The sequence below is a fragment of the Serpula lacrymans genome, assembly GCF_000218685.1.
Source record: "Serpula lacrymans var. lacrymans S7.9 unplaced genomic scaffold SERLAscaffold_1, whole genome shotgun sequence".
Taxonomy (NCBI): Eukaryota; Fungi; Basidiomycota; class Agaricomycetes; order Boletales; family Serpulaceae; genus Serpula; species Serpula lacrymans.
Window position 1 is genome coordinate 2,883,746 of NW_006763290.1, and position 60,948 is coordinate 2,944,693.

Genomic DNA, 60,948 nt, shown 5'->3' on the forward strand with positions numbered 1-60,948 from the left:
TAATAAAGTTGTTTCTATAGCCTCTTGGGCAGCAGCTGAGTTTCACTTAGATTTATTAAGATGTGATGTTTGGCCAGCGTTGCGGCCCATAAATCGGATAAGATGTCCATATTTGCAGTGGACATATGGCTTCATTTGAATAGCAGTTCAGCAAGCTCAAATTCAATCCTATTGCGGTACGGAGTCCAGTCATCTGGGGATTTTTCAGGTGCTGGGAATGGTGGGCTATCAGGTGGGAGAATCACACCATCAGCTGTGCATGGTTGTCCTGTAATGAGTGTCAGGAAGTACAGAAATGAGTGACAAAAATGAGCTTACCATTAAGATACAGGTGGTATGTACGATAGAAATGCTCACTCGCATCAGTGAACTCGGCTTCGAGGCCATCTGAGCTTTCATCCACATCCATTGGCAGTGGAGAGCCGCGTTGGGGAACCTCCACTTCTGGGTGTTCTGGGTCTGAGTGTTGGTCCCCATCCACGGGGAGCGGAGAGCCAGGCTGTGGAGAGAATTGAGAATGTGATCGTGATGTGGGAGCCGGAAGAGGTGGGGGCTCAGCAGGGGGACAAGGTTCCTGCCTTCAAGAGGGTGCAGGATGATAATCTGGATGTGCAGTATGCATGTGTTAAGTGAGACCGGAACAATTTTGGAGCCATCGTGTACAAGTTGGATATAGGCATGGAAGGCAAAGCGCGTTATAGTCCCGCTGTGTGTATGAGGTGTGACCTGGACCATTGAGATTGAGAGAACAACGAGGGCAACAACATAAAGCTAACACGTCAACCTGTGTGTGCAGTGTGAGGGCTTTGGACGTTTGCAGCGAGTTGAGGGCAGTGCTAAGGGTCGACTGTTATTCAGATTCAGTCCCTGGCAGTGTACAAATCTGTTGCCTTTTTTTGCATTATTTTGCATCACTTGCACAACCCCCCACTATCCTTCAGACCTCTTGCCTCCTTGACTTTGACAGTAATATGTCTGAGCCCCAGCGTATGCAGACCCGAGCTAAGAATGCAACCCAGCGCCCCGGTCTACATCTTCTTGAGGCTCAAGCTGAGCAAAACCCGGTAAAACGGCGCACCAAGGCCGAGAAGGCTGCTGATGACCAGCACGAGAAGGATTCAAAGGAGGCAAAAGCTGCAGCCATTCAAGACAGCTACAAACACATTGCCGTGCTTCAAGAGCAGATGCAAGTCACACAGCAAAATGCACATGCTGACGCACCTAAGTCAAGACGCCCTTGCCCTTGTCCACACCAGGTAAAGCACATCAGTGATGCCTCTGGATCAAAGGCTGCAAATGAAGGAAACACAGCAGCTGACAGCATTGTAGTGAAAGGGGTGCAAAAGGGGCACGAGGGCCAGGCAAAGGGCAAGTGTGCTGCTGATGTTGCTCAGCTTGCAAGTGATGAGGAGGAAGAAATACCTGCACCTGCAAAGTCGAAGTTAAAGAAGGCCTTGAAGACAGCTGTTCGTGATGCAATTGAGGCTGTTTCTGATGCGGTTGATGGAACTGTGCAGGCACATATTTCTCATGGGAATACCGATGCGGTGTAAGTCTCTTCTTTTGTTCTTCCCATCAATGAAAATACACTTCACTGAAATGGCAATTTTCTTCTTCAACCTCACTTGTGATGCTACAAGCCCCACGCCTGCTCACCTGAAGTTCCAACTCGCTGGGCGTATCCAAGGATGGGGCGCAGGCATTCCCGCCACTGGAGTCAAGCCGTTGTCTAAGTATGCAAAGTCCACGAGTTCAGCCTCTTCGTTTGTCCCGCAAACTATGTCTTCAATTGCAACATTGTCGACCGCACCCTCTATAGTCTCAAGGGGCTCGACTGTCAGTAGCTGCCCTCCCCCACCAACTCCTGTCAATTCTCCTTTTCCTGGTGATGACATTGTCATGTCAGGCACCTCAGGGCCATTCAACAACGCAATGGACGACTCTGTCGAGCGTGAAGCAGCTCTTGCTTGCACTAGCAAAGGCAAGGGTGTTCTGGTAGGTTTTTGTTCTTTTTGATTTGTCATATACTCACTTTTTTTATGACATATTCAGATTGCTGTCAACACCAGTTTACTTGACAATACGGATGGTGTAGACAGCATGGATGTCGCAGATGTTGGAGACCAAATCGAAAACAACATCACGTCCTCCGAGTCAGACATCGAAGCAGACAGCAATGATATGGATCTTACACCTCCACTCCACCCAGGTACCCACGGCTCAAGCGCCTGCTTGCTCTGCGGTCAACTTAAAGCGCAAGGCTATGGATCAAGTGGATGGCAACAACGCTGACCTTATGCCTCCTCACTCCACCCAGGTACCCATGGCTCAAGCGCCTGCTCGCTCTGCAGTTAAATTACATCGCAAAGTTACGGACCCCCTCAACTCTGAATCCAAAGTGAAAATTATGGAGAACATTGATGAGTTCAAGGCCGTCATCAAGTCTGAGCCGCTGACGCAACATGTCACTTCCTCAGTACGTTATAGCTAACTAGCACATAAGAATCTACTGACCTCAGAGTATACAGACAGACATTGCTGTCATGATGAAAGCACCGGCTGCAAAGCGCCTCAAGCTCCACCTGTCCACCATCGCCAATGACGGAAGTAACTCCTCTATCGACACAACAGCATCCATGAGTGACGTGAGTGGTTTGTCGGTCAACACAAAAAATGCCATGGTAAATACACAGGTTACCATCCTCCCCCGTTCGCAGTATCGCATGAGGCACCTTCCAGAAGGTTGCCAGGCCTTCAGCAAGTGGAGTGGGGAGGTTATTCCGACTGTCATTCTCTGTGTCGGAGATGAAGATGAATTTTGGAACCTCAACGAGAACACTCTTTGCACAAAGCTGCAGTGAATTTGGGAGGCGGTTTATGGAGGACGCATCACACATGCTGTCACCGTTGACGGCCCTGTTCTCGCCATAGTGAGTATGAGTCTGATATTATCTATTGCTATTAATTCCAATTATTGTAAGCTCTTCAGTGTTTGTCGGAGTGGCGCAATAGCATGAGCTCAATTGCACTCGTTGTACTCACAAATTTCATAGCCTCACAGGACGACATCAAGACTGACACCGACCAGCAGGATCTCGTGTTAAGTTTGTTTGCTTCACAAATACGGCTTCTTGTATGATCAGATTACTGAAGACGGATCCTACTTCAATCCCTATCAGTTGGACCTCATTGTTCAAGTCCTCGCACACCATATGTGTGCTGCAGGTGAGGGGTGCGCTCAGCCTTGCCACGGCAGCGGTATATTTATTTTATTCTATCTCTGTGTGATTTACCAATTTTTTTTGCCTTAGATGGAACGTGCACTACGACTTTTTGCAGACGGTAATATCACTCTAGGTGACATAGATGTGAACGGCAATGGAAAGCCTGCAAAGACCCCCCACAAGCACAACAAGGCAACTGGGAAGGAAAGCAGTGCATTGCTTGCATTTTCGGAGGCAAACTGGGGCTCTGCAACAAGAGCTTACATGAGATCTATTAACCGTCACGGTGAAGAGCTTGTCATGTCGTTTTCAGAGCTCGCACATAACATCGCCTTGAAAAGGCGTGGGGTACCAACCTGGACCACCACAGTTCCAGTTCATGAGGACAACTCTGAGGACGAGCGCGTGCGGATCTAAATGGTGCCATTCAGTTTCCCTTGTTTCTACTGCTGCTAACAAACTCATTTGTTATCTACTAGTAGGTTTTACTCTATGAATACTGCCTCGTTGCACATGCTCCAACCCCCCCCCCCCCCCCCCCCCCCCCCCCCATGTTTGTCTTCGTCCTGCTAGCTTTTGTCAACGCTGTCCTATCACCGTTGCCCACTACCACTTTGTTCTCTCGCTCCATCTTACTGTATCAGCTCTATGCCTTATGACCAGTCCCCCGCCTACTTTTTTCATCAATTTGCTGTCCTTTTCCCCTCATTTTACCTCCTTTTGTGGTCCTTTTCACGCCCCTTTTCACTTGCCATACTTGCCATGACATCTACGTACTTGAAATATAGTTTGTCTTGATGCTTTCCCTTCAAACAAGTGTGAATTCAAGTGCCAAAAAGTGAAATTAAGGAGAAACAAGGAGGAGAGTCTACTTGTTCTGACTTGCGGCAAGTGTCTGTGCCCTTGTCGGCGTGCTCCTTGTCGCAAACTTAAACATTCCTTGTTCGGCAATAAAGATGCTGCAAGGGAAATTAAGTAATTTGGGAATTTACTGATGTATATCTGTTATCTTGTATTCTCCCTTCATTCCTTTTTTGAAAACTTCAACAGATGATATGGTGCTACCAGCAATCAACATATTGTTGACAGAGACAGCCACTACGACACTGTTTTGTTTATTATGGTGTACAAATAAGGCGTGATCATGTTGTGACTTGGTGAAGCCAAGATTAGCAAAGGTTGCGGATAGTTTTGCATACCACTGTTTGCCAGCTTGTTTTAGTCTGTATAGTCCTTTATTCAACTTGTATACTAGTCCTTTTTGTTCTGGCTTTAGGTAGTTTGATGGCGGGTACATATATATATCCTCGTCAATGCTGGCATTTAGATAGGCACTTTTGATGTCTATTTGATGAAGTAGTTCCCAGTTCTAGGCGGCTGCATGGGCAAGTACAAGTCAGATTATCGTCAAACGTGATACTGCCGAGTAAGTCTCGTTGTAGTTGACACCATATTGCTGATTATTGCCATTTGCAACTAACCAAACCTTGAATTTTAGGATCTCGCCCTCAGGACCACATTTTATTCAGGGAACATAGTGACATCTTATGATGTTGGCATTTTGCGGCGCTTTGACGAGAGTCCAGGTGCGCAAATTTTCTATTTGCCTTAATTCTTCATTGATAGCCTCTAACCACTCGTCTCTATGTGGTCCTCGTAGCGCTTCAGCCATTGTTGGCGTGTCGCTGTCAAGTTGTGTGTCCGGATCTGCAGCTAGGAGGCAGGCGCTTGTGTAAGCATTGTTGTCGCTATTTTCTTTGCCTGACTCATCCGGTGGGATCAGTGCGGCTGATGCCACACTTTGTCCTTTGTGCAGAGCCCTGTAGAAGCCCTGTGGCTTCGGTTCTGCACATCTGGGACATTCGCGAGGCTCAATTGCGGGTTTGAAAGCCTCTAAAAGGTTGTTTTGAGGGTTCAGAGGGATTTGATAGTGATTTGGGGCTTTGTTAATGATGGGATTAGGGTGGATAACGAGCTGATGAAGTGGATGAGGTTGTATGGCAGGTGGATCGATCAGATGAGGTTCGAGGTGGTGTTGATAGACATGATCAAGTGGGATCGGTAAGTTTTCGAACACATTGTTCTCGTGCGTGGCTAATGGGTCCGCTATAGCCTCAGGTTCGTCAGATCAATCGTCGAAGATCGAATAATCGTCAAGGTGACTGACGGGGGCGAGTTGCTCGTCCGGGTTGAAAGCAATGTCACGTTCTACTGAAACGGTACGTCACTCTGGCCAATAGACCCTGTAAGCTTTGGACTCACTATCAAATCCAACCCATTTGCCAGCTCTTGCATGCGGTTCAAGTTTTCCCACACCAATAACCTTAATGTAAGTGGTACATCCAAATTTGTGGATGTCTCCAAGGTCCGGCTTTGATCCATGGACCATCTCATAGGGCGTTTTGCCGGCTATGTCCTTTGTAGGTGCCCTATTTTTGATCCATACTGCGTGCCTTAATGTTTCTCCCCATAAATTTTTAGGTAGACTTGCGCCTAGTAGCATTGCTCACGCTGATTCAACGAGTGTGCAGTTTAATCATTTGGATACACCATTCTGCTGAGGTGAGTCATGGCTTGTTAACTCTCTGACTGTCCCTTGTTTTTGCGTTCTAAAAGATCTGTGCTGGTGTATTCGCCGCCTTGATCAGATCTCAAAATTCTAATTTTAGCTTGGTTCTTTTGAACGTTCAACCAGGCTTCGAATTTCTTGTACATGGAGATGACCTTGTCCTTTGTCACAAGTAAGCAAAGGTGGGTTTCTCTGGTGTAATCATCAGTAAACATTAACATGTAACATTTTTTTTTGATATCTTAAACTGCAGCTGGGCCCCAAACATCCGAGTGAATTCTTTCACCATAGGTTTTAGCTCGGGTTTGACTGACTTTAGGAAATGGTGTTCGGGTAGCCTTAGCACATATGCATGGTTCACAGAAGACTGCCTTATTGGACGTGTCAAGGTTTACGCCTTCGGCTGAGCCAGAATTTATGAGATGTTTTAGGGAGTTATGTAATATATGTCCCATTCAACAATGTAACTTGTTGATTGTGAGAGTTGTTGCGAGGTAGGCCTTTTGGTTCATGGTGCTGTTAGCTGACGGTATGTGGTATAGCCCTTTGGTCTCTGGGATACAGGCTATGACACGACAGATAGGACCAGGAGTGCAAATTTTGCAGATGCCTCCTCATATAAGCAACAAATAGCCAGCCTTGTCCATTTGACTTGCTGAAATCAGTGTAGAGGCCATGTTTCCTTTTCCATAGGCATACATGGTGTCTCCTTTTGCAGCGTTGATTGGAACAGGGTCAATGATAGGATAAGATTGGAACTTCGATCGATCGGGGCAGAAATAATCTGTAGCCCCACAGTCTATTATTGCATCCTGGACTTCATGGTGAGATGCTCTATGGGCTTGGTCTACGCTTTGTGCACTAACTGTAAAGGCATAGATTTTGTTGTCATTTGATGCAGTAGCATTGGTGACTACATTAGCTGCTATTTGATTTGTAGGTGCTGGTGCAGTTGTTTGCAGCTTTGGCTGAGATTCCTTTTGTTTGCCCTTAGATTTAGGCCATTGTCCTTCTCTGCCTCCACCGGGGGCATAGCATTGTTCTGTAGTATGACCTGTCTTGGTTGTACAGTTTGGGTTTGTACATTTGTATTTGCAATGCCGTTCAGCCCTCTTTTCTTGGACAGTAGCTTTAGATATCATGGCTGACTCGTTTCGAGATTGTGCAGATAGAGTGCGATTGTCGGCCTCGTCGGTTACATGGGCTATGATGTCAGTTGATGACAACTGATTTCTCAAGATGCGAGCTGTTGTTAGAATGGATGTGATAAGAGGTCGATACATTTCTGGAAGGGATGATAGGATCATTGCAGAGAAGTCCTTTTTGTCCACTGCCAAACCCATTCCGGCTAATTGTTCTTTAAGCTTGAGCATGTCTCGAATACGTGCTCGAACATTTCCGGATTTGGAGCATCTCAGGTTCTGCAAATGTTGTTGGACATCTATTTGCATTATTTCAGTTCATCCATCATGCATATTAGATATGGCTTTCCAGATTTTGGCAGCTGAGCTCTTGTCCGATAGTTGTATAAGAGTGTCATCATGAATTGTGGCAAATAGTTGTTGAATTACCAGACATTCTTTCATGGTAAATTCGTCGAGTTTCCGCTTGTATTCTTCTATATCCTCTTTTTTTAGAGTAGTGCCATCGGCCTTGGTTGCAACCCCATTAGAATTCCTTGTGTATTCAAGAATGGTAGGTGCTTTGGCTGTGCCAGACAAGTGCCTAGATAGGCCTCTTGCTCCGACAGCTACAGCAACTCGAGATTTGTATGTGACCCAATTGGAGCCATCCTTGGCTAATTTGGGCACAGAGAATGTTGTTGCCGAGGCAGAGTTTTCAAGCAACGTGGCAGGGCTCATAACCTGATAACTGATATATACTCTGTAAGGATAATGTTAAATGCTCAGTCTGTGTGTAAAAGACTGTATTGATATCTACCTGTAAGGATAATGTTAAATGCTATTATAGATGTAAGTAAATGTTGTTGTGACTATAATGAAATAACATACCTCAGTCTGTGTGTAAAAGACTGAGGCTCTAGAATGGAAATCATACGAGTTTTTGGTGTAATCGTGGGAAAATTAAGTATTAGGTAATGCTAGAAAAGCGGACAGGATAGAATGAAGTCTGCAAACATAGGTAGAAAGAAAGATATAAGAAATGTGAATGTATAATGCTAACATAAGCTATAGCTACAACTATATTTGCTGAAAAATCTTACAGTTGGTATCTGTCTGTAAGATCCACACAATTATATGGAAGAATGATACTGCTGGTGTAATTATCCAGGCTAATAATCTAGCTATGTAATACAGTATCTTATAAAAGTGAGCATCAGATTGATATTCATTACATATTTTATAACCCTTATAATGCTTCTCCCAAATTGCACCGATATCCTGATGTGGGCATGAGGTGGGAACAAAGTGTTGTAATCAAGGCATGAGCTCCGCGCAAGATGAAATGGCTCTCCGACAGCGGCACATTGCGGCTGAAAAAGAGAAACCCAGAGGGGGGGAAAGAATTCCCGAACGAACTGTAAAATCTTGCATTTGTTCAAGCATTTACTGAGCAAGGTTCGACCTCACTAACTATACTGGACTAAGTTGGAACATATTAGACTATGGGACAACTAGACATTTTTAAGTCCCCCCAAGCATTGGCCATTTTGATGACTGTAATGAGACTGCAGTAGACTATACAACGACTGGCTGACTACATGCAACTTGACTAGGCTTTTTGACTGAGCGTCATATATAAACAGGTATATGCGCCATGAGAATAGCTATGCTACCAGTTGCGTCTAAGATGACGCCTGATACTTTCGTAAATATTTTTAGTCTCTATTTGTCTCGAGTCGAGCTCCGCCAGATACTGATCAATCGCAAGATCAATTCGCCCAACTGGAATTTCCATTTGTGCAATGGATGTCTGAGACCTTTTTGCCTCCTCCAACCAATCCGAAAGAAGGATGGCGATGTTTGAGTTTATTGCTTGAACATTGACCTGGTCGTTAAATGGTGGGATCTAGGCTAGTCTTAGCATTATTCCATATATTGAGTGAATGCAACGTACATGAGATTCGTACATTTCATGTAGAACATCCCATATTTCCGAATATGGAACGCCACATTGGACTAGTACGCGGGCGGCCCAGCCAGTGGGAAGGTCACCACGCCGTACAAGAAAAAATTGTACTATTAATTTTGAAATATGTCCTAAATGTTCGCATAGTAACATGCTGTTAGACAGTGCAACAGTGACTTGCTTTAATAACTCACTCAAGGGAAAGGCACTCTGGGACGGGTGAAACCGTTGTCCAAGTGGTACAATAGTGGCGAGGACACGATCGGCGTTGCCTTGCACATCGGAATCTGCTTGAAGAGCTATGATACGATCAGATCTGTGATGCTGCAATTAGAAAGGGGATATTCACCGTCTTCAAATATCTTGCTCCATATAGGATTGACTATATTTTCGTCTTGATGCTCTGACACGTGTAGAATGAGGAGCTTTATTACAGGTAAATCGAAGGGCTCGGCATAGAGATGATATAACTGAAGAAGTTGAGATGATTTCTTCGCTTCAAGGATTAAAATTGTTTACCTCTGATATATTTAGCAGCCGTTCAGAGAGACATTTTACTTTATCCCCTACCCCTTCATCATTGGTACGTGGTAGAAGAACATTGTACAACTCGAATTGGACTTTCGCAACATCGAGCTTGTCTTCAAGATCGGTCAGAAACGCGACGGCGTTTTCATGTCGTCCTTCGTAGGATATAGGATGGGACTTTGCATTCCCTACTGCCAAAGTCAGATACTCCAGGCGACGGCCGAGCGACAAATCGCTACTTAGTGAAAAAAAAAAAGGAAGCCATCACATAAGACAAACAATGACAAGCAGTGAATTGAGTGTTGATCAGGCTCACTTGTTAGATTCGGCTAGAATTGTGAGTACCTCAGCTGCTCGCAACGGCTGACCATCTTTCACGTAGAACTTCCACAAAAGCTGATATTTTTGCATCGTAATAGGTTCTCGTTTGAGATGTGCCGCAAGGTATGGAGGACGCATCTAGACTTTCGTTGGTCGTACTTTGTCAGTCCTAATAGCTGCTAAACATACCTCTAGAAGTTCATCTGCCAAGCCTCGTTTATCAAGCCAGTCATACATTGTCGAATGAAAGGCTTCATCTTTGCTAGCGAATGCTAGTTCATATGCATGGTGTCGAACGGCCTCGTGTCCATCTACCATCGAACTCTCCGATTTAATTTTCCCGGCACCTTCAAATGCCGCCAAAAAATCCAGTACAAGTGTATAGCACTGCAGCCTTCGCTGATAGTACTCGAAGCGCCTGTCATTGGGAGGACAACCAGCGTCCCAGTACTCGAATCCAATGTTGTCCGGGTCCAGTGCGTGAGCACAGCTTAGGGGCAGTTCAATAGCACCTGGGATCAATAGTCAACACCGAAATACTACCACCAATAAAAATAAGCTCACCTTGGGCGTAATTAAGCCGCTGATAATTGCCACAGATATCCCGTATGTTTTCAAATGGTAGCACCCGTGCGCCTTTAGTAAAGAGCCTTTGAAATAAGTGAGTTAATATGCTCGCTGCGTTCGTTGACCAGATCTTACCGCAGCGAGTCACCTAACCAAGTTTGCTGTTCTGCAGGACTCGAAGCCTCTCCGGCTTTCCGAATCGTTTCTTGAGCCTGACTCCTATTCAGCCCGGTGCACAAGAAGAGAAACACCTATACTGTACTTTGTATAACATAACATCATCTGTGCTGCAGAATGAGCCACATCGTTCCTGTAGAACATCACTGAGTGCGTCAACCTAGTAAGTTTAGCAGCTGGCCAACAATTGTGTCAAGTATGCCCTACGTTGATCTGTTGTGCTATTTGTTGTTCTATTACGACATTAGCCAATGCTCGCGATATGGTGACTCCGTTAACTGAGGTAATGAGATCCTCGAGTGCCATGGACGCGAGCAGGGCCTGAATGCCGCTTGGAAACCTTATGAAAGATTAACTAGCCAAAAACCACACAGTTACCAACTCACTGAGGTACGAGCTCCCCTATCCTATAGTCGTTCAATGTAAGGATAAAATATATACCCTCTATTGTTCTAGCCAACAAAGCCTCGAGCTGCGCGACAGAATCCTGCTCTGCCTGTGGAACAAATCAAGACCAGTCAATTTTGCTCTGCCAACCAAAAATAATTATAGTTGAACCTTCCAAGCCTCTTGTTCTTTACCCGTCGTGATCCGTGGACCAGAACGATCTCCTACAGAAGAATGAAAGAGATGTGGATTTTTATCTAGAAAGTCCTTCAGAGCACCAAGGTTCCTTTGGACGGTGGATAAATCGTCTTGCAGATTTGATTGCAACAAACCTGTCAGGCTACCCATATCTCATAAGCATTGCAAAGGCATACTTCACTTCATTACATTGTTCACCTCGGTTTGATCAGTTTGACTTTCCAGATCGGCTGAAGAAGTCGCGATAGATACAACAGGAGGCCTTGCCTGCGACCACTGTAAATGGCAGTTCCAGAACTATCGCCTACGATATTAAGAAGTGCAGATTTCGAGTATACAGCATAGCCAACTCACTTGTTCCGTATGTGCCTCTCTCGGCCCAGATGGGCCGCTCCCCGAAGTCATAAAATGCTTGCTTGGCCACAGTAGCAGTGTCGGGACTGATAGTATTAAATGTTCCAGGGGTTGAATGATCATAAATATCAATGAAAGCGTTGCCACAAGCTATGCCAAGTAACATAGCACAAGTTTGATCTCTCCCGTAACTGTGTGAAATCCAGCTAAGTAACATAGTAAAAGCAACAGCATAAATACCTGTCCCTGAAATCAATGATAGGTTGTACAATTCCTTCGCTTTGTACTTCTTCGATAACAGCCTTTAAATAATCCAGAGCTCGGCGTTTAACTAAAAAAGTTAGCCCCACATTGGTCAGAATCATAAATTCCTGGGGTAGATGAGAGAACTGAGAGGCCAGCTCGTTTGGAGGCGCCAGTGACGATGAATGGTATGATCTTGGGACACTTGCCATAGCCCAAGTACGACCCGGTATAGCCAACAATGTAGCATATTCAACAAGTGGTGGTTGGTGACTGCCACCTACATAAGAGCTGTTTTGATGCGTCTGTACCAGTTGGGACGTTTGTCCGAGCGATGCGATACGGGCCAAATCAGGAGCTATGCACACGAGAAAATCCGTGCCATCAGGCTCGCCAGGTTGTGCAGCAATAAATAGACCTTCCAGATAACACGAGTTCTCGATTCCGGAAAGGATATATGGGTGAGCAGAAGACTGGGGAGAAATGACAGCACGACGGAGATTGGATTGCTCGTCAGGGTAAAGAAGATTTGGAGGCGCCAGTCGAACATGTATCAATTGTATTGGTTGCAGTGTGTCAATCATATCTCTGCTCATTGGCGCATAGTGGCTGGCGCTCGGAGAAGGTGAGAAATAGAGACGAACACCATTTGAAGTGATAACAATGAGTTGCAACCCGGTGCGAGATCCGCTCGGTTCCACTGGGTGAAGGCCTATAATCTGGAAGGCGTGAGATGACAAAGCCGTGGAACCAGGAAGTTTATCTTGAGCACTTTTATGAAGGTCGGTGATAGTTTGAACATGTCGTATCGTTTTATCACTGAGCGGTTGATATATATGTATCGAGTTATTGGCAGTCAATGTGTAGACGCAATTCCTTGATGAGTCAGACACGACGGATATGACACGATCTGCAATATTAGCTTTAGGTGACACCAACGGTGAAAAAGATGGCATACTAACCCTGTGGATCTGGGAACGAGAAGCGAGGAAAAAGACTTTGCATTGCACCCACGGAATGATTAATCAACTGCACTCGTTTACTGAACCATGACTCGCTTTCCTGGTAATATAGCTCATATAGACAACCGTCCTGCGACCCACACATGAAAATCCTGCCACCTTGGGTGCCTACGATAGATGCCATTTCTACATCGGTAGGCACTGCCATGTCAGTGGCATACATTTCAATGTCCTTGTGAGATCGATGGCCCAATCTGCCATCAGTGCGTAACGAGAGTCCTATAAGAAGAAGCGAGACGGGAGTGCAGATGATCATGATGTAGGAAATTTCGTCAATGAAAACACCAGGCTTGGGCTTCACGACTGCGACTTGAGTTATAACATCTTGTTGTTCGACAAGGGAATGTATCTCTTGGCTACAGAAAATTTGCTTGAAGTTAGTATCTGTTACCACAACTGAAGACGTACCCTTCCACGTAATCCCATAGAAATAATTTATGATCAATTGATATCCATACCCTTTCAATTCCGGGTAGAAGGCCCATGTGGGACGTCACATTAGTAGCTACGATGCGTTAGTGTAGTGTACGGGTGCTTGCAATCGGTAACACAACTCACTGTTGTAGTACTGGAACAGTGATTCAGGTATCCCCAGAAGCTTTCTCTTCTGAAAAGGAACTCTGAAATCATTAGGAAACACACTGTATGCGCAGGATTGTCCTGCAGCTAAAATCGTTGATATGCATTCAATAATTTATCAGACAACTAGTTTGCATTGAACGTACAACTTGCTATAACGTCCCGAAAATCAGGTAAAATTTGCTCGTCTTTCATAAACTGGTCCTGGAGCACACGGCTGGCACTTTGAAGCGCAAGAAAATCGATGACAGGCGTCGACCTCTGCAACGTATGAATGTGCTGATCTGTGATCATTTGTCTCTAAAACTTTCTGAAAGAATGAGCAGGGACTACGCAATCGCCTTGGAGGATACAATGCTTTTCGCATTGCCACATTTTCCCACGTTCGGACAAGAGTGCAAAATACTTGCACTTCACAATCAGAAAAACTCTAGTATACCAAACAAATGTGATTCAAAATACATACTGAAATTATTTATTTACATTGATATTTAGGCCATCTTAAATATAACATTTCACCTGGACTTAACACTGCACATCTGAGCCCTGAAAAAACTGAGGTATTATAACGTGAAAATTCTGAATAATACCAGAATAGTGTCAAAAAAACCTTGTAGGATTATTACAGTTTTAATTCTAATAATACCAAAATAATAAGAAAATAACACAAAGGATAATAACACAATAATATCATCGTCATTTTTCATTCCTTATTAGGTATGACCTTGTAGTACAGCAACACAAGGGATTTCATTATAACTACATGTACAGCTATGATAGCCTATATGATCATTCCTCCCATCTACAAATATCAGCGCTCCCACTCCTATACTAGATAAAACAGGTGCATGCCTCGAGGAAGACTGAAAAAAGCACTGGGTGTAAGCATGAGGACAGCTTCACAAACAAGAAAGAACTTGGAAGACAACGACATTGAAGACTCAGACCAAACAGGGCAAAAGCAGCAAAAAGTGACTTTCCCAAAGATTATAATTCACAAGAGGAGATTGATCAACCATGATGAAGATTTCCAGGCTAAACACAACTGCACAGAAGCATCTGAGTCAGCTCAAAAGGACCAGCAAGACAAAAGCCATTCATACCGTCATTTCAAGTTGCTGAAGCTGTCGCAAGGACTGAGAGAGGGCCTCAATAATAAAACCAGTTAATAATGACCAGCAAATGGACAAACAAAACTCACCAGGCTTTGAATCTATTGAAGAGGGTGCCACAATCAACAGGATTCTAGCCCCATATGAGCCAATATATTGGCTATATGCTCATTCAACGATTCACTCTTGTTGACCCACAAGTCTTATTTTGGCCTGCCTTAGTTCATTGGCTGTGACATGACTCTGAAAGATTTTGACGAGCTGCCAGAGTCGACAATCAGGGGCTTTGGAGCATGTTGAAAACAGACACCAGAGATACTGTCCAGACATTGATGGGCTAGATATGCAGCATGATCATGTAGATGTGCTACTACCCAAGCATTATTCGCATATTATTTAGGATTTCACCAGAAAAATACAAGTTGATATTTTACTCAAAAGTGCAGTGTAAAACTACATTGAAAACGACAGATTTTGATGAACTATGTAATCATCATACAAGGGAGATCAACATCTCTTATTTACTTGTTACAAAATGGATTTTAGTTATTTTACTGAACATGTAAAAAATATATCAACAATATAGTTCATGTAATGGTGTTGGTATACTCTGGTGCACACAACAGACAACAGACAAGCAGAGAGGATGAGGGAAGAGGTTGGTAGACTCTACTTAGTAGGAACAAGTGTGTAGTTGGTAAATAACAGGAGGACTTGTTGAGGAGTCTCTAATCCATTGAGGGGTATATGACAAAACTGGATAAACCCGGTCTCTGCTAAAGTGGCCATGGAGTCTAATGAGATTATGATATTTCTATAGAAATAAAATAAGAGACTATTAATATGCCAGTGTGATTCTGTAGGTATTGTAGTGTAGTTTCCTTACCTCAGTCAATGAATAAAAGACTGAGGTGTAACAGTGAATGAGAAACGAGTAAGTATGAGTTTACGGGAATGTCCGGTGTATATACTAGGAAGGTGTTTCACGTGCACAGAATTTGCGCCACTGTGGTTGTTGATGTCTACCTGATGCTCATACTTGTTGTGTGTTGTGTTGAATGCACACTCTCTACAGAGTCACTATTGTTCTCCTAGGAGTCATTATACCTTAGCGAGTAGCACCTTGGACTATAAGTAGTAGGGGTTTGGTATAGGAATACCTCAGTCATTTCTATAGCCTTTTGGGCAGCAGCTGAGGTATGTTATATTACATTTCATAGAAATTACCTTGAACTGACACCTATTGTAGTTTCACTTAGGTAAATAATAAAGTCAGTTCTATAGCCTCTTGGGCAGTGGCTGAGTTTCACTTAGATTTATTACTATATATGTATATATACTACAACATGGTGTTTGTACATGTATACTATACTGTTAATAAGAAGTGGTGGCTGACAATGTCATAGGGCACAGCCTTGCAACCAGCTCCACTGTGTGAAAGAGATGTAGCTATAAAATACACCAGACACTGTGTGGCAAAGGAAAATATAAGTTAGAGCTGAGAATGAGGCCATAACTCCTTTGACACAAGTAGGTTCTGGCCATTCCAATATAGCTTGAACTTTCTCAGAATCCATCCTGATTCTATTCTGGCCAAATATAATGTCAAGTAAGTGTACTTCCTTTGTTACAACCAAAGTTTGTACACTCTTGCGCACACTAAAGACAGGTGGAGAGTGGTGAGTGGAGAAGTGTATATACCCCTTAGGTTACTGTAGGACTGAGTTAGTTGAGAGTAATCAACAGGAGGACTCGCTAAGGAGTCTCCTTGATCTATTAGGGTATATATACTACTACAGATTGTTTGTCATGTGTGCTATACAGTTGCTAAGGGTGGTGGCTGGCTGATGATGTCATAGGGTGTAGCCCTTGTGACCAGCTCCGCCACATGAGAGAGTTGTAACTATAAATAAAAGGAGGCAGCACAGTGTGAGAAAGTAAAGGATAAATGGAGCTTGAAAATAAAATAAAAGTGCTACATGGTACAAGTGTCAAAAAGGGAAAAAAAGTTGAAAAGTAGACTGAAAATTACAAGTCTAAAAATTATGTATTGTAACACTACCCCCCTCTTAAGGCCCAACTTTCAACCAAGACCAAAGTACCAGAGGTAGTAGTTACATTCTTGGGTATTGGTTGAAAAAGGGAATTAAAAAGGTTTGAATCTATGCCTCCAAGCTTCCTAGGAGCCAAGGGATTTTTGGAATAAAATTTGGAATAAAATTTGTGGACAGCATTGCAGGAATTGTCCAGATGGGCTTCTGGTTCCCATGTTCTGTCCTCATCTCCACAGCCCTTCCAGAGGACCAGAAACTCTAATTTTCCATGCTTCAAGTGTGGATCCACCATTTATTCAACCTTAAACTCTTCTTCCCCTTTTCGGGTGACTATAACTGGTCCTGGCCAGTCTATGTGCTGCCCCGGCAGCGGCCCTTTGTAGGGTTTTACACGGCTGATGTTGACCGTGGGTACCACTCTTATTCATTTTGGGAGTTCTAGCTCCACTGTGTTGGGCTTAACTTCCTTAATCCTTGGCCATAGTCCAAGCAGCCTTGTTTTTGCTTTTAGAATGGTGCCTTGCCTGTGGCTGACAACTGTTTGACATTATATGAGAACTGAGCTATTTTTAGTCACTTGGCCCAATCTGCCTATCATTGATAAATATCCGGACATACTATTTTAACTCCTCGTCGAGTCTCTTTGTTTGTCCATCAGTTTGTAACAGGAACATGGTTGATAACTTAAGTTTGATGCCCAGATCCGGCATAGTTCTTTCTTGAATTCACTAGCAAATTGAGGTCCTCTGTTGGATATGACCATTCCCGGCAATCTGTGGATACACCATACAAAGCTTTAAATAGATATGCTGCTCCAGTGGCTGTAATAGTTTTATTTGTGGGAATGAATACAACTTCTTTTGAGGAGTGATCCACCACCACCATCACTAAATTGTAACTTAGGCAGATCCATCCTGAAATTAACCAATATATCCTGCCAGGGGCCAGCTGGTATCAGATTACTGGCTGGCGGTTGATGAGCATCCTTTGCTATTGCATGTCTCAGACAACACTTTACATATTCTTATATGTGTTTGACCATGCCAGGCCACATGTCATTTCTGGAGATCAACTCTATAGTTTGTTGCCACCCAGGGTGCCCTAGGTAGATATGCACCAGGTTAATGTAGACCTGGTGGTCAGTGGAAAATTTGACTGCTGTGAACAAATAATGCCACATAGGGACCTACAAAAACACAGAAACAGATATAAGAACATATAAAGCAATAGTCTACATGCAATACAATGATACTAAAACCTATAGAGTAAATCTGAAAGAAACAACTATGTAAGCTAGCTAAAATATCTATTGTTTTCCAACCATTCCTATCATTTACCCAACTCCCAAACCCTCCATCTATATGTAAAACTAATGGTACTCTATTGCCCTGATAATTCAAGTTAAAATGAGTAGTCTCCTCTGAGCGAAAAACTGCAAAGTCCCAACAACCCATCTCAAAAACTAACTCTTGGTCATGCAAGACAAGTCCTCCACCTGTAAAATCCCCTAGAGGTAAAACAAACAGAGATTGTTATCCTTACTATCATGATGTGCATTGGTGCAAACATTGATATTGATAACCATGGAAAGAAAAGGGCTGACTGTGGAACCTGGTTTGGCTGGCAGAGTATCGATAATCTGGACAAGATTATGATACTCTGCAGGTAAATGGTGTTCCATCTACAAACTCACATTAGCTGTGCACAATATGATACATATAGCACTCACCACATTAGAAATCAATTCAAAGACTTCTCCAAAAGTGTTGGTTGTAACTACAAGCTCTTGGGGATGCACGTCAACAGGTGCCCCATGTCCCTAGCAAAATTATCATTTCTGTGGGAAAAAACAGAAACAAAAAGAAGAGAATATGCACCATTTTTGTTACGCACAAAGTGCTTAACAAAGTCTGAGGGTTCGTTGAGGTTTGTAAAGAGACTTATCTGAAGACAAGTTCGAGAACGTGGTTCTGAGTGGAGGTTTTCCAACGGGAGTTGGTCTTCTTCTGAGTAGAAGTCTGATCTTAGGAGTCTAGCTTTGTAAGCGTAAACTGTGTAGAATCGTATTAGAGAATACTTCTGCTGTTACATGGTATTTATAATGGAAAGGAATCGGTGATAGGAGTTAGGTCCTATCTAGGGCAGGTCCGTCTGATGAGGACTAAGTACTATAATAGGTACTGTGAATGCGAGAGGAACGGAAGTGTACGTGAAGGAAATGAGTCATCGGTCAGATGGTATAACTGATGAGTAAAAAGAAATGAGTAATCCTTAAATGTCCAATAGAGATCGTAACAATTTTCCCATAGCAATTCCACTATAAGAAGTGGAGACACTGGAAAGGAGCTCTGCCAGCATTGTTGTTGAAGATGGGCAGACCATCAAAATAGGCCTTGAGGTTCAACATCAGGTTCATCTTCATATATTGAGGCATTGAAGGGCATATAAAAGCCATAAGGGTCCTATTGTTGTTGCAAATGTTGATGGCAGATGGGACACAGAGCATAGGGACTCTGAGGTAAGAATCCTCAGCCTTGCATCCATCAATGTAGTATGTAGATAGCTGTAGTACATGTCAGTAGAGCAAAGAAAAAGAAAAAAAAGCTCACCTTTGATATCAAGTCTGGAAAACCTAATACAGTAGGAGTTTTGATGGTAATTTTGAGAATCAGTCCACTCAAAGTTCTCCTTGTGTCTGTGACTTGTGGGAAATTGGCAATTGGTGGTGCTATGGCGGTTATACAATGTCAAATTTGTATAAGACATTGGTAGGGCAGTATAGTCAACCCTAGTGTTGGTGGTGTTGGTGGTGTTGTTGTTGGCATCATTGCTATTGGTGTCCTCATTATTGGTGTTCCGCTGAGGGGTAAAGGCTGAAGGAGAGATAGTGACATTGAGGGGATCTTCTAGGCATGGTCTGAGTGCCTCCTTCCATGGCAATTGCAAGTGTCTTGGGAGTTAAAAATTGCTGAGAAAAAGCATAAGCAACATGAGATAATAACAAGAAATGACTTACTTGAGGTGGACACTGCCAAAGAGTCTGTCAGAATCCTTCAAGGACATGCAATTGAAGGATAATTTGAGCAGGAAGTGCGGAAATAAGAGTGGCAGTAGTGTGTGTAAGTGAGTAATAGTGGGGATAATTGGGTTGCACATGAGCAATCCAGGGCCTACAAAATGGGGAGAAAAGTGAGTATAACCTAAGGGGAGTAACAAAAACTCACCCTCATTTATAGGACACCTGAGAAGCTTCCCGACTTCCCAAGGCACCCTTGCATTAACCCTGCTCAGCATCCACCAAAGATCCAACCCGGCAACAAGCACTAGCAGGTACACTGACCCACTTGCAGCTAGTTGCAGGTACTTCCAGCCAGCCTCTACCCACTGGTAGAATATTCTCTCGCTGGGGTGCACCCTGGAATAGGCTGCACCCTAGTCCTATAGATGCTCTTGATGTTGCCAAAAGAACCAGCAGGGTTGATCAAGCTATAAAACAAGGTATTTAAATGTTAATACAGAATCAATAAAGAGCTCACCTATGCAACATTACAGCCTGATGGATCCTACTCAACATCAACAAGAAAGACACCCCAACCTCGTGCCCAGTCAAATGAATATCACATATTGATTGTCCACTCAAGGGAAGCACCTTTTCACATAATTTCATTGGCAGCCAAGGATAACTGTATTTGCTGGACCCAGGTTGCTGGGTTTTGGGAGATAGACTGGAAGTGAGCTGTGGAGAGGGAGGAAATGATAGTGTCAGATGAAGCCAGGGAAGTACATATTGTATTTTTCCCAAGTTTCCCCAGCAACTAACAGCACTTTGTTTCTAGGACACGCTCCAGCTACTGCAGGGTACACTGCCAGTTTGATCTTTCTGGACTTGGCTATGAAATTCTGACAAGTTGTTCTGGTAGTGTAAGGACCGTTTTATCATTTTCTTATCTTCTCTATGTCTTGGTTCTCGAACACTTTTCCCATTACACCTCTGGCTCTAGGGCTAGAGGTATCATTTGCCATTTTACTTCTCATAGCCCTCACAGACTTTCTTAACCATTGCTACCACTTTATATCACAGATCAGAGACTGGGTATTGCTCCCAGCCAGCCAGCACACTGAGTAGGGACTGGTAGTAGGCATCTCGCCAACCAGCTCCAAGCCCCAGTAAAGCCTGGATATATTAATAAACACCTTGTTCAGGATCGTACCTCATCATGAGGATACGGTTCCTGAACACGCGTAACAAACCTCTATTATTAGTACAAAACTCTCACCTGCTGATTAATCAAGTTAAAAGTCGTACAATAGTTGTCCTCTCTTTTTCTTATTGGCTGATTGGTTTCTCAGACCACTTTTCAATTATTCTCCTTTCGGTCTGAGGAACGAACAGTTCACTATATAAAGTCTTACCTATTCATGTATAGCTCCTTAGTTTTCTATTACTGAATTTACCCGTTTTACTCCTCAACAAAAACCTTTGAAGCTTACCTCTCAAAGTCCTCTACTCGCTATATTTACTAGTGTCTGTCAACCTCAAGCTCATCGAACCCCTTACTCCCTGCAAGTGCAGAAGGAGACAGGTTTAGTTTTTGTTATAGTTTATCGTTGCCTCACAGGTAGGAGGGTTGGTAGGAGGTGGGGGAAGAGGAAGTGATGGTTGTCAAAGCATATTGCAGCCTAGTGGTGATCTATGAAAGGTGTATTGCAGCTTCTTCTTCAGTGTGTTTCTAATGGCTGCTGGCACATTTTTGAGGTGTGAGCTTGCTGTTTGGCACATGTGGCGGGGGTGGGCGGGAGGTGCAATTGTGCTGCAAAACACAATTGCACCTCCCTTCACCCACACCACACATCTGTGACAACATTCCCACGCTTTCTCAACACCCAAATACCTTCCACATCCCTGATGGATGGTATTATTAAAGGAATGGGACCTATAGAAATATGAAACTATTAATGGTTATCAGAGATAGAAGTGAATTAGACTGATATATTTTACTCACTCAGAAGACTGCAGACACCCCTCACCCCCTTCACAGTGCTGACTTACACACATTACAAACATTCTACTTGACAGATTTTTCTTTGTTTCCAATGCAAATACTTGATGAATCCAACACAGCCAGACATGTGCATGACACCTTATTCTGCATGTGGGAAAATTATGCTTACCCAATTTGTAGTTGGGACACAGCCATTGTAACACTGGACTTCCAGCCAATTCCAAATAAAGTTATGCTCTCGCGCCTACACTTTATGGCATGCATCAATCCTTATTTTTGCAGCCATGTGTCGGTCAGGGCAGGAATGGTCAAGCTTTTCAGTGCATTCATGTGGAGTAAAACATATAGTGGTGATGGCAACATGCTTTATAGTCCTCCCCCCAAACAAATTTCACACTAGGAGATGGTGGATATTGTGAAAGATATGAGGAACATATTAAGCCTGAGTCTGATAGGGTGGGAGTATTTGTGGAGGTTATCACTGCTGGAAGAGAGAGGTACCAGCTGCAGCTCCAAGATGTGAAGAAACCATCTCTCTTGTCTTTGCCTGTTGACCATCACAATCCCCCAGACCCACCCATATCTGGGCCCAGCAAGCCTTCAAGTGGAACTAAACACACTTCAGATGAAATTGAAGGGGAGGAGCCTGTCAGAAAGCGCCTGAGATCAACATGCACCCGTAGCAGGCGAAAAAAAGGTAAAAGGAGGTACTTTTTTTGCCTTTTATTTTACGATTGTGAACAAATCCCAAATTGTGCCTATACAATATATTGCTATCAGCCACAGTGTAGTCTGTAGCTTTACATGTAATCTTTAGGTTTAATACCATATGTTATCAGCAAGAAGCTGCAAGTGGTATAACAAAGGGAAGCTACAAAGTTTGACAATTCCAGGAGAACTTGATAGGGGTAATGACTTGGAGACAACAGAAGTACCTGATATATTATCTGATGAACTTAGACCTATGGATGAAGACCCAGAAGACGTGTTGGATGACTACTATAATCATCTCTATGACTTTATTCCCACAGAATCTGAGGAGAATATGGCTGGACCCTCAAAGCTTCTTGGTGAAAATGATGAGGAGTGTATTAAGGTACCCCACCCTACTGCATGAAAGGTGATTAGGATGAATAAAACGGTATATGAAAGATGGAGGAGAGAATTTGGAGCTGATGATATGGATGGTGATATGGATATGGATTCAGATATGTCAGATGGATCAGGGAACATTTTTGCACCCCTTGCATTAGAGCTAGACTGGAGGGTTGTTTGTTGGGCTGTACAGAATAGGATAGGCCATAAAATATTTGATAGATTAATGGCAATACCAGGGCTACATTTCCTCTTCTCTCTTTCAAGCACATATATTGATTTATCTACTTCAACCAAGGTGGTGGATACATTAGGTCTATCCTACCATAATATATATGGGCTCTATAAGCTGGTCAATTGTGTTCCAGAACATACTACTTGGAAGACTAGAGAGTTGTGGAATAGTCCTGAGCATAAGCATATGGTTTATTGTTGTGATCCCTATCAAAGCTATCAAGTCCTTGCTAGGAAATCCAACTCATGTCAAGGACATTATCTACAGGCCCAAGCGTATCTTCACCAATGCTTCAAAATCTCACAGGATTTACAATGAGATGTGGACCAGAGATTGATGGGGCAGATCCCTAACTAAGAGGCAAATCCCATGAGTGTATGGGATTATCCCCAACACATTCTGTGATCATCCCAGATTGAAGGGCAGATCCCACAAATGCATGGGATTGTCCCACATCAATTGTGGATAATCCCAGACTGAGAGACAGATCCCATGAGTGTATAGAACCATCCCAGACATAGGGGGCAGATCCCACAAGTGTATGGGATTATCCCAAAGCTAAGGTAGATCCCCAAAGTGTGTGGAATCATCCAATTCTGGTCCCAAAGACCTAGGGCAAATTCAATCAATACTGTCGTTAACCTTCAGCTCAGATGGGGGGGGCTATTTGGACATTTCTGAAAATATATGTTCTACTGTCATTTTTCCTCAACAACTCAACCCATAGTGGTTCTATATATTTTTACCACTTACTCCAACCTCCTAGCACAAAATCCTGAATTATTGAGCGAGTTCCTTCTATGTGCATGACTTTTGAGAAAGTAATGCTCTACTGAGGTGCTGCAATCTCAGTTTCAAGAAGTTCAGGTGTGCCACACTCATTATCATGTTCAACCACTGATAGTGCCAAGCGGAGCTCCAACACGGCTTGTGTGACCTCTGTGACATCCAGATAGCCCCCCCCCCCCCCATCCGAGCTAACGATTAACAACAGTATGTGAGATCCTGGTCTTCAACCACTATTTCAAATGTGAACTATCACCCAGTTCTGAGACAATCAGTCTCAAATTCAGTTGCAATGCCAAATTGAAAGAAAAAGCCTATACTTTTCTTCTTTGTTGCTTTCTTTTACACTGCAGTTTTTTTTTTTTTGCATCTTTTAGTTCTATTGCAGTTAATCTTTGCTTAGTACGAGGGCCAATTCTCAACAACCACAAACTGTACTTTTTGCTGCCTTTGCTGAACCCACACGTAATGAAGATCATTTACCATAAAAAACATTTTGCAGCTACAGCCCACTTACTCTTTAGAAATACTATCAAATATTGCTTTTAAACTTTTAAAGTATTTGCATTTCTCTAATATCTTTTGTTTTGGTTTGTGCACCTGAAATTTCAGTCTATTATAAACACTGTACTTCAATACTAGTAAAGCTTTACAATAAGCAGTGGACATAGATACACAAAGCCTTGAGGCCCATAATTTATTGACTATATAAAATATAGGAAGGTTGTTCTGCTATTGGTACATACACCATACAATATGTATATGTAGGACAACCAGCTGGAAATTTTATGTTTGCACCCTTACAGTTCACAGAATTCAATTAAAATTCCTCTACTCTATTAAATGATTCCAATGGAGTATGCTAAGGACATGAATGATGTAATATTATAGGGATACATATGTAATATGAATTTAGATCATAAATACTATCATTTTGCAAATGCCAACACATTCTAATGGTGGTCAAGATTAATGCATTCAATGCTTCTAAACAATCTTAACTACATTTTCATTTGTTGTCACTTATATTGTTTGAATGTTGTCCAGAAATACCAGTCCAAGCCCCTTCTGACACTTTGTAACATGTGACATTTTTTTGGGATGGGATTTGCCTAGATGTAAATTGCCTCGGGATTATCCCAAGTCTTGGGATTTGCCCAAAAAAATAGGCATTTAGGTTGGTAGTTTTACACCCAATGTTCAACCTAAATGCCCCCATTTGAAGGGCGACTGAAGTGGCTACCATCCATCTTCATGGTCTTCTACCGTTGACAGGGATAGGGTTATGGATATTATAGTCCCCTCAAATGATAGGACTGAGGTCTTCCTTTATGATGATAGCAGGGAATTTCCATGAAAAATTGATGTTTTCATTAGTATTTCGATGTGGCTCGACATTCTTTCTTTCATGTAATCAAAATGCTGATGCGAAATTTAATGTTTCATTTGTAATTTTCTGTGTCATTTTGGGACGACGAAATTCCTCACTGTGAAGTGTGATGCGGGCTGTGTAGCAAAAGACCCAGTTCACCGTGGGAGTTCACAAAGTATAAGGTTTCCCGCCAATGAAAACAGCACTCCTGTTTGGAAGAACCCTCGACAGAACCTCCGCACAACGGAATGGCTGAGCTGCACCATGCTCCTAGGTATACCGAAGATCTTGATTTTTCTGACATCTTAACTAAGTACATACTTTCCGGTTGTTACTTTATTGGTCTGACGAGTCGTTTTTCACCCAAAAGATATCAAATTCAACATGACGACGGATTCGATAACATAGTTGTAGTGGATGGGGTGCCTGTTATTGACAACTCGAAGCTAGACAAGCTTCTGTCCAAAATTACGAAGGAATTTTCAAAAAAGGGCATATATATCAAACAAGACGAAATCCATGTCCCTTGGGATAAGTGTGTAGGAAAGAGCAAGGGGTAGTACATTTTTTCACAAATAAAAAAACAAATGTCGATGCTCACGGTATTTACAGATTTATATTCATCAACTTGAGAAATGCAGAGGATACTTCCCTTAGTCTGACAGCTATGCATGGACATGCTTTCGACGCCAGGCATCAATTTAAGATCAATCGATTTGTCGATGTGGAGCGGTACGTGCAGTTGAATGAAACCTACTTGGACCCACCGATGGAAGATTATCACACGAAGGTATGATATAATGACCGTCCTGCACTAGATTATAACTCGATCTATCACTTGCGCTACAGGAGCATCTCCGATCATGGCTTGCAGACCCGCTTGGTCGTGATCAGTATGTCACGTATCGCGGCGAGGATGTCGAAATTCGTTGGCACGGGAAGTCGTCTCAGTCTGGAGTATCTTACTCAAAAAAGGTTGGTGCATCACATCATTCACCTAGTAAATACGCTAACTACTTGATAGGCATGGACTGAGCTATACGTATCCTGGTCGCCTCAGGGAACATACCTCGCGACTATCTACCGTCAAGGAGTCCGCTTGTGGGGTGGCCCTTCCTGGGAGCATCAGCAGCGATTTGCCCATCCGCTGGTAAAGTTGATCGATTTCTCGCCTTGCGAGCAATATCTTGTAACATGGTCCCATGATCCCATCAATGTCCCAGCAAATCTCCCTCAAGGACCTGAATTCTTTTCGCCAGAGGATGAAGGAAATCATATCGCTGTGTGGGATGTCAAGACAGGACACCTTCTTCGTACTTTTCCAAGTGCCAGTTTAGTATTTGACGACTCCCTGAAAAAGCAAATGCAGTGGCCTGCGCTAAAGTGGAGTGCCGATGACAAATTTGTCGCTCGGATAACACCTGGCCAGCACATAAGCGTTTACGAATTGCCTACTATGGGTTTGCACGGGAAAAAAAGTTTAAAGATTGAGAGCGTCGTTGATTTTGAATGGTGCCCCCATGGTGATAAAGATAAAGACGAAGGACGGTTCCAAGGATCGAAAGGGCGCAAGCTCGAGGAAAACATGTTAGCATATTGGACTCCAGAGGTGGCTAATCAACCTGCGCGTGTTACTCTGTTGACCTTCCCTGGCCGAACAATCTTGAGGCAGAAAAATTTATTCAATGTTACTGAAGTACGTTTCGGTGCTCTGTTAATTTCTATTCCTGAAACATGTTTTGCAGTGCAAACTATTTTGGCAGAATCATGGTGACTTCCTATGTGTCAAAGTCGATCGCCATACAAAAACGAAAAAATCGACGTTCTGCAATCTGGAAATATTCCGTGTACGCGAAAAGGATTTTCCAGTCGAGGTAGTAGAATTGAAAGGTATAACGGTTTTATTCTTACCTGAGCTCATTTACCATGTTCATCAATTAAGATACTGTAAACGACTTCGCCTGGGAGCCCCGAGGCGAGCGTTTTGCTATCATCACAAGTGCAGACTCGAATCTCGGCAGCTCAAATGCCGGTACAGTCAAAACAGATATAAGTTTCTACCAGCTTGATCCTGTAAAGAATGATTTCAAGCTATTGCGTGAGAAATTTCCTCTTATACAGCACCTGTCACCTCAATACGTCATTGGTCCATAGGTGTCCTTCCCTCGCGAACCAGCAATACTATCAGATGGTCCCCTCGAGGAAGGCACATCGTACTTGCTACTGTAGGCTCGTCAACCAAATCAGAACTGGAGTTTTGGGATATGGATTTTTTCAGCGAGGAGCGTAGGGAGGGCCAGGCTGCCAAGGAGGACTGGGCAGGAGGGATTCAGCATCTCGGTTCGGCTGATCATTATGGTGTGACTGATGTGGAATGGGATCCCAGTGGCCGCTTTTTAGCCACTAGTGCTAGTGCATGGAGACATACGGTGAGCTGATATGAATGATATGTTCATATATAGTTATCTATGCTCATGCTTTTTTTAGCTTGAGAACGGTTATGCCATATGGGATTTTCGTGGTCAAGAGATTGAAAAACATCTGGTGGATCGGTTCAAGCAACTTATTTGGCGTCCTCGTCCCCATTCATTGTTAACTCAAGAGCAAAAGCGCGAGGTCCGGAGAAAATTGCGAGAATATGGTCGCTCATTTGATGAGGAAGATGCCGCAGAGGAAAGCAGCATAAGTGCCGAACTTGTCGGGCATCGCAAGCGTCTCGTGGATGAATGGAATACCTGGCGTGCTCGGTGTAGGCAAGAGGTTGCAGAAGAGCAACACAGCCGTATCAGGTTGGCCCTGTGCCGTGAAGAAAGCAAGGAAGAAATCGAAGAATGGATAGATGAAGTTATTGATCAAACAGAAGAGGTTGTCGATTGATACTCTCGTTCTCGTATAAGTTAGGCAAATAACGTATACTAGTATTCAGATGCAGTTATACAGGATGGCTATTCACTACAACATCTGCAAACAGCTGAAAATTTGTTTCCCCGACTCTTTAACGTTAGTTGAAGGAGGGTTCTGTCGGTCGCAAAAAACCATCGACCAGTTGATCGCACCTGAGACTCCCACAGTCACCTCCTAAGTAAAGTTGATATCACTCACCCGATGCACCTCTAAGCCTGGAAGGCAGTTTTCGGGCCTCCTTCAATATATCTTAGTTATTGGTGGACTTTGATGGGAAATGTTACAGTTTAATGGCATTTGCCACAACTCGATTCAACAGCAGATACTACACCATTACGTGACGATCAACCAACTTGATTCAACATTGGATGTGTCACATGATATTCAACAAAGCACATCCTGATGTGCCGTGGCAAGTGTGAGCACGACATCACTATTACTGTACCATTTTGACCATAGGTTCTGTGACATGTGATGGCTGTGAACACTATAAGTCAATGTTCAACCTTGAGTGTGATGTGTGATGCATGCAAAATTTTATTCACAATGTTTCAGTTCACTGAATAAGGTCTCTCACAACTGCTTAAGCCCTGCATGTAACAAGGCGGTGTTGGAATAGTCAAAGTCAAAGCCTGTTAGCCTTGTTGGACAACATACATCATGAGTTGACATTAGTACAAGGGCTGGTAGCTCAGTTGGTTGAGCACCACCATACATGGCGGGGGTCCTGGTAATGGTTGTGACTCAACTGTTACTTGCAGTGAACCACATAGTTGCTTACTCATGCCTGCTCTTGATACTTTGCACCACACTCCTTATTCCCAAAGCTGAGCCATAATCCTAAACTGTCATTACTTGCTAGTCATTCATTCTCCTTTTATGACTTAGCTTATCATTTTTGTAAATAAAGGACTCTCGTATCGTAAAATTCCCCAGTTTATTCTGAATACAGCAGTAGACCTTAAGCTGTGATTTGGAGTGACTCAAGAGCTACCACTTCTAATAGCGCCACAAGGAACACATAAGCAAGTAGAATAATGCCTTTGCTACAGTGTACAGATGACTAAGCTGCATCATTTTTCCATTCAACCATTTTTATTTGTCATCTTTCTTCTTATCTTATCACCCTAGACACAAACACTTACACACAGTCCTTGATCTTCATTTAACATGCCTCTTCTTACATACAACCCATTATTAGACATTTGTCCCAATTTAAACTCACCTCTCTTCGGAGAAACTCGCAACATTCGAGCCCACACTAACAACATAACCACGGAGCAAGCAGTCGTCAAATTAGAAAACACCTGGAAAGCCAACAACGCCGCAAAGAAAGCACAATAGAAGCTACAACAATAGCCTTAAGAACACAACATTGAGGAACTGCCAGCAGAACCCAATCAACCACTTCCAAGCCAAAACAACAAGAAGAAAAACAAACTCACGGATTTCATTGACAACTTATTGGTACCCTCCATTCTTCTTGACCAACCATCACCATACACTCTAAACAAAATTGAAGAACAATCCCACCAAAGAAGGATGCATGGACGCAACAATTTTGCAAAAGTCATCCGCTGATTCCTATGGTTTTACCAAAATTGATGACACCGCTTTGCGCCCCACATCAGCCTTTTGAGCATCATGAAACACCCTACCAGACAAACAATTAGACATGCGTCAAATCTCCATCGCCAAAACCTCTATGTTGAAACATATGGTACATATGGAATAGCTAGGTTGGCCTACAGGTCATTGCAACACCTTGGCCATGTTCTTCTTACAGTTATTGAGGTTCATGAATTGCGCAATAATCCCTTTGGCGACAACATTTTCATTCAATACCAAGCCCGCATTCAATGTGAATGACACAATCTTATCAAAACTGACTATCCTTTCAACATTGCCATCATCAACATGGCGCTTCTAGAAAACCTGACCAACAAACACATCACCTCAAAAACTAAGTCAGGCGGGTCCTTTTCTTGCCCATTACTGATACAATCACAATACTAATCAACCTTCACACTAAAAACAAGAAACAAACACGCAAACACACACCTTCTCAACACACAGTTAGACAACGTGATTGTCACACACAACCCAATTCCAACAACAAAAGAACATCTTTCAACAAAAACAATTCATCTTACCAAACTAAACGACACAGATTGCATTCACCCTCCCCACACCGACAAAATCCATACAAGAATAGATGTTTGCCATCTCGTTCTCAATACAAGGCATTCAATGCCAGTTGCTAATGCGGCCCATATACTAGTACGGTTCAAGCGTAACTGTGAATGAGCTTGACCTTGATAGAATTTTCAGTATATAATGTCGCATTTTGAGCTATATCTCAGTGGTTGGCTACTGTGTGCTCATTCAGTAGATCTGTACAGTCCACAACTCCAGCACTATCATACCTCAACATTGCAACACGCCATAAACTGTACCATCACTTATGCTAGTGGTCAGAGCTTCAATATCTCAGCTGGCAGAATCATGTTAGAAAACTTGGTATCCCGGTGCGTCTAGTCTATTCCTTGACATTGTTTAACTGATCAATGACTTGGAACTAGACCACAAAGGTGACTTTCTATATATCAATGTCAAAGACATAAAAGCCAGCTACAATAGAAAGGACAGCACCTGAAAATTGTGTGCTTCACAGAAAACTTGGAAGAGATGCACCAAGGCTCACTTCTCAACGATTGAAGGCTTGAGCTTGGCACACTTAAACCTGAAGGTGATAATCATTATTCCAAAAGTGTCAGAATAACATCAAATCATGTGGCTAGTATGGATGTCCAAATTGGCCTAAAGACCCGAGAGCGAGGTAAATAAGATATTATACAACTATGTTTGGTCTGATTGTGCTTTTTAGCTGCTATTTGCATCAGATGTGGCAGTCATTGGAGTTGTGGGCTCCGACATGGTGGGAGGAGCTGGCAGCACAGAAGCATGATTATTGGGCTTAAACAGAGGATAGCTACAAAAATGCAACAGTTAGCAAATGCCAAGGAGAGAGCTGCTGAACTAGCATACCAGTTAGCGTTGGCAGAAGGTTTTGGTACCCCCAAGTCCAGGTCAGACTGGCATGCATGAGTGCTCGGAGCTAGTCAATGAGATTCAAGGTCATGTGAGAGCTGTTGATTTCCAAGTAGCTATCAAAGTTTGCATTGTACAATACTATAGTACCCTTTATTCAATATTGTGTGATCTGCAGATCTTCTCATAGTGATGACCCAGACACAACTACTAACTGAGCGGCTTCCTTAGTAATAAATTTAGCAAGCCCACCGCTATATGTGAGTTTAGCTGATCATCAGTTCCATCATGAAACTTTTTGATATCTGTGTCTGCTAGAATGACGTCAAAGAAGTCAGTAGTTGTCTTGAATACTCAGACAGCTTTCCTCCTGGTTGAATCATTGGCTAGATCAATATATGAAGGTGTTATAACCATAGTTTTTATACTCTGGCGCACACGACAACAAGCCATAGAGGATAGAGTGAGGAGTGGGTAAACCCCTTAGAATAGGACCAAGTTAGTTGTGAGTAAACAACAGGAGGACTCACTGAGGAGTCTCCTGGATCTATTAGGGTTTATACACTACTACGGATTTGTTTGTACATGTTGTACTATACAGTTGATAAGGCAGTGGCTGATGATGACAAAGGGCACAGCCCATGTGACCAGCTCCACTGCATGAGAGACTTGTAGCTAAGAATAAAGAAAAGCAGTGCAGCACAAGAAAGTGGAGTTTGAACAAAATAGAAAGTGCCACATGGCACAGTGTGTGAGAAAGTTAAAGTGGAGAATGAAATTTAAAGGTCCAGAAATTGTGTGTCATAACACTTCTTCCATTTATAAGGATCCGTGGTATGCATAAGACCAATTGAGTCTTGTTTTTTGGATGGATGAAGCCCTTGTCATATACAAAGTTCTTGTAGTTATTAGGTGTCTAAGATCTGCTTATAGAATCTGTCCAAGTGATACTTATTCCTTATTTTGCAGATTAATGCATCTTCTTCCGCTAGCAAAGGCAGGATTTGTACATTAAAGGGATGGTCCGGAAGTGTTTCCTCAGGTACACTCTCCATTCCTTTCTGATGTACTGCTTCTGGCGTCTCAGGGATTGCTCCGCTGCCTCCCCTTTCCATTCAGGGCTTAGGTCCCTTGAGCACAAATTTATGCTTCATTCGTTTTGTGAATTTGGAAGCCACTTTGGGATGCTGTGGTTGCTAAGTCGTTACCTAGTTGAGTATTTGTAACTTGCTGGGTGCTTTTTTTTTGGCAATTGGTCCAGCTCTGTTTCTGCCATAGAACGGGCTTTGGTCCGTGTAGTAACTGCCATCACTTCCAATCCGACCAAGACTGGCATACTCTTCACTGTTGGGCCTCTGTTAGGGTTTTACCTGTTCTCATCAAATACCGTATATTCACTATGTGCTTGTCTGGTCCCAGGCACATCAAAGGAGTAGAGCCTTGACAAGGTGTCTGGTGATATATTATGTCCACCAGGGACATATTCCACTGTAAAGTCAAATTCCCCAATTCTTTTTATCCATTGGGCCTGTCTTCCTGACAAGTTCTTCTGGTTTAGTACATGAATCAATCCTTTGTGGTCAGTCAACCATGTAAAAGGGGCCCCTTGAAGGATGTCCCAGAACCGCAGCATGGTTTCAACACCTGCAAGAAGTTCATTTTTGTGCACTAGTTTTATTGTGTTGCGCTTAGTTTGGCAGAATAGAAGGCTGTGATAGATACATTGCGCCAAGTCTTTCATTGTCTAACACCCCTTTCAAGCAATCATCAGTCATCATCCAAATGGGGTTCTCCTGTGGTCCGTACTTCAATGGTACTCTACAGTGCTTCTGGCAGACAGTGACATAGGATTTTACTAGTTCAAAAGCTTGTTGCTCGGTGAATGTACACCAGAATGGAGCAGTATCCCCTGATACCACCAATAAAACCCCCATTGGTATTTGTACTCCATAAATGTCTTCAGCCAGATAGCCAACTGATCCCAGGAATCCATGCAATAAATTGCAGTTGGTAGATACCTTCCATTTTAGTACTGAATCAACTTTATGTGGGTCCATTTGAATTCCTGAGTCATTGACTATATGTTCTAACACCTTCATTTCTTTACAGAGGAAGTGTAGTTCCTTTTTGCCAAGGTACAGTTTCTGTTGCTGTAGGATGTCCAATACTAAAATGACATGTTTTTCATGGTCTTTTAGAGTATCCAAATAGATGATGATATAATCCAAGTAAATATTCATGAAAACTCATATATTTTCCAAAGATATGATTCATAAGTGCTTGGTATGTAGCCAGAGCATTACAGTCCCCAATTTGAATGACCAGGCTAGCCATGTTCCCATCAGGTGTAGCCACCATGGTGTTAGTTTTGGTGATTCTGCACCTTTGTGCTACCTATATATTTTCATTCCTTTCTCTATCTATTCTTCTATCATTCACTATTGATTGTGTTCTCTATTATTTCGCCTTTGTGGCTGCTTTGTTTACCTTTGTTTACAAAACTTCGGACAGTATTGCAGAGTCCAATGCTTCCTATTCTCTAGTTACTCACATTGGACTCTAGTTCCAGTCCCTGATTGCTCTCAGCAAGTGGCTAGACACTTCCTTCAAGCTTTGTTCTTAATAGGTTATGAGCCCTGTGCTCTAGCCATCTTCCTGACCTCATATCTCACCATCCAAGCATCCTACTGCTTATCCATCGTAACCATTGTCTTCTGGGACTCTTATTATCTCATCCATCACCTCAGATTACTCTGATCTCATCTTGATCTCCAACAACAACTCCTTGTTGCAAGTTACCCCCATTTCGGACGCTTTTTTTTTGGTCTTATCTGCACCATATCTCGCCCAATCCTTATCTGATCACCCTGTAACTTCTACCATCGTCTTCTACGGCCTAAATAACCCTAGGAGACCTGTCAGAGCGGTTGGATTTGAGCTGGATCTTTCTGTGAGCCTTCATCATCATTTGATCACCTTTTGGCCCCCTATTCCATATCTCCACATCCTGTGTTCGGATCTTGGCCTTATTTGAGCCATCTACTACCCTATACTATTGCACTTTACACCGTCAATTTGGGGGCAATCCATCCACTCCATCATCCTCTGTGAAGTTCGCATTTTTGGCACTTTCACCCCTATTGGACTCCTATTGCATATCTCCACATCCTGTGCTTCACTTCTTGTGATATTTGGGCCATCTATTACTCTATAAAAATGTTCCCTATACCTCTGATTTGGTGGCAATCCATCCATCTTATCTGTCTCTGCATCAATTTCGACTTTTTGCCCTATTTTTCGCTTTTTGGCATATCTGGTGTGTGCATAAAGCTCCAATCTTCTCTGCTCTGTCCATTATCAGATAGAACAAGCCTATAGACTGTGAAGCTCGCCTGCATTGCCTCAGTTTGCTGTTGCCTAGAGCCTCTCTCAGTCTGCGGTGTTTGGGGAGCTTAAGTCACTTTGTTGACTCATATACAAGCCCTATTAACCAACACTGTCTCGAGGCGATTTCTCTGTTAATATCAGTGTGGAATTGAAAGGGGAACACAGGCGTAACCCTGTAGCAGCACTAGGAAGCCTTAGCACCCTCCTGGATCGCTTTTGGACGCTTTTTGGACCCTATTTGGACCTATCCTTGCGCTTTCTGACCCTCTCCATATCCTCTCTCTACCGCCTCACCATCTTATCTGCTCGCCTCCTACTGTTGCCCATTGTCTTTGCCACTATTCCATCGCCTATAGCCGTCTCCTACATCATTTATCATTGCTCTATTGTCTTATACAACACCCATCATGTCTGACTCTGATCCCAAGTTCCATCCCTTGTCTGGCACTAACTACCCCCAGTGGAGTGGTGAAATGCAAGCTTGGTTGATGACCAAGGGACTGTGGAGGCTCGTCTCTGGCGCTGAAAAGTGTCCTGGGACTGACGCTGAAGCAATAGAGAAATGGGAGTTGAGAGCTGAAAAGGCTGCTGGTGCATTATATCTCAATGTCACCAAAGAGCAGCGCATCCATCTTGATGGCATCATTGATGATCCTGTCAAGATCTGGGAGAAACTGGCAATTGTGCACGTCTCTAAGAAGCCTGGGACGAGATTTAATGCCTATGACGACTTCTTCTCTATCAGAAAGAAGGAGGACGAGTCCCTGCAGTCTCTCATGACCAGAATTGACGAAGGCATGCATCAGATTCAAAATCTTCGTCCTACTGGCTTCTCATTGTCTGAATTAGACGATGAATTGACATGCATGGCCATGATTAGGGCACTTCCTGATCAATATGCCCACTTCACTTCATCTCTACTACTTCTGGGCACCTTGGACAAGACCCAGCTCAGGGATGCTTTCCTTGCTGAAGAGGTCAATTGCCGTCGTCGTGCTGAAGTCAATTCTGCCTTGCATTCTTCGTCTACCACTGCCAATAGCACCTGCACCCATCCTAACTGCCATCATTGCAACCAATCCACCACCTCTACTCGCGTTCAGTGTGATTTCTGTGGTTTACTTGGTCATACCCAAGACAAATGCCACAGATACATTGCTAGTCACCAACAGGCAGTGGAAGGTGCTAAGAATCGCTACAAGCGTGGCAATAAGGCTCAGGCAGGCTCCAACAACTCTCAGAATACCTCTCAGCAGCCCAAATCTTCGCCCAACAATGCCAATTCATCTACTGTGGTCACTGAATCAGCTGGGAATGCAAGTCTTCGTTCCATTCATCCCTCTGATCCTCATTTCCCTCTCCAACTTGATGCTGACATTGATTGGAATGCAGACACAGGCGCCACTTCTCATATGACACCTCATCGTCATTGGATGCACCACTATACCCCATATCGTGTGCCAATCAAGCTGGCTGATCACACTGTTGTCTATTCAGCTGGTGTTGGTACTGTGGTGTTTAATCCTGTGATGAATGGCAAAGTGGCTAGGGCTGTGGAATTCTCTAGAGTGCTCCATGTACCAGATCTTCGAAATAATCTCCTCTCAGTCTTGTATTTAACTCGTCAAAGTGGTTTCAATGTCACTATTTCATCTCATTCCATGTCCTTTATGCGTGACAACACTCTCTTGTTCACTGCAACTATCAATGACAACAATGCAGCATTCCTTGATGGATCTACTGCTGCTTGTGTTGAATTGGGACATTTTACTGCGACTATACCACTTGATTTGATGCTCTGGCATCGCAGATTGGCTCACCACCATCATGCTGATGTCAAGAGACTGATACAGAGAGATCTGGTCACTGGGCTTACACTGGAATCCAAGGCTGCTCCTGATCCTGTCTGTGAACCGTGCTTGTCTGGCAAGATGCATGCCAATCCATTCCCCTCATCTGATACTTGCTCTGCTCATCCTTTGGACCTCATCCATTTTGATGTACACCAAGTCTCTTCCCCCACATTCTCTGGTTATCGCTACTGGGTCACCTTCATTGACGATCACAGTCAATTCCGTGTTGTTGTGCCTCTCAAGGCCAAGTCAGATGTCTTTGATGCTTTCAAGAGATTCAAGGCTTATGCTGAGACTCAATTGGAGCGTAAAATCAAGGCTCTGCGCGATGACAAAGGGGGAGAGTACATGTCCAAGGAATTTGAGCAATTCACAGATGACCATGGGATTGTCAGACAGCATACCACCAGGAATCGTCCTCAGCAGAATGGTGTGGCAGAGCGAGCAAACAGACTTCTGACTGAGCGTATCACTGCCATGTTATCAGAGTCTGCATTGCCTAACAGCTTCTGGGGTGAATGTCTGTCCGCTTTGGTGCATGTCTGGAACAGGTGTCCCACTGATGCAGTGGCCCATGCCACTCCATTTGAGTTGTGGTATGGACGCAAGCCTGACATGTCTCACCTTCGCATTTGGGGCTGCACTGCCTATGTGCATGTGCAAAAGGACAAAAGAGGCGTCTTTGGCTCTCATATGGAGAAATGTGTGTTCATTGGTTACCCTGAGGGATACAAGGGATGGAAATTCTACAATCCTACCACCAAGCACACTGTTATCTCTGAGAGAGCTGATTTTGATGAGCGCTACTTCCCTGGCTTGAAGAGGTCTTCTGACAATGTCCCGCCTCCACCTCCCACTCCACCTTTGCTATCCATGCCATTGGGCCTGATTGAGGATGTCCCTGCACCAGGTCCAGGGGGAGATATGGGCCCACCAGCTGCACTTCAGCAGCCTCAGCCATTGCCTGACAATGGGCCTCATTTGGACCTTGATGCAAAACCACCTGTGAATCAACCTCCTGAGCTTCCAAATCACCCTCCTCATCGCTCACCTTCTCCTGACTTGCCTATTGCACTAAGACGCCCTGTAAGGGCTAGGAGACCACCTAGACCATGGTGGCTTCAACACAGACAACCTACTCCTGCCATTGAGAGTGATGACAGTGATTCTGAGGCAGTTGATGATGAAGTAGCACACTTTGGAGACTCTGCTGAGCCTAGGTCATTTGCAGATGCAATGAAGCGTCCTGATGCAGATAAATGGAGAGAGGCAGCCATGGAAGAGCTTCAAGATCATGAGCGCAATGGTACTTGGTCACTAGTGGAACTACCTCCTGGAGTCAAGGCTATTGGTGGCAAGTGGGTCTTCAAGATCAAGCGCAACTCAGATGGCACCGTTGAGCGCTACAAGGCCAGATATGTGGCCAAAGGTTATAACCAGCGCCCTGGCTTTGATTTCCTCGAAATATTTGCACCTACTGTCCGCATATCATCCATCAGAGTTGTCCTTGCCGTTGCAGCCATCCACAACCTCCATTTGTGCTCCATTGACATTTCCCATGCATTCCTGAATGGAGTCATGGATGTCAAGGTCTACATGCATCAGCCAGAGGGATTCCATCAGGGTCCTCGCAATCTTGTTTGCCAGTTGGACAAGGCCATCTATGGGACAAAGCAGGGAGGCAGAATGTGGAACCAGAAGATGCACACTGTGCTTGAAAAACTCGGATTAAAGCGTACTTATTCAGACTCTGCCATCTATGTCTTTAACAGAGCTGATGTGCGCATTATCCTGCCTGTCTTTGTTGATGACATGACACTGGCATCCACTTCTACTTCTGCACTTGACCAAGCTGTCAAGGACCTCTCCCTGCACTTTAAGCTTCGTGATCTTGGCCCTACTTCTTACCTACTTGGCATTTCCATCACTAGAGACCTAAGTAATTGCACCATCTCCCTCTCCCAACATCAGTACACTCTGGACATTCTGGAGCGCTTTGGCATGAAGGACTGCAAGCCTGTGTCCACTCCCATGGATCCTGGTTTGCGCCTCACTAAGGACATGTCTCCTAAAACATCCAGTGATGCTGCTTTGATGAAGGACATTCCCTACCTTGCTGCTGTTGGTGCTCTGATGTATCTGGCCACTACCACTCGTCCTGACATTGCCTACACTGTTGGAGTCCTTGCCAGATATAACTCTAATCCTGGTCTTACTCACTGGAGCGCTGTCAAGCACTTGTTCCGCTACTTGCAAGGCACCCTTGATCATTCCCTTGTCCTTGGTCCTAATCCCAATTCCACTGAACTCTTCACCACTTTCTCTGATGCTGATCATGGTGGTGACAAGGACTCTGGTCATTCTACTGGTGCCTATATTGTCAAGATGGGATCTGGTGCTGTCTCCTGGAGCTCCAAGCTTCAGAACATTGTTGCTCTGTCCACCACTGAAGCAGAATATATTGCTGCTGTTGAGGCTGGCAAAGAGATTTGCTGGATGCGAAATTTGTTGAAGGAAATGGGCTATCCTATCACCTCTCCTTCCACCCTTCATATTGACAACCAATCTGCCATCTCTGTATCCAAGAACCCTGAGCACCATGGTCGGATGAAACACCTTGATCTGCGATGGCATTGGTTGAGAGATGTTGTTGACTCTGGGCAGATTGCTCCTACCTTTGTTCCCACTGCTGAAATGCCTGCAGACTTGTTGACCAAGGCTCTTGCCAAGCCTAAAGTGGAAGTGTTCAGGAAGATGATGGGACTTAATAGATCAGGGGGGAGCTGATGCTTGGGAGGTGCAGCATCAGGGGGGAGTGTTAGTTTTGGTGATTCTGCACCTTTGTGCTACCTATATATTTTCATTCCTTTCTCTATCTATTCTTCTATCATTCACTATTGATTGTGTTCTCTATTATTTCGCCTTTGTGGCTGCTTTGTTTACCTTTGTTTACAAAACTTCGGACAGTATTGCAGAGTCCAATGCTTCCTATTCTCTAGTTACTCACATTGGACTCTAGGTACTGTATACCTGTCATACTCTCTAATAATACAGTTACTCACATTGGACTCTAGTTCCAGTCCCTGATTGCTCTCAGCAAGTGGCTAGACACTTCCTTCAAGCTTTGTTCTTAATACATAAATCTATCAATGTACTCCGGTACAATTTGTATTGTTCGTAGGCATCCTATCTGTCTATGATGCAGCGATATGGCTTCTGAGCCACTTGGTGGGTGCAAAATACCATCCATGCTTGGCAACGGTGAAGACACTTTTACAACATTTTTATTCCTTGCGTGCAAGTCTATTACAGTGCATAGTTTATCTGTCCCTGGCTTCCTGATTAAAAGCATAGGCACTGTATTACCTTGGCTAGTAACTTGCCATCTTCCTGATCCCAAATAGACTGCTCATTTCTCTGACCATTTAGCCCGTAATGGTTCTAAACAACGGAATGGTCGCCAAGCGTAGATTTTTGTTTCATCAATGAGAGGTATTGTATGATTGATATCTCGTAGAGGAGGCAATCCAGTTTCACTGGCTTTTGCACAAAGTGGCTGTGTGTATTGTCTCAACTGTGTTCTAACTTTCTCTAGATGGTCCTCAAATATTCCAGCTGCATGTGACTCTAGATGAGAGCATTCATTGCCTTTCATTGCACTACCAATTACATCCAGCAAGGGTTGAGTCCAATTAGCACCTGGTGTTGGAACAGGAGTGGAATTCCTAGTATTAGGTCGTATATTTGGAGGTTTATGATATAAAAATACTGTTCCTCTCTTATGTTTTGATATTCCAAGCTGACTTGCATCCCAAAGCTAACATTTGAGTGGCATCCTTGAACTGCCAATTGAATGGGTAGAGGCTTAGCAAGTTTTGACAGAGGGTCTTTCAACTGAGCGGCCAGAGTCGACAATATGAAATCTGCTCAAGATCCAGAATCAACTAGAGCCCGTACTGGTTGTTGATTTACCAGGACTGTGACCAGTATTGGTTGGGGTAATGTCCTTTTGTAGTCTTTGATTATTGCTGTGTTACATTCTAATGCACGGTATGTTCCTGAGGGGATCTGCTAACCATGGAGTTCTATTGCAACAGCTTGAGATCCTACTTCCTCAAATTGGGCATCAGGATAATGTCTAGTCAAGTCTGCCACCATTTCAAGGATGGCACTGTTTTTGGGACTGTAGGGCTCTTGGTACAGCCAGTCTAAAACTGCTGTCTCATCTGCTCCAGTAAGAAGCTTGTTGCACAAATTCTGAAGACTGCGCTCAGCAGTTCTATTGTACCAGTTTACAATATCGAATTTGGTGTTAAACAACTGGGACCGCAATATCCAGGTCTGAAAAAGTAAGTTTTTATCATTAATAATGTACCAGGAAGGAATCTCATCGACAATTTGAGTGCTTAGAGTGAATCTGTCCATCTGAAGGACATAGTTCATATTGCCTGTGAAGTACAAAGCTCATTCATTCAGAAAGCAAGTGACCCAACTTTCCAGCAGGTCACACATCCACATGAGGGTGCTTGGAAAGAAGGCATAGTTTTGCCATTCCCATTTTGTCCATTCAAGGTGTTTGGCACTTTGTTTGATATACCATCAGACCAGGTCAAATAACGGGTTCAACAAGCTAGTGGGAATTCTTACCCAGTCGGTTACAGGCCAATACTTGTCCATAATGACATATTCAGTATCTGAGACTCGTTCAGTTGAAGTGCCCACCTGAGTAAGGCCCTTCCCAGTCTGTTGTTGAATCACCAGGATAGGGAGTCCCCCTGTTGAGCAAAGAGGAAATTGCATACAGGAAGGGATCTTCCATGGCACTTTGTGCATTGTTCTATTCCCCATCATGGTCAACTAATAACATCCCTAGTTGTACAGCTTCCAATGTTTCACTTGTTTTTGTGGCCATCCTCAAATCCTTTGGGTTTATTACATCTACTGTTTCTATAGTGCCACCAAAGGCCGGAACCCCTGGGGGTCTGTCTTTTATATTTGAGGTGATGTATCTGTTTTCTGGACAGTTTCAACTGAAGTGCTTTGGTGACTGGTAGATAAAACACAGTCCTTTGCTTTTCATTTTGTCTTGTTCCTTTGGAGTCAACTTTTTTTATAGTTTTTCTTTGCACCAGTGGTTGGGGATAGCTACGTGTTTTTTCTATTTCAAGGTCCTACTTCCTCAAACCGACTTTGTTGGTGAGCCGGGTTCCTGACTTTGGAATTATTCATCTGACCCATTTGGCCAGAAGAGTTTCCAAAACTCTGAGTCTCACTAACTTTATCTTTCCTTGCTTTTTGGTTGGCCCTATAAGCACCTGCTTCACCCGCCGCATTGGCAATTTCCAGTAGTTCTGCCTTGAATTTTGGCCAAAGACAACATTTCCGAATGCAATTCTTTGGTCCAGAGCCCCTTTTGCAGGTCACCATTCAAGCCAGTCCATAACCAGATCACCTTTGAATTGAAAAGGGTATTTGGTTATTATCAGTACTTGGTATAGCCTTCTTTTGCCCTAAACACTGCCTGAATCTTTCTAGGCATACTTTCAATTAATTTCTGACACTCCTTAACTGGTATCTTCTCCTACTCCACTTAAGTCCTTTCCCACAATTCATGAATCATATTGGGGGGGTTTTTTATACCCTGCAAGCCTCTTCTTGAGATATCCAGAAGGATTTAGGTCAGGAGACTGTGAAGGCAAACCATAGTGTTGAATGCTTGTTCCTCTAGCCAGTCCTTGACCTTCCTGCAGGTATGCTTGGGGTCATTATCCTGCTGAAAGATACTTTTAGAAGGATTGAGAATATAATACTCTAGGGTTTTCTGGAGCTTATCCTTAAAAAATTGAAGGTAAAGGTCCCCATCTATCCTACCATCAATCTTGGTAGCAAATCCAACTGCTTTCCAAGTCATACAGCATCACATCATTAAGGAACCTCCTCCAAACTTCAGGGTTCCATCTACCGGTCTATCACTATGCCCCTTACCTGCCCTTTTCCATGTCCATTTGTGTCTATCTGACCCTAGAAGATTGATTTTAGTCTCAACATATTATATTACTCTTTTCCAGTCCTCCAGAGTCCAATCCTTGTGAGCATAGGCAAAATCCAAACAAGCTTTGTGATGCCTAATAGGGAGAAGAGGGTGTTTGGACTTCACCACATCCTTCATACTAGATTTCTTCAAATGAAGACAAACAGTATTGGATGAAAGGGGCTGGTTGATGATGCTGGTAAGGGCTTTGGTCACTTTAACAGATTTTCAGCTTTGCCAGAGGTAATAAAATGTTGAGCATGTCAGATATTGGTAGGTGAAAGCTTGGAAGGATGACCTCTAATAGCTTTAGGCAGGGTAGAACACTCTTTGGAGTGAAGTTTGGATATAGTAAACAGGATAACACCAGTCTGCTTGGCAATGGCTTCACCAGAGTAGCCAGCATCAAGCAATAAAATGATAGAGCTTTTTTAAGTAAAAGGGAGAGATTTGACCATGATGGTGGTTGAGAATCAGAAGTGTGTGAACTATTTTAAGCTCAGACATACTATTTGTATATATATCTTTGTTTGTACCGACACATAATGGCAAATATTCAATGTTTTAACTAAGGTTCTAGTCATTAATTCAAAAGTGAAAAAACCCTTTCCATGGTGTTTCTGTTTTAAATCAGCCATATCTCTATAGTGTGTGAACCAAATCACGTGACATATGGGGCAATTTTATAGCCAAGAGTATGTACTATTTATAACACCACCAAAGCTAAGTGCAATTCTCAAACTATTTGATGGTACACTTCATGTATGACACCCAGAGTCAACATGGAAAGGGTTCTTGGAGTCGTTGTAATCTAAAGTTTACAGGGAAGCAGTGATTAAACATCCCCACCAAAAATCTCTGAAAGTCCCATTTGAACGGATTATCAGCCACTTCTTGCACATAAAACTCAAACACTTTGCTTTTTAGGAACACAGAAAGACGGTAGACTCTATTAGCCCGGGGTACTTGGCCTTCTTTAACATATGCAGTTGCAGCAGTCACAAACCAATGGAATTCTCTTGAGTCAGGATGTCCGTCATATGGAGAGGGCTCTGTGGGTTTCAAGATCTGCCTCTTGGGTTTTTTTTTATGTGTTCGCTGGCACTTCCTATTTTTAACTCCTAATGATAAGTCTGAGAACCTGTTTTTTGAGTGCCAGCCGCTCAACTCAGAACTTGAGCTTGAGTCTGATCCACTTGACGGGTCATCAGAATCTGAGGGGCCTGTTTGTTTCTGGAGTCAGTGTAATGATCTTCCAATGTAGCTTCCAGCAGGGATTTGATTAATAGGGTTCAATGTGTGAGGCATCCTTGGCTTTGCAAGTCCTTTCTGAGGATGGATCATTTTGTTGATCATTGATTCCATGGGGTTGTGGTTTTCCAATATAGGTACAGATAGTCTTACTTGTCCATATTGCTTTTCTCTTTTTTCAATTGAATGTTCAGCTTTTTAAGCTGCCAACGTTTTCCTTTCACTTGAGTATCATAGGATTCTGCTATATCTTCATCCCTGGGTACTCTTATATTATTGGTTGTTCTGACATTTGTTTTCCTAGCAGACGGTCTGTGATTATCTTGGTGAGCCCATTATTGTGCTTTCTTCCACGTATTCAGTGCTGACCGTTGTTCTGCAATGTCAATCCCAGATTCAGCCAGAATTTTGGTTTCTTTTCCTTTGCACTTGAAGGCCATTTGTCCCAATCAGAGCCATCCTCAGGGTCTAATTCAGTCTGATCACACCGCCTTTTGAGGATGGCAAGAAGTTGTTCTTCAGTGAGTAGATGTTCCGCTTGTTTAACCAATCTGTCTTGGTCAACGCTTAAAACTGATTCATGCCTGCGTCCAGGCATCAGTCGAGACAATTTTGTCATATGGGGGGGGTATATTTTGTTCATTGCTTCAACTACTGACAGGAGTCTGATATAATAGCTCTACCATATAATAGCTCTACCACCTCCTGGTCATCTCTTGGATGAATGGAGGGAGGGCCAGGCATTGTTATATGAAAAAAGATGTAACAGTCACACAGAACATTACACATAGTAGACACAGCAAGCATAACCAACTTTTGTCATACTCATAATTGATGGAAAAGTCTGAAAGTAGCTGAAATATTTGATTGCATTTTGGACCTACAAAATGATGTCTTTTTGTTGACACCCCATAAATACTATATTTTTGTGTGGATACGTAGAAATATGTTAACAAAAATACATTATTCTGATAAAGTCTTGTAGGTCCAAAATGCAATTAAACATTTTAACTACTTTCAGACTTTTTCATTGATTTTGGGTGTGACAAAAGTTGGTTATGCTTGCTGTGAGAAGGGAAGATGAGAGATCTTTGATATGCGCTAACAAAGATTGACCAAAATGTGAGACAAATATGTAATGTAGAAGTTGTAAGCTATATTATGTTATGTGTGTGGTATTACTGTATTATGGGTGAGGGCTACAGCCCCCAGAACCGTGAATCTGGGGAAAAGAAAGTGAGCTGTGAACCCTCTCATGGTAGGAGGAAGATGTCAACACAAGCAGCAAAGATGGTTTCCCTGTGACAACACCAACAAGACACAGTCTTGGGGCACTGGAGCACAATGAAAACAACACTCAAAAGAAGAGGAAGAGGTGGAAGTGGTTACCCATTAGGATTCAACAAGTTAGTTGTTGGTAGACAACAGGAGGACTCGCTGAGTCCTTCCCCATGTATTGCTCCTGTATATATACTAAAATACATGAGGTACTGTACAGTTGTAAATAGAGTTTAAAGTCCAATGTCTAGCATGTGACCGGTCACATGCCAAGTCTAGACACTGGTCAGGTGTTGTGTCACATCACTTGGTCATGTGACTATGAAAAGTTGAAAATGTAAAATAAAGTAAATGGTCACATCAATTGTAACATTCCCTGGGGCTAGGAGAATATGTAATGATTTTGATGACTTACTAATTCATTATCTTATTGGTGGAAGGTCCACCGTATGTCTGATGAGGGCTGTGTGTTTCAGGTGTCGCTTGCATGTAAGGCACTAGTATTTGTGCATGCTTCCGTAAATATGCTGTGAATGTATCGCTGGCCCAGTGGTGTTTGACCCTCATAACTGCAAAGGGAACACCATGTAGCAGGTATTCCAGTGTGGCCCCTATGCAGATGCCATGGCCAGGTAGTGGTTCAATACCCACTGCACACATGGCCTTGTTGATGGTGGTTATGAATGTGGAGCGAGTGAGGGGATGAAAGCCAGAAGTTTGACCTTTTGATTGTTGATAAGAGAAGATGTGAGCGTCTGGTGGGGGTTTGTTGTCTTGGATATGTAGACTCTAAGCCGCTGCGGGATCAGCGGGGCCACTTTGTGTGGACCAAGATACTTCTTTGCCAATGGGTGAAGATTTTGTTTGTGGTATTTTAAACACTGTGGACTCTAGACCATTTTTGTTGGTGTCTATGCATACACCAGCTCGAGTAGGGTGCATTTGTGAGTTGAAGGACTGGAGATTGGGGACAATGAATTCCCCTAGTCGCACCGCTGTGAAGACGGTGGTAGTCAAACATGCATAGACAACTATGCTTAGAGGCACAGACATGTCTTATTGTTGTCTGGTGGTGGTGATGGTTTTGATAGTGAACAGTTGGCAAGATGGCCATTTGGTGGTGGGTGGTTTAAGGGCAAGGGCTGCTGCCATTAGTGAAGCGGGCTTGTGTTTGTTAATGAACCATGGCAGTCTATGCAGTATGTGCCAGGCTCAAATTCCTGCTACATAATTGTTTATGGTTTTGTTTGAATATATACTCCAGCCATGCTAGAAATCAAAGCCAACATGAGCTGTGGATAAGCTGGGGTGTATTCATTTTTGGGTATGTTCCTCATGTCACAAAAAGTGTAAAAAATAAGGAGTCCTGAGCCATATGTTTCTTGCATTGATGCCGCCCAGGCGCTATGCAAGACAGCTTCAGTTTGATTGAGGTCAGAGTTGGATAGGCCTGAGGGGGTGTTCAAATTGATTGAACATGATCGTGTCGGTCGCTATAGTCGGAGTCAATCTCAGGCTGGGCAAGGTGGATGGAGTATGGTGGGTTTGGAATCAAAGGAGTCGTTGTTTGTAGGTAGGTTGCTTGGGGTTGATGTGGGTTGTCGGGTGATGAGAAGTAGTTGTGGTGGTCTGTTCAGAGCGGGTGGGCGGATGAGGTGTGGTGTTGAAGTCATTTTTGAGGAGAGTGTGGTGGTTATGTTAGAAGGTGGGAGGGAACAAAGGGTTAAAGGAGAGACATCAAAGGGGAGGGCCTCTTTGAAGGAATCCAGGATAGTCTTGAACAAGTCAATTGATTGGAGTCGGGATGTGGATGGGGGGAAGCGAGAGGTTGGGGGAGGCAAAAATGCCTTTTGATGGGGGATCGGCTGCATTGTTTTTGTAAAGGACATGTGTTGTGTGTATAGTGCATTGGTGGGATGTGGCGAGGATATGTATGTGGCAAAGTATGTTATTGATGGAAGTACTGTGGTTTGATCCCTTCCACCATCCTTGTATAATGCCAATGTTGTCACCTTTGATGCAGATATGTGCTCTTTGAGGGATTGTTGGTAGGAGAAATATAATGAGAAGTTCAAAAGTGATGGCTTCGGCCCTTCCAATGTTTCAACTGTCTGATTGCCATCATGGATTGAGTTGCCAAGTGTGCCAGCAGTTTCTGATGGTGATGCCAATGGCAATGCATTTTGTTGGCAAGTTGTTGTATCCACCAATGTAGGCCGTCTTGGGTGTGCTTTGGTGGGGTCCTGTGTCGTTTAGGATGGTACACCATGTATCTGGTTTATATGGTGTTAGCGCCTTTGTTTTTCTGTTGGCAAGGGCATTAGTGAGCTCCATGATATTTGGAGCCGAGCATTCATGACGCCAATTGTGATTGGTAATTTTGAATCTGACTGGATGTTGCCAGTTGATGCATATGATGTGTCCGGTTGGTCCTTGGAGAAGACCTTTTTCTCCTCTGGAGCAATGTGCTGGTGAACCATCCCAGCAGGTGGTTTTGTTACATTTGCGGACATTGTGCATGTCTGTTCCAAGGCAGAATGCGCAAATGGTTGGTGCACTAAGTTCTGTTGTTTGATGAAAGGATGCTGAATTCTTTGGACTACCACTGGCAGTCCTTCCAAGTTTACTACTACAAGAGATTCACCAGGCATAACCCAGAAACTTTCTGATCTGGACTCAGACTTTTCTGGTTCTGGGCACTTATAGCACTTATAGCATATGGCTAACTATATAAGCTATGATAGAGTTTGTGGCTGATTTAAAAAAATAATCACACACACAAGGTTTGAACTCTCAACCTGTTGGTCCGCTTTTTTGCTGACCAATAAATCTACAGCCACATACCACATATTTATCTACTACACCATAAAGGCTTACAAAATATACTATACATGTGTAATATATTGACCTTCTATGGACTCGTCATTTTTTTTTACACATTGTCATAATATATACTTGGATACAGCATTGCTATAAATATGTACTATGGTATTAACAGCTATATAGGCTATTAGAGCTATAAGAGCTATTATAATGCCTTAGCTAGCTATATAACATTATACTAGTGCTATGTGTGCTCAAACTTATAGTACTATGAGAGCTATAGTAGTATTTATAGTAATGTCTCTGCTATATAGTACTATTAGAGCTATAATAGTATTAATAGTATAAATAGCCTCTGCTATATTACCAAAGTGTTTTTTCTGATGCTATAGTACTATAAGAGCTATAATAGCATAGATAGTATTGCCTCTGCTATATAGCCAAAGTGTTTTTTCTGATGTATAGCATTTTAAATTTTGCGTCTATAATACTATTATTGCTTTTGTTGCTCCCATTGCTCTTATTGCTCATATAATACTATAGTCACTATAATCATACTATAGTTGCTCTTATAGTGCTATAAGTGCTATAGGTGCTATAATAGTCATTATTTGCACGTATATATAAACCCCTCTGCTATATAGCAAAAGGCTTTTTCCTGATGTATCTAATACAACTGAACAAAGCTGGCACATGCTAGTAGAATCTAATGCAGGTTGAAAACAGATTAACTTGAATGCAGGAGATGTAGAGTTACACTGTCACAGTGTACAATGTAAGTGTTCTTCCAAATTATGGCGTGCATCCGGCTGACCAACCTGCATTTTTGAGAAGATAACCACCAGCTAATTTGAACCTTGCCCTGACCCAGTGCATCGGCACCAGTAGGAATTCACCATTTATGACTCAGAGCACCTTCATCTTGGATAAACAGTTGTATGGCATATCAACAGGTCTTCCATGAGTATATATTGTGATGTGGTTTTGAATGATTTATCATTCCCCACAGCCCTTACTACTTTTCAAAGACTTACTTACATTGGACTCTCAGTACTGTATACCTCTCATACTCTCTAATAATAAAGTTACTTACATCAGACTCTAGTTTCTAGTCCCTAATTGCTCTCAGAAAGTGGCTAGACACTTCCTTTAAGCTTTGTTTTTAATAAGTTCTCGATGCATTAGCACATGTTGTACACTCTTTGGATCTTTTGGGTTTGTACATGAATCTTGTAGGAACAGGAAAAATGGGAATCAAATTATGATCTATACCTGGTAGGTATGTAGTTCTTTTGTCCCTAGGTACTTACAAAAGATCAATAATGCTGGCTCATCATTAACTGAGGTTCTTTTATCTCTAGATATTAAAACTAACCGGTGTCTAGACTCACCACATGACCAGTCATATGCTATAACTGTTGGAATAGTGAAGGTCAAAGCCTGTTAGCCTTGTTAGATGACATACATTATAAGTTGAAATTATTACAAGGGCTGGTAGCTCAGTTAGTCAGAGCACCACCATATATAAGCAGAGGTCCTGGGTTCAATCCCCGGCTGGTCCACTTTGCTTTTATGCACTCCCTGTGATCAGGTGCCTATGTGAGGTCACATGGCTAAATCCAATGATAATATCATATAGAATACAATGGAATACTATAAATTATTTACCTTTATTTATGTTAACTGTACAGTACCATATGTATTTAGGTATATATACCCTTTCAATAAATAGAGGCTCCTCAGTGAGTCCTTCTGTTGTATAATAATAACAAACTTGTTCCTACTACCTTGAGTCTACCAACTCTATATTCCCTATCATCACCACTCCCCTGAGTTACTGTGTACATCAGAGTCAACAAACTTTGGGTATTATTACAAACAGTGATTGAATACGGACCTCTTGCTCATCCTTTGATTAATATTTGGCAAAATCAGAATGGCTTCACTAACACTGTGAGCCACAGCCAAGCACTGAGAATCCTTGGTCCTATTGATGATAGCAGCAAGATATCTACAGAAAATGTGAGTGTGAGCCGGTACAAACTGATTTAAAGCTGAGTTGTGCTCACCTTATAATGAAGTGAAATATGTCCTGGCAAACTTGCGTGTCTGGTGTTGATTTTCTTGACTGCACTATATACATGACAATAGTTGCCAACTATAATTATTGTCAGAAAAGGTTGATTCAATTCTTGGTAGAAACACTTCAAACCATCAAGTAGTTCCTCTATTTTGGCATTTGCTTGAGTTTGGCAAAGTTTTTACTCAGTCGCACATTAGCAAAAGGACTGGTATCATCAAACTAACACTTACCTGGCACAATATTCCATTGTCCTCATTTATTGTGGTGGGTTTCCTCCCTTTATAAATCTTGTCCTCACCTTTTGCTTGTCAGCCACTGTGGCCTTACCTGCAGCTTTGAATGTGTTGTCAAACAGAATGCAGGCTCCTGATCCCTGCATCAAGGTCCACCTACAACTCTGAAAAAACAAGTGCCAGGACTTAGCAGATAAGGTGGACATCAAGACTTTAACCTTTATTTACGACTGTACAATACCTCATGTATTGTAGTATATATATCTGAGCAATACATGGGGAAGGACTCAGCAAGTCCTCTCCTAATGTATACCAGCATTAGTGAAGACAACCTCCTTCTCTTAATGAGTTGTACACTTCCTTTCCTACCATTGAATTGTTGTTGTTGCTGTGCTCCAGTGCCCTAAGATTGTATCTTGTTGGTGTTGCCACACTAGTTTAGAGAGACAATAGAGAGGAAGGATTAGGAGTGCCCTAGAAAACCCTCCCATGTTCAATGGGGACCAGACCAAGTTTTGAAACTTTATGGAGTATGTATCACTCCACTTTGAAGAAGACCCAGTATACCCATCAGGAAAAACTCTTTTGCTATGTAGTTGTCAGAACCGTGACCTTCAGAATGATTAGAGTTTGGAGTACAATGGGGTGGGGGAACAATGGCTGCTTTAAGGAGATCAAGCAAGTGAATAGAATAAAGACATACACCTAGAATAGCTAAGAAATGGTCAGAAGATTTGTGACCTATTCTACCTTGGATTGCCAAATAGTCAAGTCGCCAGTTTGTTTCTGATGCAAATAGAAAGAACCTAATATCCTGTGGTCCAGAGGCAACTGGGAAATTATTATCCATATCCACATCCCCATAGTAATCCTTGCTTCTCCAAGTTGCCATCCTGCTGGGTTGGGATCAATTTACCCTTGTGGTACCCAGCACAGCTTTTTGTACAGCCAAGGTGCATATTGAGGGCATGGGTGAGGAGCATCACATTTGACAGGTATTTTGTTGGGCTGAAGAATAACAAATGGCAAATGCTACAGAAAACCCAAATTTACAGATATCAAATAAGGTCATATTATAAATACATGATTCTTTAGTATTACTTATACAAGGGCACTGTGGATCTGCAATATCAGAAGCAAAGAATAAAGGCAAGGCATCATGCTGGCATTTGAGAGAATGAGACAAGACAAGAGCAAGAGCAGGAAGGCCTTGCTCTTGACACCATCAACGACCACCTCAGCCCCATCACCCACCCACATCTCACACCAGCGCAGCAACACTACATTCCATGCCCACACCGCTAATGCAAATGCAAGACGGAGGGCTAGCAAGATGTCAACACTGATGTCATGGCCCTACCCCACTCTATCTTCCTACCACTATCACCACCACTGCGTGCAACAATAACCCCCCATGTACACACTGCAAATGCAGACACACAATGACAATAGGAGGAAACACTAGGTGAAGGGGCAAAAGGAGAGAGGAACAAGGAAGAGAGAGCAAAAAGCCAGTGCAACGGGGCAAGGACCTTGTCACAAGTCCCACCACTTCCGCCGCCACTGCCTCCAACCACCACCCATCACATATACCCTGCAAAAGTGGATAAACAACAAAAGGGGAAGGAGGCAGAAGGCAAGCAAGCAGAGGGGTTGAGTGCACCCAAACATGTCACCCCACTACAACCACCACACAGCCACCTATGCAAAAATAGGACCCAGACCCACTTTGCTACAGTGAACCTGCATTTATTTCCCACACCCCTGGACCTCTGTATATTTACCACATACATACCTACTAATGATACCATATTATCCTTCATCCTTCAGACCATTCATACATAATTTCCTCATTTTCCACCCTTTTCTCTCTCATTTTTAGACTATCATAATGCCACTCCCCATCAGCACATACTACTACTACCACTTTTTCATGATCCTCTCTTCTAGACAAAGCATCCGCTTTTCCCATAGAAGTATCAGGTTTATGAATTAATTTATAATTAAACCTACACAAGTATACCGCATAGCGGGCCTTTCTTTGTTTCAAGTCCTGAGCCCTCATCAAATACTCCAGATTTTTATGATCAGTCCAGATATCAAATTAGTGTCTAGCACCTTTGAAGTAGTGCTGCCAGTGCTCTGAAGCTCAAATGATAGACAGCATTTTTTTGTCATAAATTTGATAGTTGCACTCTGGTGGCGACAAACTATGTGATAAATAGGCACAAGGCCTCCAAAGGTCATCACGGCATTTAACTGATAGAACAGCCCCAGTAGCAAAATCAGAAGAGCCGGTTTCTAGCTGGAACTCTTTGTCTAATTCTGGAAATGCTAATATGGGCGCTGCTGTAAATGCCTGTTTAAGCTTATCAAAAGCTTCTTGTTCCCTGGCACCCCAATGTCAAACAAGGTCATTTTGTGTGAGATTGTTCAATGGTCATATTATCTTTGCAAAGTTTTCAACAATTCTTTGGTAGAAGTTGCCTAAGCCTAGAAAGGCCCTAACTCCTTTGACACAAAAAGGTGCTGGCCAATCCAAAATAGTTGAACCGGCCAGAATATTGAGCTAATTGTCTAATTTTTTGTTTTTAATTGGTGTGCCTAGCGTCTCCCCAGGAGTATGGCCCTTGTGAGACAAATACTAGGGTGCTTGATTCTGGTAAAAATAAAAATAAAAATATAGAAAATCCCAAAATAGAAAAACATGTTTCTTCCAATATTTCTTCTTCTTCTTCTTCTCCGGGGCCACTTTCTACTGAAAGCCGAAAGCATGTGTTGATGTGCACACATTTATTCCAAAAAAATATCTGTTTAGACCTTGGTGTTGAAGACTTGGCCCAAGGCACAGTACACCCAACAAGTGCACTACTGGATTCAGGTGCTAATGGTATCTTTATAGATCAGCTCTGGGAGGAGCTGAATGGACTCCCCTTTGTAAAATTAGATATGTCTATTCCCGTCTATAATGTTGATGGTACACTTAATGCGGGTGGCTGCATTATGCACAAATGTTCTTTTGTCATTAAGTACCAAGGACACAGGGAATGAGTCACCACTGAAGCTACCCAACTAGGGAAGTTTTAATTCATCTTAGGCTGGACCTGGCTATTTAAACACAATCCTGAGATCAACTGGCAGATAGGTGTTGTCACATTGTCTCATTGCCCTCAGGAGTGTAATGACTTAGGTAAACCAAATCATGTCCGTCAAACTGAGCGTGATGAAAGGATAAGTGCTGGTCATATTATTAAGAACAAGACTTAAAGGAACTGTCTAGCCACTTGCTGAGAGCAATCAAGGATTGGAAAATAGAGTCTAATGTGATTAACTAGAGAATAGAAGACATTGGACTCTGCAGTACTGTCCAAAGTTTTGTAAACAAAGGTGAACAAAGCAGCCACAGAGGCAGGATCATAGAGAACACAATCAATACTGGATGGTAGAGGAATAGATAAAGATGTGTAGATAGCACAAAGGTGCAGAATCACCAAAACTAACATATGTTTATGCCAAACTCAGATCTTTAGATAAGGTTGACAATAACAATGATAAGGTCAAACCCGAGGAAGAGATTAAGAGGCTGGTACCTCCAGAATACCATGACTTCTGGAAAGTCTTTTCAAAAGATAAATCAGAATGCTCCCAGAGGCTAAGCTTTGGGACCTTTTGATAAACTTGAAGGACACCTTCAAACCACAAAAAGGACACATAATTCCCCTCTCTGCTCCAGAAAGAGATGGAGTTTTTAGTTTCATAGACAAAAAGTTAAGGAAAGGTTACATTAGACCTTTCAAGAGCCCTATGACATCCCTGGTGTTCTTTATCCCTAAAAAGGATAACAAAAAGCATATGAAAATGGACTATCATTACCTAAATGAGTACATGGTTAAAAATGTGTATCCACTACTTTTGATCAGTCAGCTAGTAGACAAGTTGGCTGGTGCCAAGATCTTAACAAAGATGCATCTCAGATGGGGGTACAATAGTGTATGCATCAAAGAAGAAGATGCTTGGAAGGCAACATTCACATGCCACCAAGGGTCCTTTGGACTCCTTGTTATATTCTTTGGGTTGACCAATTCACCAGCAACCTTCCAGAGCATGATGAATGGGATCTTTGCAGATATGGAAAATTGTGTTGTCATTTACATTGACAATTTATTAATATTTATAAAGTTGGACAATGAGGCTGAGCATGATAGGATTGTGCAAGAATTCCTTTGATGCTTACAGGAACAGGACCTATTCATCAAACCCAAAAAATGTAATTTTAAAGTGAAAAAGTAGAGTTCTCCATTATGATAATAGACCAAAACAGAATCAGGATGGACAATGAGAAAGTTCAAGCTATTTTGGATTGGCCAGTACCTTCTTGTGTCAAAGGAGTTAGGGCCTTTCTAGGCTTAGGCAACTTCTACCAAAGAATTGTTGAAAACTTTGCAAAGATAATATGACCATTGAACAATCTCACACAAAATGACCTTGTTTGACATTGGGGTGCCAGGGAACAAGAAGCTTTTGATAAGCTTAAACAGGCATTTACAGCAGCGCCCATATTAGCATTTCCAGAATTAGACAAAGAGTTCCAGCTAGAAACCGGCTCTTCTGATTTTGCTACTGGGGCTGTTCTATCAGTTAAATGCCGTGATGACCTTTGGAGGCCTTGTGTCTATTTATCACATAGTTTGTCGCCACCAGAGTGCAACTATCAAATTTATGACAAAAAGATGCTGGTCATCATTAGTGTTACAATACACAATTTTTGGACTTACAATTTTCTTTCTCCGTTCTAACTTTCTTTCTCAAGAGTTTGCACGCACTTGTGCCACGCAGCACTTTCCTTTTGTTCAGGCTTTCACTTTCTCTCACCACGCTGTTTTTTCTTATTGTTAGCTACAATTCTCTCACGCAGTGGAGCTGGCCACACAGGCTGCGCCTTATGACATCATCAGCTACTGCCTTATCAGCTGCATAGTACAATACGTAAAAATAACCTGTAGTAGTATAAATACCCCAAGTCATCACACTCCTAAGGGCAACATGATAAAGTGATAACCCCTGTCTGCCAGTTGATCTCAGGATTGTGTTTAAATAGCCAGGTCCAGCCTAAGATTAAATTAATCTTCCCTAGTTGGGTAGCTTCAGCGGTGACCCATTCTCTGTGTCCTTGGTACTCGACAACAAAAGAACATTTGTGCATAATGCAGCCACGCACGTTAAGTGTACCATCAATTTTATATATGGGAATAGATACATTTAATTTTATATACGGGATAGATACATTTAATTTTACAAGGGGGAGTCCAATTTGCTCCGCCAGACCTGATCTATGAAGATGCTATTAGTGCCTGAACCAAGCAGCGCACTGGTTGGGTGCACTATGCCCCGGGCAAGGTCTTCCACTCCAACATCTAAACAGATCTCTCTTTGGAATAAATATATGCACATCAACACACACCTTGGGATTTGGTTGGAAAGTGGCTCCGGAGAAAAAGAAGAAAAAATATCAAGAGAAACATATTTTTCTAACTTAGTAGTTTCTATATTTTTATTCTAATTGGCACATCTGACGCCCTTGGTTATTTTTTTGTTGGGCGACCTGCATTACACTTCTACAGTCTCGGGACATGTGTCTCTCTTGGCCATAGTTGTAACAGTTGCCCTTGAATCTGCGCATCTCTCCGCCTTGGACCACACCGATATCCATAAGAGCACCCTGTCCTGGCTGCAGCCCAAACAGCTTGAACCCGTGAGGACGATGATTATTCTGGTTTGATGACCCAGGGCGCCTCTGGGAATAGTTGTTTTTGGTGGTGGACCCGCAACCAAATTGCATTTGGTAGAGCTCAATGGCCCTACCTACTTTGCAAACCTCTTCTGCCACTTGCAAGAGGTTCTTGTTTCCCATATCCTGCAGATAAAGCTGATCTGCAATGCAGGGGTTCACATTGCGTTCTAGCAGCTCTACTGCATGTTCATTACCTACACCCCCTTAGATGGAGAGGGCCAGGAACTGGGTTACATAATCATCTGTCCTCCTATTTCCTTGTTTGAAGGAACAGATTTGCTAACGCACCCAGTCACACTCAGCTTGGGGTTTAAGATAAATCTTTTGATCTCCCCCTTGAGATCGTCCCAGGTAGGCCAGTGATTGGCCGTATAGCACTCCTGTAGTTGTACTTGAGCGTATCAACCCACCACAGGTTCTTTGAGTCTTGACAGCACAACTGTTGCTATTTCAATATTATCAACAAACATGTACCAGTTTGCCTTGATCCAAATTTGGAGCTTGATCCACCATTCGGCAAATCAAGCCCAATCTCCTTCAAAAGTGTTGGAGTCTACAACAATCTCCACTTTATTGTTGAATTTCTGCTCAACTGCTTCAGGGGGGTTTGTCTGAATCTCGGCAAGCTGTGAGGTCAACTCCAAAATCTGTGCACGCATATTGTGCAATAGCGAGTTGACGTTGGGTTGGCTGCTTTGCAACAACATGTTGACTTGTTCTCTTTATAAACATAAAAAACACGTAACTAGGGGTCCCCGCTTGTTATCTGCAGATCTACCTCTTCCCAACTGAGTAACAGGTCTCAATCCCTGACTACCCACACTATAGTATTTGAAAGTTATATAAAATGTAAACATGGTGGACAAAGTCTTTCAATGATGCAGCTCCCAAGTTCCTTATACATAGTAGTTGGACGCCTCTGAGGCTTTCTGCCTAGGCCTGGATTGTACTGTGATTGTGGGCACAGGTGCAGGCAAGTCACTGCCTTTCATTATCCCATCTTTCATTCATAAAAACTGCCTAACTGTTGTTATGTTACCACTGAAAGCTTTAGAAGAAGAACAGGTACGCTACCTTTGATTTCTTACTATATGACTTTGTCTCACATCAAACTAATTTGCAGTGGTTCCTTCATTGGGGAGTTTTTTGTCAGCAGTTGTGATTCAGCAATAAGCAAGGGCAGTGTTGTTAACACATGCACAGGGATCAGACATACCTGATATTGCGTTTCTGTGTGAGTGGCTGTGCAGATTTGTAATCAAGGAATCAGGAATCTGGTGAAGTTCTATCTATGGTTGTTGTATCCTAACACAATCACATCAAACTGCCGGTGGAAAAGTGTTGAGGAGATGCATGCTGAGCTGCCATCTGCATGGCTGTTTCTGGATTGATATAGAGAGGAGATAGTTGAGTCGATGGTGGGTGTGGATGAAAAATATATGGAGCAGTGTAAGGCTGCTATGGTGGGAAAAAGGCAAGCGGAAAGGCAGGCTACTGATGCAGTCCAAAAGCCCCACACAAATGAGGAGGGCCAGGTGAAAAAAAGTAGAGACACAAACACCTCGCACTAGTCAGAAGGAGAATGTGCTATTACCTGGCCTTTCTCAGTGGGTTGTTCCTTTATGTGTACATTGTATCATTTCTTATAGCATCTGCAGGTTCCAGCTTAAGCTAGAGTTAACTATGCAGCTTGAAGCCTCGCCTCACACTGTGCCGCACTCCTATACCAACTGGAAAGCCACTCCAACCACATGCACTCCCATTGCTGATCCCTCTCTATTCACACCACTTTGTCCTACAAGTTTGCTGCCCACTCACACTTCACAGGATCAATTGCCAACTTTTGGACGACACTGGAACTGGAAGCAAAAATGCTTGTGAGTGTGCTGGATGTGTTTGAATGTAGCTACTATATCTTGGTTGTTGGTAGAATTAATATATCTTAGTCTCCTCAATGTCGCTGTTACTGAGCTCCCACCAACACACCCTATTCCTCTAGGTCTTACTCTTAACTTTTCTGTATTCTACTGATGGTATTACTGAACTCAATCCTCCCTCGGAGGAGCATTACAAGGATTTAACACTTAGACAAGTTCTTGCTTTGGACCTCAAACATGCAAAACTCTGGTATGTAAAAACTGGTGTTCATTGCCTTACAATCACACATTTGGTAGGTACATTTATCTACCATGTTTCCTCTGTAGCTCGTATATAGTCCCAATTGTTCCACCATTTGCAGATTGTTTTGTTAGTAAGAAGGTTGAGGGCGCTATTTGTAACAAAGTCTTGAATTTTGTCTGTGCTTGTTTTTATGTTGTGTCCCTCCTTTTCAATGGGAATTTGAGAGGTGGTGTAAGCGCTGGACAGCCGCTTGAGATCCTTCTCTTTGCTGAGCTTGGTGTGAAAAATACCCTAATGTAGCGGCTGGATTTGTTTTTCAAGATGTTTGCAAATGGCTTGCATGGTTGGGAGAGCTGGAGTGTGTTGCTTCATGAGCAATAATATCCTATGGACTCTGTGAGTAGCAAATGTCACCTGCCTTGCAATTAGAAACATAAGGGAGGTAGTTTTATTTGCTCACTTTGGATGCCTTGATGTTGTACTCCTGGCCCTTGTTGATAGGTAGGAATGTGTGTGGGTTCTGTTGTCGCATATCTATCCAAGTTAATAAGGTTTGAGCCTCATGCACTATTGCTCTCTACCACCACTGGAAGTGGTGGCTGAGAGCCATTTTCCTATCGGACATCAAACTACTATAGAAATTCTTGATTCACGCTTTCTGGATACCTCAGTCCACGTACAAAAGACTGAGGTAAGTTTAGACATACATACATATTCCTATATTTGCTGAAGCTACTACCTAGTATCACCTTGTAACAGGTAATAGCTGAATATAAAGTCCTCATACAAGAGACTGAGTATTGCTTTGTAACAGATACAATTAACAGGTTCCTGGTGGTATTCATCAACCAGCAACACTCCATCACAAAGTCTGAAGGCCTTTTCTTTCAAGCAAGGTAAAGACGTGCATAAGTCCTTGGCCTGTGGTTGTGCCTAGATATTGCTTGTGTAACAAGTTGGCGAAGGCCATTTGTAGATAAATCCACCCAAGGATTGGGATGATCTAATACATTTGGTCAAAGGAGTTGTGGTCATGTGTGCAGAATTAATAGAGGGCCTGCAGGCATTCAACAATTAGCTGATTGCCAACCCATGGTATGACTCTCTCTAGTCCTGTCTTCTGCTGCTGCTCATCCCAATGTAAGCCAAGCTGTTTAAGCCATTCTACCAGAAGCTTGTTGTTGCCATCATAACTGGCCTCCTCTATATAAACAGTACCAAGCATATACTGTTCTGTAATAAAAGCCGGTCCAGTTGGAAGCTGACATACTGGAGGTGGTGTGCCAAAAATGGTCATTGTGTTGTTTATAGAGTTGGAGTTGGTGTATATTTCCTCAACATTCAATGGAGTCTTATGTCTTGCTGCCCTGTATTCTTGCAGTGTGCAATTGCACAGAGGCCTAATGGGAGGTGCGTTGGGCTGGAAAAAAACCGTAGCAGCAGTCCCACTATCAAAGTGGTTCTGGTTATCAATCCTTTGGGAGTAGACACAAAACAAGATGTTAAGATTGTCATATGAAATGATGAAAGGCATCTTCCTCACAAGCTCTTGTACCTTATCCATCTGATTCAACAATATAGCAGTGAAAGCACAAACAGACTATTTGTGGCTCATTGTGACACACAGACTACGGAGTAGGTCCAAGCTTTTGGCTGAAATGCCTTGAAAATGGAGGAATACAATGAGTAATTTGGCCCAGCGGTTGTGATTGGTGAGAGCGCAAGTACAGGATTTGAAAGATAATGGAAATGATGACCTAAGGTTAATAAGACAACAATGCTTTGAATGCAATGCAGAAGCACAACTCACCAGATCACTATTTGGTTTGACATTTTGCTTTTCTTGGGACTTGGTGATAGTCATGTGTCATATAAACTTCCAAAGATATGGAGTACCTCCAAACCCTGCACTTTGGAGCTTTAAGATAAGGTCTTCAATCAAAATACCAGTAAGTCCCTCCTCAGAGACGTCTTCCGGTGAACATCTGGCTAAATCCTCTATGCCTCTCAGCTTTTCATCTAATCCATTGCTAACATAGTCAAACGCAAAGTCTTGCAGGACTGTCCTGGAGCCACTCACACGTACATGGTGGGTGTCCTTGGGTCAGGGTGTTTCGTGCCAGCACCTGATGATATTTGGAAGTTCATCACTGACTATTAATGCAGTGTGCTTGTAAGAAATCTTGGCATCAAGTGTGCATTCATGATTGCCCCAGCTTAAGAAATTGAGGAATATGTGCAGGTTGAGCCCTAAGGAATTTATATAAGCCAGGACAGCTCAAACCTTGAAAGCAGGATTGCCAGTAAATTTGTTCTTGAGACGCGTTGTGTACTGGTTTTGTATCAGTGTGGGATGAATATCTTCATATTCACTGTCAGTTGAGACATAAGTAGGGGTTTCTATTCTACCATGCCAGTATATATGAACAATGATAGGATTGGCTTGATCATCAAATTCTCCGTCCATGTTCATCTCATCCATGGCCAGATTGGTGTTGAGGTAAGAGATAGGATAACAGTGCTTTTTTAATCTACTTACATGGCATTGGCAACTCGGCAGTAACAGGTGTGACACGATATGATGCCCTCTATCAAATGTCTCCAGACTACAGTCACCCTTGTCTTCACCCAGCCACTTGCCAAGTCAGACAGAGCTTCCTCTTTTTGCTGATAATCTATCTCAGTGCATTAGCCATCCAGTTTTGCAGGTTGTATTGTTGTCTGTTCCTCCTAACTCAGGCTCTCATTCCACTTTACACCCTCTATCCCCTCCCATTCCACTGTTGCACACTCTGCAGCTGTTAGTGAGAGTTTCTACCTCTTTTTTGACTTGGCTACATTGCTCAATGCATTTTCCCTCAATTTTTTCCTGTTTTTTGCAGACATTACTCTCTGCCTGGTGTCAAGAGTGATGTTATGGAAGATCCTAAGTCTTTTGCTTTGTATGTCATCACTTACCATTTTTGATAGACATTCAAGTTTTGTAATGTTTACACCAATAGAAGTATTTATCCTTATTAACTTTGGCCAAATGGACAACTTGTAGTTGTTCAGTTTCTCAGTATCTCCCAGTTTATAACTATCAACAAACACTCAACAGCTGCAGACTTAATGGTGATTGCTACTGCGCATGGTATTTGTGTGGCAAGATACCAGTGAAGACTATTGTGCTTTGACACCTGCTTACTAGGCTTTTGACTCCACCTGTTCCCACTTACTGTAACAA

At 42.9% G+C, this 60,948-nt stretch overlaps 14 protein-coding genes across 14 annotated transcripts; 5 read left to right on the top strand and 9 right to left on the bottom strand.

Moving 5' to 3' along the window:
• Positions 1-131: 131 nt before the first annotated feature.
• On the bottom strand, positions 132-735 carry SERLADRAFT_432196 (uncharacterized protein; the record flags this gene model as incomplete). Its single annotated transcript, XM_007312436.1, has 3 exons — positions 132-268; positions 319-574; positions 637-735. The coding sequence occupies 3 exons, from the start codon at positions 733-735 to the stop codon at positions 132-134; spliced, it is 492 nt and encodes a 163-aa protein (XP_007312498.1).
• A 236-nt stretch (positions 736-971) lies between these two features.
• Positions 972-3,641, top strand: SERLADRAFT_432197 (uncharacterized protein; the record flags this gene model as incomplete). The annotated part of the gene is made up of 8 exons (XM_007312437.1): positions 972-1,549; positions 1,641-1,995; positions 2,053-2,209; positions 2,274-2,476; positions 2,529-2,645; positions 3,062-3,133; positions 3,199-3,258; positions 3,312-3,641. 8 exons carry the CDS (start codon positions 972-974, stop codon positions 3,639-3,641), a joined length of 1,872 nt encoding a protein of 623 aa, XP_007312499.1.
• A 4,717-nt stretch (positions 3,642-8,358) lies between these two features.
• Positions 8,359-13,615, bottom strand: SERLADRAFT_444392 (uncharacterized protein; the record flags this gene model as incomplete). The annotated part of the gene is made up of 19 exons (XM_007312438.1): positions 8,359-8,823; positions 8,872-9,182; positions 9,233-9,353; positions 9,403-9,649; positions 9,728-9,870; positions 9,922-10,244; positions 10,297-10,382; positions 10,435-10,511; positions 10,562-10,636; positions 10,684-10,816; positions 10,863-10,972; positions 11,035-11,149; positions 11,260-11,365; positions 11,416-11,606; positions 11,656-12,568; positions 12,621-13,036; positions 13,089-13,185; positions 13,239-13,346; positions 13,406-13,615. The coding sequence occupies 19 exons, from the start codon at positions 13,551-13,553 to the stop codon at positions 8,587-8,589; spliced, it is 3,957 nt and encodes a 1,318-aa protein (XP_007312500.1).
• A 2,814-nt stretch (positions 13,616-16,429) lies between these two features.
• SERLADRAFT_344309 (uncharacterized protein) lies at positions 16,430-16,717 on the bottom strand (the record flags this gene model as incomplete). Its single annotated transcript, XM_007312439.1, has 1 exon — positions 16,430-16,717. The coding sequence occupies one exon, from the start codon at positions 16,715-16,717 to the stop codon at positions 16,430-16,432; it is 288 nt and encodes a 95-aa protein (XP_007312501.1).
• A 732-nt stretch (positions 16,718-17,449) lies between these two features.
• SERLADRAFT_345045 (uncharacterized protein) lies at positions 17,450-17,605 on the bottom strand (the record flags this gene model as incomplete). The annotated part of the gene is made up of 1 exon (XM_007312440.1): positions 17,450-17,605. One exon carries the CDS (start codon positions 17,603-17,605, stop codon positions 17,450-17,452), a length of 156 nt encoding a protein of 51 aa, XP_007312502.1.
• A 4,107-nt stretch (positions 17,606-21,712) lies between these two features.
• On the top strand, positions 21,713-22,545 carry SERLADRAFT_404710 (uncharacterized protein; the record flags this gene model as incomplete). Its single annotated transcript, XM_007312441.1, has 3 exons — positions 21,713-21,748; positions 21,801-22,125; positions 22,268-22,545. 3 exons carry the CDS (start codon positions 21,713-21,715, stop codon positions 22,543-22,545), a joined length of 639 nt encoding a protein of 212 aa, XP_007312503.1.
• Positions 22,546-25,142: 2,597 nt separating this feature from the next.
• Positions 25,143-27,898, top strand: SERLADRAFT_454915 (uncharacterized protein; the record flags this gene model as incomplete). Its single annotated transcript, XM_007312442.1, has 9 exons — positions 25,143-25,229; positions 25,287-25,472; positions 25,529-25,706; positions 25,766-25,891; positions 25,941-26,612; positions 26,662-26,806; positions 26,859-27,014; positions 27,071-27,345; positions 27,404-27,898. 9 exons carry the CDS (start codon positions 25,165-25,167, stop codon positions 27,791-27,793), a joined length of 2,193 nt encoding a protein of 730 aa, XP_007312504.1.
• Positions 27,899-35,130: 7,232 nt separating this feature from the next.
• Positions 35,131-35,790, top strand: SERLADRAFT_345207 (uncharacterized protein; the record flags this gene model as incomplete). Its single annotated transcript, XM_007312443.1, has 1 exon — positions 35,131-35,790. A coding segment is annotated over one exon (660 nt), but the record flags the coding sequence as incomplete, so codon positions are not given.
• A 3,730-nt stretch (positions 35,791-39,520) lies between these two features.
• SERLADRAFT_404712 (uncharacterized protein) lies at positions 39,521-40,962 on the bottom strand (the record flags this gene model as incomplete). Its single annotated transcript, XM_007312444.1, has 6 exons — positions 39,521-39,836; positions 39,916-39,953; positions 40,084-40,151; positions 40,188-40,452; positions 40,759-40,779; positions 40,834-40,962. The coding sequence occupies 6 exons, from the start codon at positions 40,960-40,962 to the stop codon at positions 39,521-39,523; spliced, it is 837 nt and encodes a 278-aa protein (XP_007312506.1).
• A 4,123-nt stretch (positions 40,963-45,085) lies between these two features.
• SERLADRAFT_345203 (uncharacterized protein) lies at positions 45,086-45,382 on the bottom strand (the record flags this gene model as incomplete). The annotated part of the gene is made up of 1 exon (XM_007312445.1): positions 45,086-45,382. A coding segment is annotated over one exon (297 nt), but the record flags the coding sequence as incomplete, so codon positions are not given.
• A 1,410-nt stretch (positions 45,383-46,792) lies between these two features.
• SERLADRAFT_432204 (uncharacterized protein) lies at positions 46,793-47,191 on the bottom strand (the record flags this gene model as incomplete). The annotated part of the gene is made up of 1 exon (XM_007312446.1): positions 46,793-47,191. The coding sequence occupies one exon, from the start codon at positions 47,189-47,191 to the stop codon at positions 46,793-46,795; it is 399 nt and encodes a 132-aa protein (XP_007312508.1).
• A 5,400-nt stretch (positions 47,192-52,591) lies between these two features.
• SERLADRAFT_344412 (uncharacterized protein) lies at positions 52,592-52,861 on the top strand (the record flags this gene model as incomplete). The annotated part of the gene is made up of 1 exon (XM_007312447.1): positions 52,592-52,861. One exon carries the CDS (start codon positions 52,592-52,594, stop codon positions 52,859-52,861), a length of 270 nt encoding a protein of 89 aa, XP_007312509.1.
• A 1,981-nt stretch (positions 52,862-54,842) lies between these two features.
• Positions 54,843-55,073, bottom strand: SERLADRAFT_344726 (uncharacterized protein; the record flags this gene model as incomplete). The annotated part of the gene is made up of 1 exon (XM_007312448.1): positions 54,843-55,073. A coding segment is annotated over one exon (231 nt), but the record flags the coding sequence as incomplete, so codon positions are not given.
• Positions 55,074-57,785: 2,712 nt separating this feature from the next.
• Positions 57,786-60,204, bottom strand: SERLADRAFT_404713 (uncharacterized protein; the record flags this gene model as incomplete). Its single annotated transcript, XM_007312449.1, has 10 exons — positions 57,786-58,013; positions 58,183-58,256; positions 58,434-58,461; positions 58,813-58,950; positions 58,993-59,286; positions 59,533-59,564; positions 59,619-59,741; positions 59,809-59,848; positions 59,878-59,972; positions 60,132-60,204. 10 exons carry the CDS (start codon positions 60,202-60,204, stop codon positions 57,786-57,788), a joined length of 1,125 nt encoding a protein of 374 aa, XP_007312511.1.
• Between the last annotated feature and the right edge of the window lie 744 nt (positions 60,205-60,948).